At 45.3% G+C, this 72,089-nt stretch overlaps 2 protein-coding genes across 2 annotated transcripts in view; both read right to left on the bottom strand.

Moving 5' to 3' along the window:
• LOC142312073 (uncharacterized) overlaps nt 1-3,976 on the bottom strand; it is a 15,224-nt gene extending 11,248 nt beyond the window's left edge. Inside the window, exon 1 of the mRNA XM_075350953.1 lies at nt 3,944-3,976. The gene's annotated coding sequence lies outside the window, so the exon portion shown is untranslated. The remainder of the gene's footprint in view (nt 1-3,943) is intronic.
• Nucleotides 3,977-26,498: 22,522 nt separating this feature from the next.
• On the bottom strand, nt 26,499-32,101 carry LOC142312070 (uncharacterized). Its single transcript, XM_075350949.1, has 8 exons — nt 31,962-32,101; nt 30,685-30,834; nt 30,376-30,555; nt 30,170-30,293; nt 29,962-30,086; nt 29,653-29,832; nt 29,447-29,570; nt 26,499-28,096 (listed from the first exon to the last, which is right to left on the bottom strand). Exons 2-8 carry the CDS (start codon nt 30,760-30,762, stop codon nt 26,754-26,756), a joined length of 2,154 nt encoding a protein of 717 aa, XP_075207064.1. The 5' UTR covers nt 30,763-30,834; nt 31,962-32,101; the 3' UTR covers nt 26,499-26,753.
• Between the last annotated feature and the right edge of the window lie 39,988 nt (nt 32,102-72,089).

Raw genomic sequence — 72,089 nt, 5'->3', positions numbered from 1 at the left:
AAAAAAAAAGAAATTTAATTTTTTTTATACTCTCGCCCTTGGCGCCGCCCCCCCGCAACCCGCCGCCCCAGGCACCGGACCACGGGTGCCTAATGGTAAATACGGCCCTGACCACACCTATCCTGAAGAAAACATCCCTTTACTCAACCTCTATGTTCAGCTATTGTCCCTAGTTGTTAGCCTCCAAACTCCTCAAACAGCATGTCTATGCTTAACTTTCCACCCACCTCTCATCTAACTAAAGCCTGCTTTACACGCTACAAGATATCTTACGATGTGTCGGCGGGGTCACGTCGTAAGTGACGCACATCCGGCATTGTAAGGTATGTTGTAACGTGTGACAGCGACGTGCAATTGTGATTGAACGAAAAAACGTTCATCACATGCACGTCGTTCATTCCTGACGAATTGAACGTCAGATTGTTCATCGTACCCGGGGTAGCGCACATCGCAGTGTGTGACACCCCGGGAACGATGAACAGATCTCACATGCCTCCTGCGGCTCCCGGCCCACAATGCGGAAGGAAGGAGGTGGACGGGATGTTTACGTCCCGCTCAGCTCTGCCCCTCCGCTTCTATTGGCCGGCTGCCGCGTGACGTCGATGTGACGCCAAACGTCCCTCCCACTCCAGAAAGAGGACGTTCGACGCCCACATCGAGGTCGTATGGTAGGTAAGTATGTGTGACAGGGGTTAATCATATGTGCGGCACGTTCAACAAATTGAACATGCTGCACATACGATGTGGGCGTTGCAAATCGCATACGATATCGTATGCGAAATTGCAACGTGTAAAGCAGGCTTAACCCTGAGACATCCAACAATCCGGTTCCACTGCCCTAACCAACATTACTAATGACTTACTGCCAAAGCTAACAGACAATTCTCTATACTCTACTTCTAATCAGAAAAAAGACTGACTGGAACACCTATGTGTGTAAATTAGGTGCTAGCCTAAAACTACATGACTATAATACAAATAATAAGCTGCGCACTAACCACTATAAAAATATAAACATGAAAAACGGTAAAGCATTACTGCTATAGGGATACTGTGAACAATGAAAAATACATTTAGCTATCTGGAAAAAATGAAATACATGAAAAATGGTATTGAAAAATTGCTATGAATATATGAAAGTAGTAGAGATGTTTAGCAAATGTATATGCTAGCCCTATTACCAGACTCTATTCATGATTCTTTATAGCCAGGAGCCTGTCTGCCCATACTTGCAGATTTTTAATAGCACATAGAGAGGCACTAAGATTAGGTTCCTGAAAAATTAGAGATTACCTTGTCATTGGTTTTCGGGCTCATTTGCATTGATCAATACATTTGCTAAATATCTCTACTACTTTCAAGTATTCATAGCTGCTTTTTTCTTGCCATAATACAAATTCTAACAGTCTATTCAATAAGACTATCAGCTGTGTATCCACCAGACTTCTGCACAACACAACTGATGGTCCCAACCCCATTTATAAGGCAAGAAATCCCACTTATTAAACCTGACAGGGCACACCTGTGAAGTGAAAAACATTTCCGGTGACTACCTCTTGAAGCTAATCAAGAGAATGCCAAGAGTGTGCAAAGCGGTAATCAAAGCAAAAGGTGGCTACTTTGAAGAACCTAGAATATAAGATATATTTTCAGTTGCTTCACACTTTTTTGTTAAGTATTTCATTCCACATGTGCATAGTTTTGATGCCTTCAATGTGAATCTACAATCGGTGAAACACAGCCCACAGCCCAGTGACTCAGGAAGACTGGGGCCGGCTGCTGTGGTGTCACGTGATCAGGAACTTGAAGTGACATCACCGGATCCCCGAGGTCATGGAGCCCGGGGGTCAGGCGATGGGGAACAGTGGTCCGCAATAGCGCCTCTCACAGGCACTATTGCCAACATAAGGCATTTGAAAGAAGCATTGTTTCTCAACATAGTATCGATCTAACAAATAACTTCTTTAAGGGGAGGTAGTTTAGAGGGGAGTGGTGAGGAGTTCTAGAAGGGAATATATAAGGTGAGGGAGAGGGGGTAGCCTGCAAACAGCATGTAGGCACCACTGCTGAAGGTCCAACCCTCTCTGATGAACAGGGGTGTACATGGATAATTTAAAATAAAAAATAAAAAAATGGGGGTGAACTGTTAGCGGCTCATTTCGGCATTGCGGAGGAGAGGGAGGTTCTTGGATTTTGGTGGTAAATTTGTGTTTGGGGGTGGTACATCTGGTGGATGGTAACCTCACATTTTGGTTCAGATCTTGGTTAATTGCCTGGCGGATTTTGGGCTCTTCAGGGTGGGGTCCCTGGGAGTTGGTGATGTTGCTAATTAGAGATGAGCGAGTACCTAGATATTTGTACTCGCTATACTCATAACGAGTACTGTCTAATACTCGTGTATTCTTTTCGAATAGTGTGTGTAATGCAAGTCAATGGGGAAAAACTTGCAAAGTAACGAGTAACCCGAATGCCGTACTATCCTCTACTTGCACGAATAGTGCGGCATTCGGGTTACTCGTTACATTGCGAGTTTTTCCCCTTTGACTTGCATTGTACACGCTATTCGGAACGAATACACGTGTATTACACAGTACTCATTATGAGTATAGTAAGTACGAATAGTTAACTCGCTCAACTCTATTGCTAATGTTTTCCAGCAATAGTGGTGCCCCCGAGCCTGTGGTTGTGGCTGGGGTAATGCTGCATGGTTCCAGTATGGTTTCTGCCACGTTTTTGGAGTTCCAAGAACCTCATCACCCTTCATGTTAATTTATTGTATGTTTGTTTATAATAAAGGCCGATTTGGCCATATTAATCCAAAATGGTTGTCTTTCATTTGTGGGAGGGGATCTGGGTTATGGGTGGGGGTGGACCCGAAGGGGATGTAGATTGAAGTACAAGGTGAAGCCTCTACAATACAGTCATCTGGTCGCCTTCAACTTGAATTGAGCCATCTTGAAAAAGACTTCAGTTGTCAAGTTTCCAAAGCACAATGAGGGCCCATTCGTGAATACATTTCTTTAAGACAGGTCGGCTGTAGGAAGATGTTCGATGGACCTTTCTATTAAATTACCGCATCTCCCAGCTTCTCCTCTTCCACGTTCTGAAATCTACGACACAAAATCGGCCAGAATTGACCCCTACTTCCTTAAATAAATCTGTAGGGCGATGCTGGACCTGTCCCCTTCTAACAGGCCCCTCCGACACCACATGGGGAATCCCTTTATTCTAAAGTATTACAGGGAAAACAAGGAAAATTACCCGACACCTCCATTCCCTATAAATCTCCACCCCAGAGAGAAAGCGTCATCTGTCCCCAAACCCAGAGTGACCTCCCCTGTATACATGAGCACACCCAGCTGTATATTACTGTACATATACACATGGCAGAGCTGGGGGAGGGGACACTATCTCCGGGAATGGAGGGGTTAGGCTGCTTTCATACATCCGGTTTGTGCTGAGCGGCTCAAAAACATATGCAACGGATGCGGCGAAAAAAACGGATCCGTTGCATATGTTTTTCCCATGCGGCCCGTCTTTACAGATGCGGCTTGATACTGAGGATGCGCAATGCGAAAACCCGCAACCAGCGGCCAGATGCGTTTTTTGCCGCAGGACGCCGCATACGGCGTCCATAGGCTTGCTTTGTGAATCGCGCCACATCGCGACAGATCCCGGCGTGATACGATTTTTTCGCTGCACCAAAAAGCGTGCCAGGCAACGTTCCATCGGGCCGCCGCATGGGATAAATATGCTACATCCGGAAAAAAATGGACGCAAGGTAAGGCCATGCGGCACAATACGGCGCTAATGCAAGTCTATGCGGGAAAAAACGCAACCGGCGGCAAAAAAAAAGTTGCGTTTTTTTCTGCAGAGCTCTGTATTGTGCCGCACGGCAAAAACCGGATGTGTGAAAGCAGCTTAATGGGGAATCTCCACATACCTCCTCCTGCAGAGCCGCACACTAGATATATGGCTGCTCTGTGCTTACAGGACCTGTGATGATGTCACATGGAGGGGAGGAGTCAGGGGTCACATGGTCAGCTCCTCAGTGTATGCAAGACTTATGTGTGGGGGGTCAGGAGGGATTTACAGTGTGGATGAACCAGAGCCGTGTGTGTACGAGGTGTACGGAGCGGAGCCGTGTGTGCACGAGGTGTACGGAGCGGAGCCGTGTGTGCACGAGGTGTACGGAGCGGAGCCGTGTGTGTACGAGGTGTACGGAGCGGAGCCGTGTGTGCACGAGGTGTACGGAGCGGAGCCGTGTGTGCACGAGGTGTACGGAGCGGAGCCGTGTGTGCACGAGGTGTACGGAGCGGAGCCGTGTGTGTACGAGGTGTACGGAGCGGAGCCGTGTGTGCACGAGGTGTACGGAGCGGAGCCGTGTGTGCACGAGGTGTACGGAGCGGAGCCGTGTGTGCACGAGGTGTACGGAGCGGAGCCGTGTGTGCACGACGTGTACGGAGCGGAGCCGTGTGTGTACGAGGTGTACGGAGCGGAGCCGTGTGTGTACGAGGTGTACGGAGCGGAGCCGTGTGTGCACGACGTGCACGGAGCGGAGCCGTGTGTGCACGAGGTGTACGGAGCGGAGCCGTGTGTGCACGATCTGTACGGAGCGGAGCCGTGTGTGCACGAGGTGTATGGAGCGGAGCCGTGTGTACGAGGTGTACGGAGCGGAGCAGTGTGTGCACGAGGTGTACGGAGCAGAGCCGTGTGTGTACGAGGTGTACGGAGCAGAGCCGTGTGTGTACGAGGTGTACGGAGCGGAGCCGTGTGTGTACGAGGTTGTACGGAGCGGAGCCGTGTGTGCACAAGGTGTACGGAGCGGAGCCGTGTGTGCACGAGGTGTACGGAGCGGAGCCGTGTGTGCACGACGTGTACGGAGCGGAGCCGTGTGTGCACAAGGTGTACGGAGCAGAGCCGTGTGTGTACGAGGTGTACGGAGCAGAGCCTGTGTGTACGAGGTGTAGGGAGCAGAGCCGTGTGTGTACGTACGTCATGTACAGAGCGGTGTGTGTGTGTAGGAGGCCTGTGGACTGGAGCTGCATATGTACAACTTGTGCGGAGTCACGTGTGTACGAGGTGTGCGGAGCAGTGAGCAACGTGTACACAGTGTTGTGGCGGGTCAACATCACTAATTTTATTGCAGTAGAGTGGAATATTGTCAATTGTTAGTGATTACTAGTGATGAGCGAATATACTCGCCACTATTAGTTACTCGCACTAATATTAAGATGGCACGGTAGCTCAGTGGTTAGCACTGCAGTCTTGCGGCACTGGGGTCCTGGATTCAATCCCTCCAAACATCTGCAAGGAGTTTGTATAGTCTCCCCGTGTTTGCGTGGGTTTCCTCTGGGTACTCCAGTTTCCTCACACACACAGATTGTGAGCCCCAATGGGGACAGTGTTGCCAATGTATGTAAAATCCTGTGGAATTAATAGAGCTATATAAATGAGTAATTAATATTATATTAAGGTATTCACGATATCGGTTACTCACAAAGTATTTTGGCATTTGCCTTGTGAGTTTCGAGACCCCTCCCAGCATGTTTGGTGCCTGGTTTCCACTGCCTTCCAATCACAGTAATGCCATAGCCATATTAGCTACTGGCATTACTGTGACTGGGAGGCACAGTGAAAAAAAAACAACTTACTGAGATTCCCCGCGGCTGTCACAGTACTTCCGGGTCCGCTCATTTAATCTCATACATATTCACTGCTTTCCCCGCCCAACCTCTCTGCCGGCGTCTGTGATTGGCTGCAGTCAGACTGTCGGTGTCTCTCATTGGCTGCCATCACAGTAGCTGTCTGGGTCCCGGCAGCGGGATGGGTTACCAGAGCTCACAGCCATGGGGTCTCCTGGCTGCTGTCAACCTGGTAACTTTAAGGGAGACTTTAATTAACATTCCTTGAGTTCCCAGCTGCTGGGACATCTGAAGGCCGTGAACTGTTACCAGAGTTCACAGCCTCCAGGTGTTCCAACAGCTGTTAACTCCAAGAAGTTTAAAGGCAGACTGTCGGACTGCTGTGCCACCGTGTCCGGCAATCTGGCAGCCAGGTCACCGGAATTGACACTTGGAGCTCTCCCGCTGCTCTCAGTGAACTCATTTGAAACTGCTGCCAGATTGCCAGATAAAGCGATGTGTGCATGCGGTTTCGGTGCAGGTTTTAGCCAGGAGATGCAGAGTTGATGCAAAAATGTCAGCATCCAAATACTCAATTTCCACACATTGCCTAATCCGGCATTGAGTTCAATGACTTCACCTAAGGTGAACTCCTTGAACTCAATGACCTCACCTGAGGTAGACTCATTGAGTTTTTGCCAAGGGATGCAGATTTGGTGCAGGAATTTGGTGTATAAATTTCAACACCAAATCTGTATCTCCTGGCAACAAAACGCAGTTTAGGTCTTTGTCTGCATCATGCTGCTCTCAGATGAGGTAGCAAATACCTGCTGACTGATTCCGTTAAATTAACTTTTAGGCCACCTTCTAGTGTGAAAAATTTATTTTTTGGTTTTAAATATAAATTTTAAGTACATACATTTACCTTACAGTATTCGTGTTGAAGAACCTCTGTGATGGCATCTAAAGTTTCTAAAATTATGGAAGAGAAAAATGGTACTGAAGTAGTCGTGGTAAATTTAAAATATTGAAGACAACGACTTATTGACAAATAACGTTGTTAACAGCCATTGCTCGGCTGAATTTCATTCCGTCGTCTGTGTATTTTGATTCTGAATAAATTGTGTAACTTTTTACAACAATATACAAAAAAGGTCCTAAAATATACGGAGGTAATTGTGAAAATCTTTGGGATTATACTCTTTCATTTTCACCACAAAAGTCACATTTGATAGGGAATCTCTTTGTTGCAGCCAAAACTTCAACCAAATCATTCATTGATGTTTACAATTTTTTTTGTGTCACTCCTTCTACAAGATATTCAATATTTTCGTTTTTAAATGTCATTTCTCAAAAATACTCATGGCTGTCTACACAGGCCTTTATCTTAAGAACAAACTGAAAAGTTTAGTTTGTTGAAGGCCTAAAACACACTTCCGCAAAAAAAACGTACGTGTCTTACGGTCCGTTTTTCGGGTCCGTGTTCCATTTTTTAGGGGCGTTTCTCCGGTACGTATGGCATCCGTGTGATGGCGTATGCGAGCCGTGTGTGCATGTGAAATGTCCGTATTGACATAAAATACGTACGTGTGCAGTCTGTCTGCCGTCCGTTTTTCAAGATCCGTATTTTCACACAAATAACCTTGTTAGCCCATCATAATGTGCTCCTTGTGTGTTTAATTGGTCAATTAACTACCCAATTTGGTTAGTTTGCTTAAAAAACCTTTACAAACATTGCTTCTGAGCTCATTCTCACATTATACACACTCCAAAATGTCTCTCTCCAATGAAGCAACCATGTATTTGCTCTGGTTGATATCTAGGAGATTTGGGGTTAGGCGACATATGATTGAAGAAGAGCCACCACTGGAGAGAATGATGTGGATTCACCCCCTGGTGAAGCTCAGGAAAACACATGGGCATTTTAATATTCTCTATGGCGAAATGAGGAAATTTCCACCAAAATTCCAAGCCTACTGCCATCTCACCATGAATTCATTTGACAACATCCTTGGCCTTGTGTACCATCGTTTGAAGCATCGAACGACTGTTGGTGACTTTATGGTAGGTGTTGTCATGTATACTCATGCTTTATCTGTTATTTTGAAATACATGTTAAATCTCAAAGGCATCATTTTGTAGAAATTATGTAATTTTAAATTTAGGTATTTGTTGAAAACTTATATAGATCAAATAACCTCATTGTAATCTTAAAATATGATCTGAGTGCTCACATCTACCATTCTAACTCTACCAAAATTAAAGAAACAAGAGTCATAAATCAAACAATCTTGTTTATTAAACAGAAAAGTAATTATTTTTCCAATATGGAAAGTATATATCAACACATTTATTTCAAACAAAAGCAATAAAATAATAGTCATACACAGTATCTCACCAGTCATTGGATGACACAAATATTTTTTTGAAAAACAACTTTCATGAATAGTCAAAGTAATGTCATGTTTTTTTTTTCTATTTCAGTTACCTTGCAACTGGTCAATCCATCAGCAGTCTATATTTCGAATTTTTATTGGGAAGGTTTACAATTGGCAAGATTATCCTGCATACCTGCACTGTGCTATGGGAGACCCTCAGGCATCATGTCATGCAGCTGCCTTCAACACAGGAATGGATGCACATTTCAGATGAATTTTTGGAGAAAACAGCTTTCCCTAATTGTATTGGCGCCATTGACGGAAAGCACATTAGAGTGAAGAAACCACCTAACTCTGCATCAAGATATTTTAATTATCATAAGTTTTTTTCTGTAGTTATTTTGGCCATGGTAGATACAAACTACTGCTTTTTATTTGCTGATATTGGGGCCTGTGGCAGTGCCACACTATGTGATCAAAGTGAAATAGTGCACAGGAGAGAGAGGGAAAAATATCCCTACAATATCCGCTCCCTCCTGTGTTCTACCTAACCGTGGAGGTTGGCACCCTAAAGATACGTAGTGGCGCCCCCACTCCTCGACGGCTGTCCCTACTAATAACCCTATGAGCCCCTAGCCAAAGGATAAAGTGCAGTGCAAGCAATTAAAGTGCAGTGCCAACATATATATAAAGTGATACTTGTGCAAAAACTGGAGCTCATAAAAAGCCTCAATTGATAAGAGGCCACAATCCTATCTCAAATGAGACCCTCGATAATAGCAGGGACAACTAGACTTAGCTTAAACTGCCTCAACGCGTTTCACCATCTCATGGTTCATCAGAGGCCGATGTCCATATGCTGTGGTATGATAGACCTGGTCTATCTATTAGTAGGGACAGCCGTCGAGGAGTGGGGGCGCCACTACGTATCTTTAGGGTGCCAACCTCCACGGTTAGGTAGAACACAGGAGGGAGCGGATATTGTAGGGATATTTTTCCCTCTCTCTCCTGTGCACTATTTCACTTTGATCACATAGTGTGGTATTGTATTTTTTAAACATCAATATTAAATGTTAAGTTTTAAGGGGGTTTATGTTAATTTGTTGAATACCCTATTACTAGTGAATTTTGGCCTGTGGCAGTGCCTCAGATGCACGCATTTTCCGAAGCTCACGTTTAGCAAGACGATTAATGTCTGATAGTTTAAGTTTGCCTGCACCAAGACCATTGCCTGGTAATAATGGCCCTATTGTTCCTTTTGTCATGGTTGCAGATCAGGGGTTTGCATTGTCTAGGCATTTGATGCGTCCATATCCCAGAAGGGGGCTGGATAGATCAAAAACCCTATTTAATAGCAAATTGGCCAGAGCACGTTGCTATGTTGAACGTGCCTTTGGCATTTTGGCCTCAAGATGGCGCATTTATCAAACCACCATCCAACTCCAACCAACCACCGTCAAGGCTGTCATTAAAGCTACAGTAGTGTCACATAATTACTGTAGATTACATGAAAGCAATGACGAAGACATTGAGGAGTTGCCAGCTTTAAATGCACCATTTGTAGAGAATGGTAGTGTTAGAACCAATGTGTCCACTTCTCGTCTACAAGTGAGGAATCAGTTTAAAGATTATTTTAGTTTAAATCTCCATAGTCATGTATAAATTTGACATTGTTACAGTTTTTATCACTTGGTTACATAAGCACAAACACATATGTAATACAAAAGAGAAAATGACCATACATAGGTATAATTTGTGGGTTTTTTTGTTGGTTGGTTGTGTTTGTGGTACCAATAAGCTATTGTGATTTAACTTTATTGCTATAAAATCAGGTTTTTTTGTTTTGCAAGTAACAGTACTACTGAATGTACATAACTAATAAAAATATGGCAAATTGGATTTGAAAAAATTAGTCCAGATTTTTTATTGAACCTATGTATGTATGTTATCTTTTGCAAAACACCCTGTATTCTATTATTTTTTGTCAGGGACATTAGCCCATACAAAACACCATACTTTATTATGCAATAATGTCACGCAAAAATAATTTGTTTGACACTATTGGAATACAAGTATGGGACCAGACCATATGCAGATACTGCATAGTGGCTGGATTTTTAATAATAAAGGTGTCTGAATGTTAGTGTAGTAGTTTATGTGTGTGCATTTTTTCCCTAAACCCAGTTTTTTCTAATGGATGGTCCAAACAACATGTCCAGAGCAAGGCAACATTCTAACAGGCAGGTAATGTTTTTGAAGTGATAGAGTAATTGCTATTGAATTTTTTGAAAGGAAAACACAAATATGACCCCATGCATATAGAGTAAGTAATGTGTTACATTTTGTTTTCCGACCAGCAATACCCTAGAAAACATACCAAAATGTAAAATAATACATACAATATCACATTATGATTCAACTAAATCCTCTAGGCTACTGATGCTTTCCTGTGTAGTCTCAATTGCATTGACACCTACAGAATATGTTTGCTGCACAACACTAGATGTTGTAGTGAGTGACTGATCAGTGTTTCCACTAGTAACAGTTGTTGTACTTGGAACATATAATGATACAGTTGTTTGAGCAGATGGAAGACCAAGTGTAGGTGGTACATATTGATGTGTTGGAAGAGGCTGAGTATGTGTGTATGTGAAGTTAGTTGGGTAAGTCTGATGTTGAAAGTACTGTTGTTGTGGATTATTAGGAACATGGTAGGATGTTGTTTGTTGAAACATTTGAGGTAGTCTATGAACATTACTAACAATACTAGGATAGTTAACAGAGGTTTGCATTGGTGTCTGTTGGGGTACTTGTGGGACAAATGATGGCTGTTGAGATGGCCTTTGTGTCATTAATGTACCTGTTTGGTGTGGGACAATTGTTGGCCTAATTTGTACATCACTTCCCATAGAAGAAGATGGACACTGTATATGTGTTTGTTGCACTACAGGATTTAGTTGAAAATTAGAGTAATGTTCATCAGTTTGGGTTTCCACAGTTTGTTGGGTTGTGTTTGTGTGTGGGCCACGTGGATTAGCTCTCCATTGCTCTATCACTTCAAACAATATATGGGTTCTGGCTCACGTTGGGTAGCACATATTAGTGTTATTAAGGACGCCCTCAATCTGTCCTGCCTATCAGCATGAACCAATGCAAGAGAGGGAGAAAGGGAGAGGCAAAATCTCTCTCCATCACTCTCTGGTATCAGTGAATTCATCATGTGTATTATTCTGGTATCAATGATATCTGGCAGGGAACGTAAATCTTCATAACACCTATGTCTGCGACCACGGATAGATTGGGCTACTGTGCGCATGGTATTAGTTGTTATTCTTGGCTGTGTGCCTGCATGTTGCTGTGGACTACTCTCTGTAAGAACTGGTGAAGGGCCACTTTGTTGCCCTGTAGACTGGCCTGGAATTACATTAGTGGATTGACTTGTGCCCAAACCCAAATCAGAGGACATTTCTTCTGCGTCTGGCTGGCTGGTGTTGGGGATTGTTGGTGGTTGATATGAGGTAGGCTCCATCTCAGAAGCAGAGGTCGCTGTTAATACTGCTGACTGGGCTTCCTCAGTATCTTCCAGATTATCCTCTGTACTTTGAAGAAAGAAAAAAAAAATTAATGTGTGCATTTCCAAAAAAACCCGCTATGTGATGTAATGGTTTAAACTTACTTTGGTACTTCCATAATGGGCATGAGGAAGGTGAGTCTTTCATAATGGACATATTTTTTCTTTTTGGCTGCGGCAGCTGTGGTTGCCACTGGGTTATATTCTCTTCTGAACTGGTCACGTGCTGAGCGCCATCGCCGTTTAACAAGATCCACTGTTTAAAAAAAAAAATTGTATAATAAGGTCACAAATTATAACAATTGAACAATAAAAAAAAATAAAACATTATTCTTGTATTGCAGCAATTTAAATAAATTGGAACACACATCCATGTGTATGAAAACAACAACCCATGACACTCATATAGTGACATAATAACACAATAACCATGACAAAGTAAACAAGATCTCCAGTAAAAAGATTAAACCACTGTATAATCATTTATCTCCTTTTTTACTTACAAAAATAAAAAAAATTAAACCTCCAGTAAGCCATGAGACACAAAATGTCTATAAACCTATGAAGTGCCATATGTTCCTCAAAGATTTTCCATTATACACTACACATTACTGTTACCATTCCAGACATGGCGACACCAAGGAACATGCATAATAAGCCAAACATAGAAATACAACTCACAATGTATAGACATTTCACAGCACATTTACAATAGAAATAGCAAAAAATTGAACACAAAAATATAAATCAAACATGTTTAATTTTTGCTTGACCACCCTGAAATGCCTTTTGTACATGCATAAAATGCTTTGCAGGCCACATATACACATGCTGACATTACTAGAAAACTGCAATGAATAGTTCAAAAGTCCAAAAAACTACACTATCCTGTTTGTGAGTCTCCAGTGTAGCTCAAAATGAGTCAGGCCCATTAATAGATGCCAAACAAACTACATAAATATAGATATAATCTGCCTACAGAATGAGCACATGTAGGTAAAGACAGAAGCAATGCAAATATCTGTACTCACCATATCTATTTTTCTTTCCAGGGGTACATTGAGACCATCCATTTCTAGGGTAGACTACCTCTGCCACAGACATCCATGCTCGTTCCACCATTAACCTGTCATGGTAGCCATCAACACGTGTGTCCCACAGCTCTGGATGCCTCTCTACTTCTCCAATCAGCCTCTCTGTATCGATTCTGGGCGCCATGCTCAGTACCTGTGCTGTTCTCTGTGCACAAAGTTCCCCTGCAGTGAGAGGACAGGTGCCCAGCTGCTGTCTGGCGTGCAAATGAGACAGGAAATGTATGTTTGGCGCCAGAATTAATGGCCTACAATTGACCTAATAGATTGGTAACAAGTGTTTCAGATTTTGTGATGAAAAACGGACACGGACGATACGTGCTGAACACGGACATACTCCGTGTGCGGTCCGTGCAGGCACGGACCTATAGACTAAATAGACTAAAGCAGGTCCGTGCCTGCGTGCTGCCGGCCAAAAACGGACATGTCGTCCGGGTAGAAAAGCGCACACATGTACTTACCACACCGACACACGTTCTGTGTGATTTTACGTGTGTGTGCCATCTACCATTGAATAACATGTGTCTCCGTGTCTCCGGTACGTGCAAATACGTACCGCACACGTACAAATTAAACGGATGTGTGTTGCGGGTCAAAGTGTGAGGGCTAGCACACACAGCGAGTAATACGGAGCGAGTGGAATGAGATAAAAAATCGCCAATATTACTCTATGGGGTAGCTCCCATGAGCGATTATTTTCTCAACCCTAATAAGACAGAGAAAACAGTCGCAGCATGCTGCGGGTGGAATGCGATCCTGTTTCACTCGCACCCATTCAAGTCTATGGGACGAGAGAAGCATCGCATTGCACTCGCGTTACACCAGTGTAACGTGAGAGCAGTGCGATTCTCGCATCAGCCGGCAACAGAGGAGATAGGGAGATAAATCCCTCCCTCTTCTCCACAGCACCAGCCCGCCCCCTCCGCAACTGTGGTCAGATCGCATGATCAGACCACAGTCGTATGACACTCGGCTCCCGCTGTGCTGCAAGCGTAAGCTGAGTGTCATGCGAGGACTCGCACTAATTCCCGTGTGGCCTCAGCCTTATGTACGCATAGTAACTAACATGGGAAACTAGGGCCTATCTCTGAACCAACACACCTGACAAAACTGGTTCCTGTACAGACTAAGATTCCTAATTGTGCAGTCCCTAGTGGTCTGTGCACGTGCTGAAATAACCCTAACCACAAAACTAAGAGGTAACAACTTAGATATGGCTTTCTTGTGACGCCCCTGGACTATCAGGTCGTCACAGGATATTGCACAATCTGCCCTCCCGTGCAGTAGTCACCTCCTTCTTGGTTTATGATCCCTAACTACATGGTGTTGCCTACATCAGCTAATCAAATCCTAAATACACTCTGCACCACACCCACCAAACACACCAATGGACGGCTTGAGTGGAATAGAGTCGCCCACCTGGGGGGGTTGCAGTGGGGAGGTCAGGAGTGTCAGATGGAGAGAGTTGAGCTTGGGAAGTGAAAGTGAGAGGTCAGGAGCAGGGCTCCTGGGAAGCTATCTAGGTGGCAGACGGTGGTCTGGGTTTAGAGGAGCTGGACCCCCGGTCGCAAGGGATCGTGGCAGGGGGCACGGATCTGTCGAGGAGGACAGCCAGGGGCCTTGCACCATCACCGGGCTGGGACCAAGGCACGACGGGGTAAGTGGACCCTAGGTCAGGGAGTAGCTTCAGGCAACCTGACAATTTACCCGAGGAGAACGGAGTCTTCAAGAGCCGTTCCTACCCGCTCCCAAATCAGGGTACTAGTGCAATGAGGGGGATAGGACTTTCCACTCAAAACAGTCCAGAAAATCCCAAGCGTGAACCCTGATAGCAAGCTCCCACACTTAGCCATAGTGGGGAGCGGGACCTGGCAGGTTTCATACTACCAGGACCAACAGAGAAGTAAACTTAGTGTCAGGAAGCAGGTCACCAGGATCACCAGGCAGCACCATTGGGGACAGGACCCAAACTATGCTCCCCTCAGCGGCAGCGGAATCCAGAACTTTGGTTTATCCAGTTGTCAGTGTCAGCTTAATGGACTGAGTATGCAAGTGTCCCCTTTGCATCCAACGGCACTCCCCCCTCACCATCACCGAGTCCTGAGGTATTCCCTCTACCCGTGGAGGGTCACAACACCAGGCTGCCCCGTTCCATCCCCCCCGTGTGCTCCCAACTGCAGCGGTGGTGCTCCTAATTACCACATACCACGGGTGGTGTCACGAACTCTAATACATACCCTGTAAATACCATTCTTCATTTGAGTGGCCGCACGCCCCCGGGTCTGGAGACCCTCGAGCCACTGAGAACCTGGATCCGAGCAGCTCGGCTGCTGGTACGGGGGCGGCACACCTCAAATTCCTGGCGTCACGAACAGGATTTGAGAAGGACCCACTTAGTTGGGTGACGTGCGCTTTAGAAGTCGAAATGGCGAGTCAAAATCCCCGTTTCCCGCCATTTCCGCCATCTTCCACCATCTTTTGGCGCCAAAATGCCATGGTCTTCATCGAAAGCGCGCAAAGCCGAAGCCCCGCCCTTCGTCCTGATAGTGAGCCCAGAAACAGAAGTTCCCAGAGGGCCACAGGACCAAAGTGAGTGGTGGACGAAAACCAAGGGTGCATGACGGCATGTAGCAGCGGAAGGGAAGCAGGGACGCCAGGACTCTGCCATAACATTCCTGGACGGCGCAGACTCATCAGGGGTGGTGTGTGTGTGTGTGTGTGTGTGTGGCACAAGGTCCCCATCAGGGGTGATGTGTGTGTGTGTGTGTGGCACAAGGTCCCCATCAGGAGTGATGTGTGTGTGGCACAAGGTCCCCATCAGGGGTGATGTGTGTGTGTGTGTGTGTGTGTGTGTGGGGCACAAGGTCCCCATCAGGGGTGATGTGTGTGTGTGTGTGTGGCACAAGGTCCCCATCAGGGGTGATGTGTGTGTGTGTGTGTGTGTGTGGCACAAGGTCCCCATCAGGGGTGATTGTGTGTGTGTGTGTGTGTATGTGTGTGTGTGGCACAAGGTCCCCATCAGGGGTGATGTGTGTGTGGCACAAGGTCCCCATCAGGGGTGATGTGTGTGTGGCTCAAGGTCCCCATCAGGGGTGGTGTGTGTGCGTGTGTGTGTGTGCGCGCGCGCGTCACTGCATGTGAGTACCTGTGTGTGTACCGGTGATACTGTCTGCAGGGTTGTGTATCTAATCCTATCCTGTGTGATACTGTCTGCATAGCTGTGTATCTAATCTCCTGCATGATACTGTCTGCTGAGCCGTGTATCTAATCCTATCCTGTGTGATACTGTCTGTTGAGCTGTGTATCTAATCCTATCCTGTGTGATACTGTCTGCACGGCTGTGTATCTAATACTGTCGTGTGATACTGTCTGCTGAGCTTTGTATCTAATCCTGTCATGTGATACTGTCTGCTGAGCTGTGTATCTAATCCTATGTTGTGTGATACTGTCTGCTGAGCAGTGTATCTAATCCTATCCTGTGTGATACTGTCTGCACAGCTGTGTATCTAATCCTATCCTGTGTGATACTGTCTGCTGAGCTGTGTATCTAATCCTCTCCTGTGTGATACTGTCTGCAGGGCTGTGTATCTAATCCTATCGTGTGATACTGTCTGCTGAGCTGTGTATCTAATCCTATCCTGTGGGATGTCTGCAAAGCTGTGTATCTAATCCTCTGCTATGTGATATGGTCTGCTGAACTGTGTATCTAATCCTCTTCTGTGTGATACTGTCTGCAGAGCCGTGTATCTAATCCTATCCTGTGTGTAAAGGGGCCTTTACACACTGAGACTTTCTAGCAATCATGCTGCACAGCGGGAAACAAAGGACCAAAGAATGGTCCTGAGACATGTGTAGTGATCAGCAACCTCAACAAAATGGCTCTGCACTATGTCCCTACATGTCATTCTCTGTTATCTGTTGTAAACACTCAGATTAGGAGGGGGGAGGCGTGCCATCACACACAGGAGAGCAGACTCCACCCACTTTACTGCATATGTAACGTGAGCTTTTTATACAGTCGGATTTCTGTAGGATTTCAGCAGCTGCTCCCCCTAGTGTTTAACAGTGGAAAATATCAAACTTTTTGTTATTTTTTTTATATTTTGCTCAATTAAAAACAAATAATAATATTTAAACAAAACATTAAAACATTATTACTTTACATTTTTTAAGTTATTGAAATTTTTCTTTTTGATGATACCTTCCCTTTAAATGCGCAAGAGAGGATTATATATATTTATCTCAAAAGTAAATTTGTAAATATTACATAGACTAAAGCATTCACAAATTAGGTATTGCACAGTCCCAAATAAAGTATATAATATATATCTCATGCACTTAAACTCAAAGAAGAGAGGGTGTTGCACAATCAAAAATATGAATATATATTGTCAACTATTGGCTGAAAATAAAACTAAATAATCCTAGAGTGTTATATGAAAAAATAATTGAAATTGCACTCTCCAAACAGTGCAACAGAAGACATCCAGAAAGGAACAGAAGGAGATATATGTGCGGCCACAAGAGACATAGAGTGGCACAAACAGTATATAGGTCAAAAATATTGCGTTTGCCCATCCATGCAAAAAGTAATACCAAAACAAAGGGTAGGCAATATAAAGGCTAGAAAATAACCACCATATAACACCAAAGGCTGGTATAAAAGATATTGCCCAATACTTATTGCACTAGCCCAAGAAAATAGGAATAGCAGCAGGAGGGGCAAGGAGAAAATCTGGGATACACAAACAGCCATAGGGACAAGTGTCAGGCTGTAAATACCATGCCAGGAGCAGATTAACGGAATAAATACCCTGATGTGCCTTTCACCGGGGGCTTCTTCGTGAGTACCTAGGGGGACTAGTAAATTAAAAAAAAGTTTTGAAAAATTAAAAAAAATAAAAAATCCTAAAAGTTCAACCTTCCCCTTTGAAAATTAAAGGGTTACAATATACATACATTTGTTATAGCTGGGATCAGTAATGCCCGATCTATCAAAATATAAAATTAATTAATCTGATTGTTAAATGGCGTAGTGGCAAAAAAATTCCAACAGCGGGAAAACTAATAAAATCAATTCCCATAAAGCTTTATGGGAATTGATTTTATTAGTTTTCCCGTTAGAGGGGGCAATTGGGACTGTATGATTTCACAGCAGGAAGCCAAATGGATTTATATGCTTAAAACACAAGCCCCTCAGGACCTAAAAGAAACCCTTTCAGCTGGTTTCTTTAATGTGTAGAGTATGATAGGGTTTCCTAGGGACAGCAGCCGTGGAATGGGGCGGGTGTTAAGCTCCTTTGGTAGATCTTTGGTATGTAGGATACAGCTAATAGGGCATCTCTAGTACAGATGAGCGGTTCCGTGGAGGTTCAGTTTGCCGGCAGCAAACGAGCCGAGCCTCTACAGGCTTAAGCTTGACTCGAACGCTGGAGCAAGTAACTGATTGGCAGTTTGAGTTTCTGCCCAGATACAGCCAGCCTTCAAACAATTTTTTGGGTTGCACGTAATCGTGCTGATGTTACCCCCAGTGTGCGCCGTTCAAACACTGCAAGCGGCTTGTACAGGACTGAGCACCAAGCGTACCTGAACACAGCATTGCTCGCACAAGTGAAGTTTGCACGTATGGCATCCGAACCCAAATCTTGATTTTTAAATTTGATGTTCAGTTCGAAAAGCAAACCTCAGGTTCGCTCATCTCTAGTCTCTAGTTTTTTTAGGGCTTTGGGTTTTCTGGAATGGCAGCAGCATGATGTCCCCTTTAAAACTGTAAAATATACCATTGTGTCCCCCTTTTTTCTTGGAGAATATAACATTGTGTTCCCCCAACCCCCACCCTTTTTTCTGTTTTCCTGTTTGATAATCTTGCAAAAATATTAAATTATTGTTTTGTATATAGAGTAATTATTCCCTTTTTACCTTCCCCACATAGCTTTCTCATGAGCCAGATCAGACACCCCATACTTTGCACTGATGAGGGGCAAGCACCCCGAAACACCGTGTCTGCAATTGGGATTCTGATCCGGCATATATCCTAAGTTATATGTAAAGGGTTGTTAAAAATCCACATTTAACTTTTAGGATCGCTACTTCCAATAGGTGGTGCTGCGCTAGAGTTTGTCTCCAGTCCTGGAGAGACAATTTGTACCTTACTAGTGTAAGTTAAGTTTTATTTCCTAGATTACCGTGATGCCTTGAGTATTGGGTGATTGTTTTGGACTTCTACTGTTTACGTTATCTGTCTGAGCACAGCACACGTTTGATATTACGACTTAATAATTGCTATTCAACCATGTAATTCACGATTCTCTTAGGCTATGTGCCCACGGGAAATTAAACCTGCGGATTTATCTGCGGAAAATTCGTGGATTTTCTGTATTTTCCAGATAAATCCGCAGGTTTCAGCATGTACAGACATTCCCCATGTTATCCTATGGGACATGGGGAGTGCTGAGTCCATGCTGCGGATATGTGCAGCTGCGGAACATGCTGCGGATATCCGGCAGTCGCATGTCAATTCTTTCTGCGGAATTACCTGCGGAATTCCCGGCCCTCCACTATGGAGATAGAGGCTGGGACTTCCGCAGGTAAGCCGCATGAATGTCCGCATGTTTTCCGCAGCTATTTCGCTGTACTACCGCAGTTAAAAATAGCTGCGGATTCTGGTGAGCATATGCGGGAAACCTGCGGCCGTACCTGCGGATATATCCACAGGTACAAACTCCTGTGGGCACATAGCCTTAAGGCCCCGTCACACACAACGAGATCGCTAACGAGATCGTTGCTGAGTCACAGTTTCTGTGACACAGTAACGATCTCACCAGCGATCTCGTTATGTGTGACACCTACCAGCGATCAGGCCCTTGCTGTGAGATCGCTAATCATTGCCGAATGGTCCGGATCATTTTCTTCAAAGGCGATGTCCTGCTGGGTAAGACGCATCGCTGTGTTTGACACTGTGTGACAGGGTACCAATGACCGTAAAGATCGTTATACAGGTCGCTACTGCGACCTGTATCGTTACAGTGTCGTTGGTAAGGCCTGACTGTGTGACATCTCACCAGAGACTTCCCAGCGATCCTTATCAGGATATATCGTTGTCGGAATCGCTGGTAAGTCATTGTGTGTGACTGGACCTTAACAATACAAACACTTGTCTGGCATTGTTTGCTAATTATGAGTTTGATGACATTGTTTAAATAATTATTTCTTTGCGAAGACCAACCTCAAAATCTCTTTATAAATTCAATTATCAACCTCTCATTACTTTATTTGAAAATAATCTTAGAAAATGGGTTTCCCCTTTTATTTTTTGTTTGGGTTGCATCCATTCTATTTATTGGTCATGCTACTGAGAATTTTATAGCTCTTTTGCACACTTCCTATTCCATCACCCCAAAAGAAAACCTTACCTTTGCAATAATAAATGATGCGATTTATCCTGAAATATAATCAACCAAGAATATCCTCCTCTACCATGTACCTTTATATATTGGCAGTGGGTTTTTGGTACCTAATATTTTGAAATATTATAAGACTGCTATGCTTTCACCATTAGCTAATATGGTGGCAGGATCTTTGGAATCATTCTAGCCAAAATTAGAAGCCCACCAATTCTGAGCTACACTCCTGTGGACTTCCTGTAACTACTCTATGGGTCGACCTGATTATCTACCTTTATCTATTGTGACTTGATTCTGTGGAGTAGTGTGAACTTTCGTTGTTGACCCCACTGTTTCATAACCCTGGATTCCCTCCGACACACTTTTACCGTATTTTTCGGACCATAAGACGCACTTTTTTTCCCCCAAATGTTGGGGGAAAGTTGGGGGTGCGTCTTATGGTCTGACTGTGGCTGCGGGGAATGTGGGTGCTGTGGTGGAGCGAGTCATCGGGGGCACGAGCAGGCTGTAGCAGCCTGCCGTGACCACGTGGGCCCGCTCATTTAATATGCATGCCCATCCTCCCGCCCATCTCTCAGCGATGAAGTCGGCGCTGACAGGTGGGCGGGGTGATAGGGAATAAACAGCCGGCCCGCATGATCACCCCTGGCAACTGCAGCCTGGAGTGATCATGTGCGGCTGTATTCACTGCCCCTAGACCATCATCATCAGTGCGGGGGGCAGTGAATCAGTACACATTACTCACCGTTCCCCTGCAGCACTGCGGTCTCCTGTCTGTGCCGGTCAGCTGACTTGTGACTAGCGGCGCGCACAGCGATGACGTCATCGCTGTGCGCACGTGTCCACACGCAGCCGCCGGCACAGACCACCGGAGGACATCGCGATGCCGCAGGAGGACGGCTGCATTCAGCGTCGCTGCCGCTGACATAGACGGTAAGAGGAGCGGTGTTGCAGGGAGTGAGGTGAGGTGAGTATGAACGTTTATTTTTTTATGTGCCACAGGATGCAGCCAATATATAGCATAGAATCTGGCTCACAAATATAAGTTAGGTGCCACCGAGAAAAAAGTCAATAGTGCAGAAAGTCAGCTCGGGCACTCAAAGAATTGAAAAAACGAAAATATTGATGCTTATTAATGCCAATTTTTATTCATGCAAAGGTCTGTGCTATTATTATGACGTTTCGGCCATACAATTTTGGCCTTTATCAAATAAATGTACTGAAACAAAAGAAAAAAATACAATATCAAATCTCATAGACATGTACAGTCAATTTTACACATACAGTCAATTCTACACGTAATGCATGCAACAAAAATTCGGCCAATGTTTTTGGCGTTTTGAACAATATGTACGACAAACAAAAAACCTGATGCACACTTGTATGAATTATCAATTCATGATTGTTCAATTAGGAGACCCTAGTATACATAACACATATGTATAAAGGCATTATGAAAAGGGATACATACCACAAGAAACGTATATGAGGCTAGACTGGTGAAATTAAGTTCACATATGTTGACCAGTGGTACCTTAGTGATCAACCTGAAGTAGAAAACAAACCCATCTTGAGAATATTATAGGTGTTTCATGTATAAGTGTATGCAGGGGACCGTGAAGATTTATGTAAATTATACAAAATCGATAATAAAATTTACCTTTGCTATTATCTATGTGACATGTCTCTTGGAGACCCAAATGTTCACTAACAGGCTGTGGTATATGGTCCGCTAAACCGCTTGAGATACTAAGAGAATGATAAGAATTAGATTACAACCACCATCCGGTGAAGGAGGGGGGTGGGGTTTTTACAAAGGAAAAGGGGGAGGGGGAGGGGGGGCCAGGGCTTAGTACAGATTCAGTCACCATGTTGGGCACAAAAAGTAATGCAATGTTACCTTAATTAACGTCATTTAACCTCTCAAAGGGACTCATGCTCATGTTGCTGCTGTACTATGGGACCAAGTTCCTTCGAATATGAAGAATAAAAGACAGACTGAGTAACATGGAGAAGATGAGACATATACATACAGGATGGGATTTTCATCACTCACCACTGTGTATACAAATTTAGTCCTTGGTGTGCTGTTAAAGGTTCTTTAGGAAATATCTCTTTGAGTATCTATAAGTTTTTGTAGAATTATTAAAGAGTCATTAACCTTTCTGCAAGGAGTATTAGTAAATCCCTGTTAGTTACCTGGGTAGGCCAGATGCAGTGGTGGTTCAGTGGAAATACACTGTCAGTGTTCCTGTAAGCCCCGTGTCTACAGCCCCCCTGTGAGGATGTGTAGAATTAACAAAATCAATAACCAAGTCAGTTACTGTGACTTGGTTATTGATTTTGTTAATTCTACACATCCTCACAGGGGGGCTGTAGACACGGGGCTTACAGGAACACTGACAGTGTATTTCCACTGAACCACCACTGCATCTGGCCTACCCAGGTAACTAACAGGGATTTACTAATACTCCTTGCAGAAAGGTTAATGACTCTTTAATAATTCTACAAAAACTTATAGATACTCAGAGATATTTCCTAAAGAACCTTTAACAGCACACCAAGGACTAAATTTGTATACACAGTGGTGAGTGATGAAAATCCCATCCTGTATATATATGTCTCATCTTCTCCATGTTACTCAGTCTGTCTTTTATTCTTCATATTCGAAGGAACTTGGTCCCATAGTACAGCAGCAACATGAGCATGAGTCCCTTTGAGAGGTTAAATGACGTTAATTAAGGTAACATTGCATTACTTTTTGTGCCCAACATGGTGACTGAATCTGTACTAAGCCCTGGCCCCCCCTCCCCCTCCCCCTTTTCCTTTGAAAAAACCCCACCCCCCTCCTTCACCGGATGGTGGTTGTAATCTAATTCTTATCATTCTCTTAGTATCTCAAGCGGTTTAGCGGACCATATACCACAGCCTGTTAGTGAACATTTGGGTCTCCAAGAGACATGTCACATAGATAATAGCAAAGGTAAATTTTATTATCGATTTTGTATAATTTACATAAATCTTCACGGTCCCCTGCATACACTTATACATGAAACACCTATAATATTCTCAAGATGGGTTTGTTTTCTACTTCAGGTTGATCACTAAGGTACCACTGGTCAACATATGTGAACTTAATTTCACCAGTCTAGCCTCATATACGTTTCTTGTGGTACGTATCCCTTTTCATAATGCCTTTATACATATGTGTTATGTATACTAGGGTCTCCTAATTGAACAATCATGAATTGATAATTCATACAAGTGTGCATCAGGTTTTTTGTTTGTCGTACATATTGTTCAAAACGCCAAAAACATTGGCCGAATTTTTGTTGCATGCATTACGTGTAGAATTGACTGTATGTGTAAAATTGACTGTACATGTCTATGAGATTTGATATTGTATTTTTTTCTTTTGTTTCAGTACATTTATTTGATAAAGGCCAAAATTGTATGGCCGAAACGTCATAATAATAGCACAGACCTTTGCATGAATAAAAATTGGCATTAATAAGCATCAATATTTTCGTTTTTTCAATTCTTTGAGTGCCCGAGCTGACTTTCTGCACAGGATGCAGCCATACACCAGAATGGTGGGGGTATAAGATCAGGATAGGGGTTTATTATGAGCAGCATGGGGAGTATATGAGCAGGATGAGGGTATCTAGCAGGCTGGGGAGTATATGAGCAGCATGGGCAGTATATGAGCAGCATGGGCAGTATATGAGCAGGATGAGGGTATATAGCAGGCTGGGGAGTATATGAGCTGCATGGAGAGTATATGAGCAGGATGAGGGTATATAGCAGGTTGGGGAGTATATGAGCTGGATGGGCAGTATATGAGCAGGATGAGGGTATATAGCAGGCTGGGGAGTATATGAGCTGCATGGAGAGTATATGAGCAGGATGAGGGTATATAGCAGGCTGGGGAGTATATGAGCTGCATGGAGAGTATATGAGCAGGATGAGGGTATATAGCAGGCTGGGGAATATATGAGCTGCATGGGGAGTATATGAGCAGGATGAGGGTATATAGCAGCATGGGGAGTATATGAGCAGGCTGGGGAGTATATGAGCAGGATAGGGGTATATTATGAGCAGCATGGGGTGTATATAGCAAGCTGGGGAGTATATGAGGAGGATGAGGGTATATAGCAGGCTGGGGAGTATATGAACAGGACATTACCCCATAATAGTGTCAGCAGCAGATCCTCGGCCCATATGTGTGTCATGACCACATTTTCTGCTTAAAATTTTATTTTCCTATTTTCCTCCTCTAAAACCAGGGTGCGTCTTATGGTCAGGTGCGTCTTATAGTCTGAAAAATACGGTAATTCTTTACATGGTGTTATCGCAGATATTTATGGTACTAAGAGATTTTCTTTTGTATGGCAAGTAGAGATGAGCGAATCCCAGTTTCAGTGTTCGTACTGAACACAGATTAAAAAAAAACAGTGTTTGCGGACATTGGGTGCCTTATGTATACAAATCACTCAAGTGAGCATCGCTGTGCTCGGTGCTTAGCCGGTGCGAGCCGCTTGCAGTGTTTGCTTGGATCGCACTGAGGTTAACAAGAGCATGATTGGATATAGCATGCACCCTCAAAAAAAAAATAAAAATGGAAAAACCCTGCCCACCCGCCCCCAGGTGATCTGTTTATGGCTGGCTGCATGTGGGCAAAGGCCCGTACTGTCTAATTATTGACTTCCATTGGGGTGGTTCAAGTCAAGTCCGGGCCTCAAACCGAACTTTTTCAAAAGTCCGACTGCACCCACCAAACCATACTTCCACGGATCCACTCATCTCTAATGGCAAGTTGATGACTATGACACACTTCAAAGATACTTACAAAGGCCTACGATAAAGAAAGGCAAGGGTGCCAGGTCTTTGCTTGTTTCTGACCAGGTAACATATGGTTATGGAAACCAAAGTAATATATTTTCTTCATGCTTTAACTACTTATAAAAAAAAATTAACTGATAAAAAGAAAAAGCTGTTCTACTTAATATAACAATAACTTATATACCGTATTTTATATATATTTATATATTTTATAAGACACATCCCAAATTTAGAGGAGGAAAATATAAGTGTTAATGTTAAAATAAGGGTTTGTCTTATAATCCTAGTGCATCTTAATCCTAATGCTCACCAGGGGGGAGCGGTAGTGGTGGAGCGGCTCAGGAAGGTTACAGGAGGCAGAGCGATGCTGTGGGCTCAGAGAAGGGGGTGTTGCAGCTCAAGAGGGTCGCTGATACTGTGGGCTCGGTGGTGTTGCGGTGTCAGGCGCCATTGATTGGGTGGCGGTGTCACTGCAGTGGAGGGTCACAGGATGGGGCGTCTTGGTGGCAGGTGCCATTGATTTGACTGTGGGCTCCATTGAATTGCCCGCGGTTGATGAGATGGACTTCAAGAAAATGGCTGCGGAGGCGACACGTGTTCAGATAGGACTCCACGGCCATTTTCTCGAAGTCCATAGTGTTAACTGCAGGTGATTCAATGCACCCACCGCCGAGACACCCAGTCCTTTGACCCCCCCTGCAGATCACCGGAAGATCAATGGCACCTGCCTCCGCGAGACAACCGAGCCCATCCTGTGACCCTCATGAGCCACTCCACAGCTCCTCCGAGCCCTTTGACCCTGCCTACTATGACCCCGCTCCACCACCCCCTGCCCGTTAAGCCATATCGTTTTGTAAGGTGCACCAAAAAAAGAGCGTCTTACAATCCGGAAAATACAATAATTCTAAAGCCATAACAGTGTTGCCGGAGGACTTGTTTATTTTGCATTAAGAACTGTATCTTTATTAGTTCAATCTTAGTTCAAATTTGGTGTGTTTGACTTTCTGAACAAAAAAAATGATTCTGTCACTACTGTTTCTTCTTTTTGGCATTCACCATATTTGATAATATGGAAGTCATCAATGTCTCAGTCTCACATAGTGAAGCAGTTAAAAAGTTTATTGAGACATAAAGTTAGATCATGTAAATTGCACTAACTCAGTGCTCCTGCAGTGAGTTTGTTAGAAACCACCTACGATAAGTGCAGTGCCCCATTGAAGAAAAAAAAAAAAGTCCTAAATAACCTCTTTAATGGTAGAATTCTCACAGTTGGGAGTGTTCTCATTGGGATCTGCGTGCACACATTGCGGTACCATAGGATTGCTGGTACTATAATGGATGATGGCTGTTTAACACAATTCTCCCCCCTAGTAGAAGGCATAAACTCAGTTTCTGAAACACCTTAATCCATTTAGTGCTCCCTTCCACAATATCCAAAAAAGCATATGTCAACAGCATGTTTTCTGCAAAACATTTCCCATATTTAGACATGAATCTGGCTTTGCCTGTGTGTCAGTGTTTGCGGGCTAGGAAGAGGGGCGTGAAAAAACTAGTTGTCCAATTAAAACATTTATTTTATTCTAAACATAACTATTACATTGAGATTTATTTTTACATTACAATTGAAATGAATATTGAGATTTATTTTATCATTATAATTTTTTCACATTAAGAACATATAACAATATGGCTTCTCCCGTTTATTACTTCTGTGATGTATAAGACGTGATTTCTGGTAATAACAGTTCCCTCATTCTGAACATACAAATGGCTTCTCGCCTGTGAATTTTCTGATGAGCAATAAGGTATAATTTAGCATTATAACTTTTTCCACATTCAGAATATCAATGTGGCTTCTCCTTTGGGTGACGTTTCAGATGTTTATTAAGACCTGATACGTGGGTAAAATATTTGTCACATTCAGAACATGAATATGGCTTTTCCCCTGTATGAGTTCTCTGATGTGTAACAAGATGTGATTTCAGGTTAAAACATTTCCCACATTCTGAACATACAAAAGGCTTCTCTCCTGTGTGAATATTCTGATGTGCAATAAGGTGTAATTTTTCATTAAAACTTTTTCCACATTCAGAACAGGAATATGGCTTCTCCCCTGTGTGAATTCTATGATGTGTAAGAAGATTTGATTTCTGACTGAAACATTTCCCACATTCTGAACATAAAAACGGTTTCTCCCCTGTGTGAATTCTTTGATGTTTACGAAGAACTGATTTACTGCTACAACATTTTCCACATTCAGAACATGAATATGGCTTCTCCCCTGTGTGAGTTTTAAGATGTGTAGCTAGATGTGCTTTTTGTTTAAAACATTTCCCACATTCTGAACATACATATGACTTCTCCCCTGTATGGCTTATTTGATGTTTAACAAGACTTGTTTTCCATTTAAAACATTTCCCACATTCTGAACATATAAATGGCATCTCCTCTGTGTGAACTCTCTGATGTGTAACAACGAGTGCTTTAGTATTAAAACCTTTTCCACATTCAGAACATGAATGTGGCTTCTCCTTTGTGTGAATTCTATAATGTGAAAGAAGATGTGATTTCTGTTTAAAACATTTCTGACACTCTGAACATAAAAATGGCTTTTCCCCTGTGTGAATTCTTTGATGTATAGTAAGATCTGATTTCTGTTTAAAACATTTTTTACATTCAGAACATGAATGTGGCCTTTCCTCTGTGTGAATTCTACGATGTTTAACAAGATGTACTTTCTGGTTAAAAAATTTCCCACATTCTGGACATAAAAATGGTTTCAACCCTGTGTGAATTCTCTGATGGGTAGAAAGATCTGATTTTTGAATAAAACATTTGTGACATTCAGGACATGAATATGGCTTCTCTCCTGTGTGAGTTCTCTGATGTATTTCAAAAACTGATTTCTTCATACAACATTTCCCACATTCTGAACATGAATAAGACTTCTTCCCTGTATGAGCGCTTTGATGTTCAACATATTTTCTTTTATTTTTCTTAACAGTCTGTGTTGAATCAGAAGAAAGGACTTGTTGAAAATAATCAGATGATAGATCTTTCTGTGGCAAAATAGAGGGTGTATCTGAAGTAAAGGTATGCTTTTCGCATGTTTCTTCTGTTACCCCATGATCATCTGCTTTAAAATTAGAAGATATCACATGTCCCTTGGAATGACTGATACATTCACCTGCCAAAAGCAAAAACATTTTTTTTTTATTTTAAACTACTATAACTATTCTGTGATATGGATATTTTCAAACATCTTAATATAATAATGTCCATACAAATTGAAAAGCAAATATCAGAATTCAATTTTCTGCTTAGGAGAACTGTTAGCATCTACTAATCTTTGCCCATAGGCCCATAATAGCTCAGTTTATCCAAAGTGTATGTGTTTTGAATTGGGAAAAGGGAAGAAGTTGCTATCATACACTTTTGGCATTTTTCAATCTCCAATAAGAACAAAAAATAACAAGCAAATGAAAACTTATAAGCCTAATGATTTTTTTTTTCCCCTCAGCATTTTCTGTCTGGGAATAGTTGGGTCGTCCAACCTAAATCGATTGGATTTAGCATATATTACTCTAATGTATATAACATCCTTACAACAATGGTGGTAAAAATGGTCACAAGCTTTTAGTCTACTTGAGATCAAGAACCAGTGACTCATCACAATAACCACCTGACTTTTTCTCATATTTTCCTCCTCTATATTTTTCTCTTTTGCAATGTTGTGTGTAGGATAACAAATACATGTACAGATTTATATTTGGCCCTCAATAACGTGAACACTATGACGTTATTTTCCAAAATATGAACTTGAGTCAGTACATTATTAATGGGAAAGATTTTGGTTTGTGATGGGCTGGGGAGATGTAGGAGTTTTATTGTACTTTACTTCACCTTACTATAGTGGGTAGGGGGTATGCAGTTTGGATAGATACATCTCTATCTGCCATTATTTCAAATTACAGTATGTATAAAATGATGCAGACATCACGAGTGTCAAAGCCCAGTGTTATGCTGTAGCAACCAATCTGCCAAACTCAGCCTCATAATAAACACTGGTAGTCATGTAGAGATCAGAATTGTGTTATTAAGATAAAGACATTTACTAATGATCGTGGTGCCACAACTGACTTTAATTTTTAGTAGAATTTGTGACTTCTCGGCCATTAGTTGCTATTACTCACCTGTAGGAATGTCTAGTTCAAATGTGAATGCACAATTATTTTTATACAATCCAGCATTGGCTTATGTTGGAAGAATGGTTTTCAAATCTCCTGGGTCTATCCATGGAGAGAACACCTCAACACACATGCAAAATGCCTCTTACCGTCAAAAACAACAATTATGGAATAATACAAAACCTAAAGTCATCCTTGGATGAAACCTTTATACATACTGTAACACAGTTTGTCAGATATACTGGAGTCGGTGGGCGATACAGGTTTTTGCAAAAAAAGAGAATATTTTAAAAAACTACATTCCAGAAACTTTGTTTCATTACAAGTGTGTATTTAGCACTTTCTATTACCTTGTGATGTGAGGGGCTGGGGAACCTCCATCATGACGTCCTTGTACAGATCTTCGTGTCCTTCTAAATACTCCCACTCCTCCATGGAGAAATAGATGGTGATATCCTGACACCTTATAGGAACCTGACACATACAATGATACCGTCATCCCCCGATCCCTTCATAGCGTTACTGTATAATGTCCCAGCATTCCCAGCAGTGTCACCTCTCCAGTCAGCAGCTCAATCATCTTGTAGGTGAGTTGTAGGATATTCTGGTCATTGATGTCCTCATGTATCTGCGGGTGAGGTGGAGGACCCGTGATTGGGCTCAGGGGTCTTCGCCATCCCTCAGACACAGGGGCCTGACAGCGATCACTAGAGGTCTTCTTCACTACTGTGTAATCCTGGTTATGGAGAGACACATTAATAAATCTCACTACAGACATTTCCAGAGTCCTCACCTCTCCAGTTCTGTTCATCTGTTATTCCCATAGATAAGAATGATGTAATGTGATGTCATCAGAATCTCTCACCTCTCCAGTAAGCCGGAAGAGGATCTCTAGGGCGAGGTGTAATATCCTCTTTGTCATCTTGGCAATGTCCTGTGGAAGAAGAGGACGGGGACATCTCTCTGGTGTTGTCTTCTTACCGGATAGAACTGGAGGAAACACATACAGGGACTGAATTCATTCTTTACATACAGATAATTATAGGCCGTGTGTATTTAGTCCTGTCTATTACCTGGTGATGTGAGGGGCTGGGGAACCTCCGTCATGACGTCCTTGTACAGATCTTGGTGTCCTTCTAAATACTTCCACTCCTCCATGGAGAAATAGACGGTGACATCCTGACATCTCATAGGAACCTGACACATACAATGATACAGTCATCCCCCAATCCCTTCATAGCATTACTGTATAATGTCCCAGCATTCCCAGCAGTGTCACCTCTCCAGTCAGCAGCTCAATCATCTTGTAGGTGAGTTCTAGGATCTTCTGGTCATCAATGTCCTCATGTATCAGGGGGTGAGGTGGAGGCCCTGTGATTAGGCTCAGGGGTCTTCCCCATCCCTCAGACACAGGGGCCTGACAGTGCTCACTAGAGGTCTTCTTCACTACTGTGTAATCCTGGATATGGAGAGACACATTAATAAAACTCACTACAGACATTTCCAGAGTCCTCACCTCTCCAGTTCTGTTCATCTGTTATTCCCATAGATAAGAATGATGTAATGTGACGTCATCAGAATCTCTCACCTCTCCAGTAAGCCGGAAGAGGATCTCTAGGGTGAGATGTAATATCCTCTCCACCATCTTGTCCCTGTTCTTATCCATCGTTGATGGGTCAATCAGGAAAATTCTCTTATAAAGAAGATCTCCACTGAAATTATCCGATATTGTAGGAACCTAAATAGATAGACAATGAGTTGATGTAACATCATAAAGATCCCATGTAATAATACAATTACTGTAGATAATAAGTGAGTACATGAGAACATAGAACATTTAGATATTTCATGCTCTCTTATTAGTATTAATTGGAACATTAATTGAGTGAATATCAAAGCAGCTTCAAAATTCACACAAATTAGCCAGAGGTGATGCAAGTATGGTTGGTACACTATTGCTGTAGATCAGCGTTTTTTAAATTGTGAGAAGCAGCTCATCATCTTGGGAGGCACAATCAGAGACTCCAGGGCAAAAACCACAAGTCCTTAAATCGTTTTAGCCTCGGAATCTGCACTGATAATGCAAGGCCTGTGACAATACGGTCACATAGCCATATGCCTTGCACAAAGTGGAAGGCTACAGAAGAGCTGTGGGAGACCTCTAGACAATATTGGCATTTTATGAGGCGTGGTAATAGGGAAGATATGGCTTCTAGTGATTTAAAGAAGATTGCATTGAATGCTCAAATACATAATGTAATGTGGTTTTTGTTTGAAAATGATTGATTGTATTGTACTTCATTGTAGAAAAATGCTCTAGCAATTACACGTACGGTATTCTTGCTTAAATAAATTTTCTGGCAGCAATCATAATGGTTCACTATCACATCAGAAGTAAGTAATACTGTGATGTCATGACCTGGCATGCATGATTGGCAGATAAAATGCATGATGTATGCTTATTTAACTGATGTGCGCAGGTTACAGCAGGTGTGTGGGTCATAACAACATTGGCACTATTCATTTCCAGTGTGGAAGTGGGCTGCTTTGATGTCACTCGATAACCCCTTTACGTACCCACAGTTTATGGCTGAAACTGCTTATCTAATATGTAAGGGGAACTCTGGACAGATTATATTATAGGCAAAAAGGTTTAGGAATTTTTAATTCAAACACTTGGTCATTTCTCTCTCTAGTTAGAAAAACCACCAGAGGAATCTCGTAAAGGCTTATTGGAACTTTATTTTAGCTGAATTAGCATGATTTTGGTTATGCTCATAACGATAACTTGTGGACATATACTGTCTTAATACTCATGCAGTCCCCATAGGCTAGCAAGAAAGTTCAAGAGTTAAATCAGCTCACCACTTCTGGAAAGTCTTTGTTACAAGCGGTGCACAGAAAGTCCAGTTCGGCTAGCTGGCTTGATATGAGTTAATGCTAAAAAAGGCAAAAGGAAGATATCCAGCACTCTTGTCAATAGGAATCCAAAATAGTAGATTAGAAACATCATGTTTATTTAGTAGTTTAAGTTAAGTATTGTATCATAGTTAAGTATTGATGAAATTAAATTTGTTGTATGAGTAGGATTGACTGCAGTCTTACTGATTATGAACATCATAATTTATCATGAGCTGAAAGACTATTTCTTTTTTCCTATTTCTTTTTGAGAAGAGTCGGTAATGAGATATGGGCTGAATAACGATTGTAGGGGGTACCTCCTTTATGATAAAATTGATATAGCATTCTTTTACATGTATAATTAATGTCTCCTTTATCTCCTACTATGGCTGCAAGCAAGCACCGATCCATAGTGCAGCATGGGGAGCCTCAGATTGATTATTCCGCTGCGAGATACAAAGCAAAGCACGGGCTGTTTTCCTCCGGTCACATGACATACAAGTGTCGTTACGTTAGGGGGAGATCACATGACAGGTGAGAGACTGATGCACGACCGCTGGTTGTGATGTTTACATCAGCGATACGTGCAGCATCATCTATCGAAATATATGGTTATTAAAGGGAACCTGTAATCAGATTTTGGGTCTATAAGCTGCGGCCACCACCAGTGGGCTCTTATATACAGCATTCTAACATGCTGTATATAACAGCCCAGGCCGCTATGTAGAACCTAAAAATCACTTTATAATACTCACCTAAACGGTGCCGATGGGTCAGATGGGTGTCTCCGTTCTCTGGGTGCGGCGCCTCCTCTTTCGGCCATCTTTGTTCTCCTTTTTCTCTAACCGCGGTGCATGATGTGTCGTACGTCATCCACACTCGCCGGCATTGAGGTCCTGCGCAGGCCGCAGATGGCCGAAAGAGTGCGCTGCACTTGGAGAACGGAGACAGCCATCTGCACTCCACCGACCGTTTAGGTAAGTATTATAAAGTCATTTTTACGTTCTACACAGCGGCCAGTGATCTTATATACAGCATGTTAGAATGCTGTATACAAGAGCCCACTGGTGGTGGACGAAGCTTATAGGCCCCAAATCTGCTGACAGGTTCCCTTTAACATATGGTAAATTCCGAAAAAAAACCAAACAAATTGAAACACCAAGACTGCGATTTTTCAGTCACTACACCACTCTATTAACAAAATAAATGCAACCATGTACTTAAAGGGAACCTGTCAGGTCCAATATGCACCCAGAACCATGAGCAGTTCTGGATTATATTTCTAATCCTTGGCTAACTGTCCCTACATTTAGTTGCATAGATAAAGCGATCTTTTGAAAAAATATTTCTAAAGAATATTTCTGATAGGTTAATGAGCGCAGGCACTAGTTCCAAGGTCGTTATTTCCCCCGACTAGTCCACCCTCTTAGAATGTTAGCTTGTCCCTGCCCAGCATCAGCAGCAATGATGTGCATATCTGTGTCCATTGTCACCGCCTCAGCTGCCGGGTTTAGGATCAGTACGCATGATCAGACGTCACCGCGCTTCAGGTCATGCGCACTATGAAGGCGGGTTTACCCGTCCTGGCTTCAGAGAGGTCTAGTGCGCATTACCGGAAGTGACGGGGACTTCTGATCATGCGCACTAAGCCTAAACCTGCCATCATCAGTGGTGACTATGGACGTAGGTACGCGCGTCCAAGCTGATGACGCTGGGCATTTAATAGCATGTCAGCTGTCGACGGACTAGTCGGGGAAACTAACAACCTTGCGACTGGTCCATTCGCTCATTAGCATATCATAAAAGATTTTAAAGATATCTTTAGAAAAAGTATTTTTAATGTATGCTGCTAGATACAGGGACAGTAAAGCGTCCTTTACACGCTACGATATATCTAACGATATGTCGTCGGGGTCACGTCGTTAGTGACGCACATCCGGCATCGTTTGACATATTGTAGCGTGTGACAGCTACGAGCGACTGTGAACGAGCAAAAATACTCACTTTATCGTTGCTCGTTGACACGTCGCTCATTTTCAAAAAAATCGAACGTCCTTCTGCGCGCAGGTTGTTCATTGTTCCAGAGGCAGCACACATCGCTCCGTGTGACACCCCGGGCACGATGAACTGCAGCTTACCTGTGTCCTGCCGGCAATGCGGAAGGAAGGAGGTGGGCGGGATGTTATGTCCCGCTCATCTCCGCCCCTCCGCTTCTATTGGGTGGCCGCTGTCTGACATCACAGTGACGCCGAACGTCCCTCCCTCTTCAGGAAGAGAATGTTCGCCGCCCACAGCGAGGTCGTTTGGAAGGTAAGTACGTGTGACATGGGTTAACGACTTTGTGCGACACGGGCAGCAAATTGCCCGTGATGCACAAACGATGGGGGCGGGTGCGATCGCACATGCAATCGCACGATAAATCGCCACGTGTAAAGCGGCCTTTAGGCAGGGATTAGCAATATACATCCAGAACAGCTTGTGGATCTGACAGGTTCACTTTTAAAAATGAAATCATTATTATCAGCTGCTCATCATACAAAAAAAACAAGCCTTCATATAGTTCTATCAACGATATAATAAAAACAGTACAGGTCTCAGAAAAGATCATCACACATCATTTTTTTTTTTTGTTTACCAACTTTAGAATTTTTTTTCATCACTTCTTTCTACACGGTTGGTTTTGCTATAATTGTACTGACTTGGAGAATAATATTGAGGTCATTTTTACCATGCAATTTTTTTCCCAACATTTCACCACATATATAATTTATAAATGTATATTTTATGGTGAAATGAATGGTGTCATTCAAAACTACAACTCATCCGTCAACAAAAAAGCCCTAATACGGCTATGTTAATGGAGAATTAAAAAAGTATGTCTCTTGCTATAAGGGGAGGAAAAACTGAAGGGCAAAAATGAAAAAAATCGCCCTGTTATGAAGGTGTTACAAATTAACGTTTAAGGAATATTCCTGCAGCAAATTTCATAGCAATAAATACCACAGAAGCTTTCATTGAGTACCACACGGGTATGTTCCTATGGGGCATATTCACCGCTGAACTGCTACAGCAGAAATGCCGCAGTGAACTCTGTCCATATATAGATTGATGATATCTGTCACGCTAGGTATGGGGAAGTACCAAGCAAACATCGAAAGGGAAGGGAAATCCTGTGTTTAGGGAAGGGGGAGATGGTGACTCCTGACCAAACCTAACGCTGGTCCCTGTGGTTCCTCACCACCTAAAATCCTTAAATAGATTCCGCACCTAAGCACCGAAATGGATACTTGACCCTAAGTATCCCTAGTGCTGGACCTAACATAGGGAACGATTGGGATAAGCTCTTCATCAACCCCACAAAACACTAGAGAAGACACAAGAAGAACACACTGGGGAAAATGCATGAACTACTTATCCACAGATTACTCAGGTAGAAGTTCAGCAAAGTTTTAGCAATGATACAGAAGAGGAGTACAAGCCACCTGCTTGCAACCAAGGCTTGAATCTACTGAATAATATCACCAGCACAAGTCCAGGGAAGATGGGAGTATTTAAGCACAAGCACAATACATGAAATAAATAGCGCTATAATAATAAATAATAATAATACTGATAATCAGCAGCTGGATAAAAGGAGGGCTTTGCTGGGTCCTAAAGGGGAAGAGATGAAAACCCAGGAGGAAAGCTACCTAGTACAATGAATACTAATAGCTAGAACAATAAAGTCAGGGAGCATTTTACGCAGCCAAACGCTGTGACCTTCTATTGCCAAAAAACAAAAAATCATTTGGGAAATGGTGGTTAAGTTGCTCATTTTACCCTTTGCATTGTATCCGGAGTACAATCTGCAGCATACACTGTCAAGATGTGGATTTTAAATCGCAGTGCTGATCAATTTTTATTGTGGATATTCCCAAGGTGTGTAGTGTATCCTAAAAGATAATTTTCTACAGTAATCATATCAGTCAGCTTTACGATCACCAAACTCCGTGATAGTCGTGACAGTGTCCCTTGTCCCCCATCATTAAATAATGTGACCGTCTTCAACTCGAATTGAGCCTTCTAGAAAAAGACTTTTGAGAAGTCAAGTTTCCAGCACACAATTGTGGACCCATTCATTAATATGTTTCTTTAAAGGGGTTGTTCACTACTACTTCTCATTATCCCTGTTTGCCCCTCATTAAATAAAAAGAGCTTATATGAGCTCGTACTCACCTCAAGTGCTGGCCCTATTAAAGCGGTGCTGGGCTCGCTCTCTCGGGGCTCATATGAGTTTATGTGACATGAGTTCTGCGCTCAATCACCACGGGCTTAGATCCGTTTCACACATCTGGCATTTTGCCGGATACGGCTCACTCCAGTACAGTGTAATACAGTACAATGGCAGCGCGGTAACCTCCGGTCACATACTGTCATGTGACTGGAGCATGTGACCGGAGCTTGCCGCGATACCATTGTACAGTATTACACTGTACTGGAGTGTGCCTAATCTGGCAATCCGGTGAAATGCCGGATGTGATGTGTGAAACTAGCCTTACCTCTCCCCTCCTTCTGACATATACATAATTAATGGAAAATGAGTTACAGCCGTAGCTCTTGTCGCGGGCGGGGAGGAGGGTGTCAGCACACCGCGCTCACCCCTTCTGCTCGGGTCCGGCAGCTGCTCCTGGTGGCTCGAGCTGTGGGCCGGATCCCGGGGTTTCTCAAGCGACACTCCTCGCCCGTGAGTGAAAGGGGGTGTTTGTTGGGTGTGGGGATTGTTATAGTTCGTGACGCCACCCACGGTTGTGGTGATTGCACCACCGCTGCTCAGTGTGGGGGTCCCGGGGATGGTGATGCGGAGCAGCCAGGTGTTGTGTTGCCCCTCCGTGGGTAGGGGTTGGTGATCCCGGGGCCCGGTGATGAGATGTGAAGTGTAGGGCCTGGAGGGCGCAGGGACGCGGGGGCAGCGCTGTGCCTTGCGGCACTATGGTACTCACTCAGCCTGACACACGGACACAGTTTGTACGGTAAACCAACGGCTGGTAGGACGGTCCCACAGACGGCTGCACCTGCACTCCCGGTAGGTGACGGTGATGTCTCTCTTCCTTGCACCTGTGTTGACTGATGGTAGCGGTGGATTCCCTCCGGTTACCCGCTCCCCGGCTGCAATCTGGGCCGGAGGAGCTCTACACTTTGCCCGCAGGCGCTGGCCCTAAGAAACTGGTGCCGTGGCGGTGTCTCTCCAATACGGGTTGGGCTGTTGCCTTCAATCGGGACTTGGTTGTTGGGGGATCTGCGTCCCCGTCACTGACGGATTTGGCAAATCTGGCGACTCCTAGCCTTGCCGGGGTCCGAGAGGCCCCTGCCCTGGTGCTGACTGTCCTTCGGAACACTGCTCCAGACCACCGGGCACACAGCCAACGGGGTCCTTCCAGGAACTTCCAAACGGTCCCCCTCCAGACAGTCACCGCCGTTGCTGACCTTGCTGTTCTGGCCCTCACAAAGCTGGACCCTTCAGGCTGTCTTTCTCTTCTGTCACTTTACTTGCTTTTCCTCCTTTACTACTTTCACTTTCACTCTGTCTAGACTACTCCTTCACTCCTTCCACTTCCTCCTCCTAGACTCATCTGCCTGGTTTCTTCCTGCCTCCAGTGTTGTGAGCTCCTTGGTGGGCGGAGCCAACCGCCTGGCCCACCCCCTGGTGTGCATCATCAACCTCTGGAGGAAGGCAACAAGGATTTCTGGTTAGCTGTGATGTGCCTACCTGGAGTGTGGGGTGTGGTGGTGTTGTGACCTGTGTCCCCTGGCTTGCCCAGGGCGACACATTCCCCCTTAGCAAAATGCAGACCGTCCGCGGGCTGCCGTCCTACACCGGTTTTATTTTTTTCTGTAAGGCTATGTGCGCACTAGGCGTTTTTATCATGCTGCGTTTTTATGTGCGTTTTTGTCTAAAAAACGCACCCGCGGCTTAAAAAACGCGGCAAAAACGCATGCACGCGATTTGGTGCGTTTTTTGCTGCGTTTTTGCTCACTGCGTTTTTAATCAGTGCACAATGCCATTAAAGATTGTTGATGAAAAAAAAAAAAAAAAAAGGTCTGATGTCATTTCCTTCTTCAAAATGTTCATTGTATGCAGGAGAGCAGACAGCAGCTGCAGAACTACAAGTCTCAGCATCCTCCATTCACTAGTGTATGCAGGAGAGCAGACAGCAGCTGCAGAACTACAAGTCTCAGCATCCTCCATTCACTAGTGTATGCAGGAGAGCAGACAGCAGCTGCAGGACTACAAGTCTCAGCATCCTCCATTCACTAGTGTATGCAGGAGAGCAGACAGCAGCTGCAGGACTACAAGTCTCAGCATCCTCCATTCACTAGTGAATGCAGGAGAGCAGACAGCAGCTGCAGGACTACAAGTCTCAGCATCCTCCATTCACTAGTGTATGCAGGAGAGCAGACAGCAGCTGCAGAACTACAAGTCTCAGCATCCTCCATTCACTAGTGTATGCAGGAGAGCAGGCAGCAGCTGCAGAACTACAAGGCTCAGCAGCCTCCATCCAGGACTGTATGCAGTTTTTTGCCCAAAAAGAAAAAAAAATGACATGGGCTTCGCCATATTTTTCTATGCTAGCCGGGTACAGCAGGCAGATACGGGCTGCCCCCAACCCCCAGCTGCCTATTTGTACCTGGCTGGGAACCAAAAATATAGAGAAGCCCTTTTTTTTTAATTATTTCATGAAATAATTAAAAAAAAAAAATGACGTGGGCTTCGCCTAATTTTTGAGTCCATTCGGGTACAACTAGGCAGCTGGGGATTGGAATCCACAGTGCAGGGTGCCCATGCTTTCTGGGCACCCCCACTGCGAATTGCAGTCCGCAGCCACCCCAGAAAATGGCGCTTTCATAGAAGCGCCATCTTCTGGCGCTGTATCCAACTCTTCTAGCTGCCCTGATGCCGGGTGGCTAGCTAGGTAATAATGGAGTTAGGGCTAGCTGTATATTATCAGCTAGCCCTAAGCCCGAAATTCATGGTGTCACGCCAATATTAGACATGGCCACCATGAATTTCTAGTAATGATAAAAAAAAAACACAACACACAGAAAAATATTTTTATTAGAAATAAAACACAACAGAATTAGTGACTCCATCTTTATTGAAATTAACCCCCCTCCGCAGTAATCCTGGGTCAGGGTCCCGCGCCGTCCAATCTGGATCCAATATCATCTGATCGGTTTGCTGGAAGGCAAAGCGATCAGATGATGTGTCAGGTTCAAAAGCCTGAATCACATCACACATCAGCTGATTGTATAAAAGCCGGTTATACAATCAGCTGATGCATCAGTAGAAAAAAAAATAATAATACTCACTTATGTGCTCTGCTGATGACCGGCAGCTCCTGGAGCGATCGATTGGACAGGAGTCTGATCCCGTCCGATCGCTGCAGCAGCTGCCGGTAATCAGCTGATCCAGCTGATGAAGTCCCCTGACGGCAGGATCAGCTGATAGCCGGCCGGGCAGGAAAAAGCCGGCGAGACTACGATCAGCTGATGCGTCAGGTGACTGCATCAGGTGATCCCTCGCCAGGTCCTGCAAGCAAGGTCCTGCCGGCCGGGGAGACTGCACACAGCCAGAGCGGCGGTACCGGGAGGAGATGGGAGCGGGCATTGCACCGGACCCTGCAGACAGGTGAGTATATATGACATTTTTTTATTTTTCTACTGTTCACTTTGGTTTTCGCCGCTGCCTCCACCTCCCGCCCAGACATGGCGCCGCACGGAGCTGACATGCACAGGACGGGAGGTGGAGGCAGCGGTGACGGTACCGGGAGGATTCATGCTTCTGTGTTTACCAACAGAAGGAATCCTCTTCCTGTACACGTCACTGTAGTACCCACCCCTTGCGTGTATAGCTGCGTTTTTAGTCATAGAAACGCGGCTATATGCGTTTTTCATTGCGTTTTTAACATCTCATTGAATTCAATGAGTGAAAAACGCAGTGAAAAACGCAGAAATAATTGACATGCTGCGTTTTTGTGGTCACCACAAAAACGCAGCTAAAAAAAAACGCTGTGTGGGGACAGCACTTATGAAAACCCATTGGCATTGCTGGGGAAGCAATGTCACTGCGTTTTCAGCACAAAAACGCGGTAAAAAACGCCGCTAAAAACGCGGCAAAAACGCCTAGTGCGCACATAGCCTAAAAGGGGTAACAGGGTTAAGCAAACATAAATACATTTTTAATCAAAAACTCTTCCCAAGACGGGAGGCACATTCACTTTAACGTTGCAACGGTATACGGTCACGATTTCCGCTCTCTCCCACCCAAGCAACCTGGCCCTGATGCTGCCCCTAAAACCCAGGCAGCACCCCTTGACCCACAGTCCAGCACAAGTTACCCGAGCGGGATCTGTCCTTCCCCTCCAGAGGGTGGCCACCGGTTCCTTTGGTGGCTGGGCCCTGGCCTGCTCTGCTCAGGGCCCTCCCTCCAACCTGCCTCTCCGGAGGCGGTATTGCGGAAACGGTAACGGTACCCAACATATTTACAAGCCACTTAACGTTTGTGGTGCCCTGCAAGTTCACGGGCTTGTCCATGGATAGTTCCCATGCAAATAAACTTTAACGGTCCCCACGGGGACAACGGTGCCGGCTCCTGCCGGTTGCAAATCACAAAGCAAATCTGGTGAAGTACTCGGTATAATCATTTTCTTCTGATCATTTCAAACTTTTTCAAACAACACACAGCAAACAAGCAACTCAGTGGTGGTCCCAACGGGGACGGTGCAACGGGCATCCGCTGCCCTACTCCGGTCCTTTTTCTGCTTCATCCGAGGGAGGGGATGCAGAGCACACCTTGCTCTCCGGGCTGCCCCTCAGCTTTACGTCCAGGGCAAACCACCCCCTCTCTCCGCAGTGCCGGGTGTAACGCACCATGTCCCCTGGTATGAGATTGCGGCCAGGATGCTCCTCGGGCAGATGGGCATGCACGTCCCGCCGGGCCACAAACACCTCGGCCTCCAGGCCCGGTTTGTATATGAATCCGTAGCCCCGGCGGATATCAAATCGCCTCACCTGCCCCTCGTAGAACGGGCCCCGGACACGGAAGGTCGCTTGCCGCAAGTTTTCTTTTTCCCGAATGGCTCGGGCCACCAGCTCGGCTTTCCTTCTCTCCCTCTCCGCGATCTCCAGGCCCAGCTTTGTCGGCTCCCTGTCCCAGTATGGCGCTGCTACCTGCTCCGGCGCACGGGTTGAGCCCCGCGGGACATCCAGCACGTTACCCACTGTCAGGAAGGTGGGTAGCGTATCCCGCGGTGTCATGGCCTTGGGCGCTGCCTTGCAGCAACAACCCGGCGCCACCTCAGCCGAGGTGTGGGGGATGGGCACAGGGGCTTTCCGCAGCCGGGCCTTCGGCTCGGAGCGGGTCGTCGGCTCCGGCTCGGGAAACTGCTCGGGGACGGTCTCTGGCACAATCTTCGGGGCCTTCCATGGTAATGCCTCCGGTTTGTTGCGGGCTCCGGCTACAGGTCGGTCCGCTGGGGCGGACGGGCTGGGTATCGCTACCGGTTGCGGTGGTAGCGGGCCTAGTGGCGGGGTCATGGCCTCCGAGACGGGTGGCGAGGGAGGCAACGGGGGGAGAGGGCTTGGACCGGGCCCCACAGCCGCGATGACCGGCCCTGCAAGGGCATTGGGACGTGGGTCACTCACCCTCCCTTTCTCCGCCTCCTCCTCGCGTCTCCGCACGGTGGCTACAACGTCCGCCATGTCAGCCTCCCACTCCTCCATGAGGAGCTGCATCTTGACCTGCAGCCGTTGATAGAGCTGCGCGGTCCGGATCTCCACCCACGCCGCGGTTCCAGGCGCGGGGGGTACGGTGTCGCGGGACGGCATCCACATGGTGTCTTCACTGGTTGCTTCCAGGAACGGTATTCTTGCAAGGTCCTGGCGTCCCTGCATTTATAGCCGCAGCTACATGCGGCCAGCCGCCATTTCGTCCCCCTTAGCTCTTTCCGGCCCCTCCTCTCTCGGGGCGGGGTTTTGGCCTTCGCGCCTCTACTGCTCGAGAAGACGCTCGAGCGGGAACTTTTCGCGCCAAAGATGGCGGCTTCTGAAATTTTTCTGCCGGATGCCTCCGGCGGTAACAAGGCGCACCTCTACCTGACGGCAGAGCGGTAAGATCCTGTTCGTGACGCCAAGTTGTCGCGGGCGGGGAGGAGGGTGTCAGCACACCGCGCTCACCCCTTCTGCTCGGGTCCGGCAGCTGCTCCTGGTGGCTCGAGCTGTGGGCCGGATCCCGGGGTTTCTCAAGCGACACTCCTCGCCCGTGAGTGAAAGGGGGTGTTTGTTGGGTGTGGGGATTGTTATAGTTCGTGACGCCACCCACGGTTGTGGTGATTGCACCACCGCTGCTTAGTGTGGGGGTCCCGGGGATGGTGATGCGGAGCAGCCAGGTGTTGTGTTGCCCCTCCGTGGGTAGGGGTTGGTGATCCCGGGGCCCGGTGATGAGATGTGAAGTGTAGGGCCTGGAGGGCGCAGGGACGCGGGGGCAGCGCTGTGCCTTGCGGCACTATGGTACTCACTCAGCCTGACACACGGACAGTTTGTACGGTAAACCAACGGCTGGTAGGACGGTCCCACAGACGGCTGCACCTGCACTCCCGGTAGGTGACGGTGATGTCTCTCTTCCTTGCACCTGTGTTGACTGATGGTAGCGGTGGATTCCCTCCGGTTACCCGCTCCCCGGCTGCAATCTGGGCCGGAGGAGCTCTACACTTTGCCCGCAGGCGCTGGCCCTGAGAAACTGGTGCCGTGGTGGTGGCGGTGTCTCTCCAATACGGGTTGGGCTGTTGCCTTCAATCGGGACTTGGTTGTTGGGGGATCTGCGTCCCCGTCACTGACGGATTTGGCAAATCTGGCGACTCCTAGCCTTGCCGGGGTCCGAGAGGCCCCTGCCCTGGTGCTGACTGTCCTTCGGAACACTGCTCCAGACCACCGGGCACACAGCCAACGGGGTCCTTCCAGGAACTTCCAAACGGTCCCCCTCCAGACAGTCACCGCCGTTGCTGACCTTGCTGTTCAGGCCCTCACAAAGCTGGACCCTTCAGGCTGTCTTTCTCTTCTGTCACTTTACTTGCTTTTCCTCCTTTACTACTTTCACTCTGTCTAGACTACTCCTTCACTCCTTCCACTTCCTCCTCCTAGACTCATCTGCCTGGTTTCTTCCTGCCTCCAGTGTTGTGAGCTCCTTGGTGGGCGGAGCCAACCGCCTGGCCCACCCCCTGGTGTGCATCATCAACCTCTGGAGGAAGGCAACAAGGATTTCTGGTTAGCTGTGATGTGCCTACCTGGAGTGTGGGGTGTGGTGGTGTTGTGACCTGTGTCCCCTGGCTTGCCCAGGGCGACACACTCTCACATCCTGTTGATTACTTATATGTCTGAAGGTTGGGATAATGAAGTCGGTTGTGATTGGGACTCGTGTGATGTAACAACCTCATATGAGCCCCGGGAGAGCGAGTATCATCACCGCTGGAATGGCACCAGCACTGGAGGTGAGTATAAGCTCTTTTATTTTAATGGGATCAACCAGGGGGAATAAGAAGAGGTGATCCTAGCAGTGAACAACCCCTTTAAGACAGGTCGGCTGTAGGAAGACATTCCATGAACCTTTCTATTAAATTACCTCATCTTCCAGCTACTCTTCTGCCACATTCTGAAGTCTACGGCAGAAAATTGACCCTACTTTCTTAAATAAATCTGTTGGGCTCTGCTGGACCCGTCTCCTTCTAACAGGCCCCTCCGACACCACCGACATCTCATGGGAAATCCCCTTATTCAAAAATATGACTCGAAATTAGGAAAATTGCATATTTCTACATTTCTATTTATATGAGAAACAGACATTTCCTTTCCCTATAATCTCCACCCCAGAGAGAAAGCGTCATCTGTCCCCAAACCCAGAGTGACCTCCCCTGTATACATGAGCACACCCCGCTGTATATTACTGTACATATACACATGGCAGAGCTGGGGGAGGGGACACTATCTCCGGGAATGGAGGGGTTACTGCACCCAGTAATGGGGAATCTCCACATACCTCCACCTGCAGAGCCGCACACTAGATATATGGCTGCTCTGTGCTTACAGGACCTGTCATGATGTCACATGGAAAGGAGGAGTCAGGGGTCACATGGTCAGCTCCTCAGAGTATGCAGGAGTGGATGAGGTGAAGGTTATGTGTGGGGTCAGGAGGGGTTTACAGTGTGGATGGAGCAGAGCCGTGTGTGTACGATGTGTACGGAGCAGAGCCGTGTGTGTACGATGTGTACGGAGCGGAGCCGCGTGTGTACGGAGCAAAGCCGTGTACGACGTGTACGGAGCAGAGCCGCGTGTGTACGATGTGTACGAAGCGGAGCCACGTGTGTACGGAGCAGAGCCGCGTGTGTACAGAGCAGAGCCGCGTGTGTACGAAGCGGAGCCGCGTGTGTACGACGTGTACGGGGCAGAGCCGCGTGTGTACGACGTGTACGGAGCAGAGCCGCGTGTGTACGACGTGTACGGAGCAGAGCCGTGTGTGTACGACGTGTACGGAGCAGAGCCGGGTGTGCACGACGTGTACGGAGCAGAGCCGGGTGTGTACGACGTGTACGGAGCAGAGCCGCATGTGTACAACGTGTACGGAGCAGAGCCGCGTGTGTACGACGTGTACGGAGCAGAGCCGGGTGTGTACGACGTGTACGGAGCAGAGCCGCATGTGTACAACGTGTACGGAGCAGAGCCGTGTGTGTACGACGTGTACGGAGCATAGCCGTGTGTGTACGAGGTGTATGGAGCGGAGTCGGGAATTTACGAGGTGTACGGAGCAGATTACATATGCGGTTTGAAAAGCTTATCCCCCTGGTCAAGACTTAAAGTGTAACCATCATTTTAATTTTTATTTCATATATCAATAGTACACATGAAAATAAGCAACTTTGTAATATATCTTATCAGACAAATTTGCTTCTTTCTTCCAGAATTAATCAGTCATTATCAAACCTCAATTCTGAGGTAAAATCTGTATTCAGTGAAGACTTTCCCATTACTAGATAGGGGATGCCAGCTGTTACTGATGAGATTCTAGGATGACTGGGAGAAAAGAGGAGCTAGAGGCAGAGGGAGGAGCTAGAGGCAGAGCTCCACCCCCTCCTCACTCTTCTATCTACATATGTCATCAGGAATAACTGCCATCTCCTGTCTCAGGGATACCCAGTATAGAAGACGTCCTTTGCGTCTCTGTGCTTTAATCTCTCCCATGCTTATTTTTTGCATTTAATGACTCCGGCATCTGGAGATAAATGGAAGTGTGGCGTCCCTGAGGCTTCACCCTATTAGGGTGTAGTACTTATCTCGGGTGCAGGGAAGGTCGATGCCGGTTTACACTTACACAAACATACAGTCAGTGGGTTGCCCTCCCCAATGGGGACTGGGCCAGGGTTGGATCACAATAGGGGTTCACTACAATGGTGGGTTTATAGGACGCCACCGAACCAGGGGCTCCCCCCGATCAACTGGAGCTGGGACCCAGGGTCAGGGAAAAGCAAAAACCAGGGGGGAGTCAGGAGCACACGGTGGGAAGAGCAGGTTGACCTAGTGAGAGTAGTGAACCAGACGGTGGCAGCGACTGGGGGCAACAGCTTGGAACACACAACACAACTACAACAGATTGAGAACAGCTTCAGACACAGAGCAGAGCGGACGCGCCGCGAGGCAGCTCTGCGGGCCAAGGTGTTTCAACACGGTCGCTGGGGAGAAGCAGGCGGCTGCTTCCACAGGACCGGCGCTGTCGGGGTACAGAATCCTAGGGCAGGCACACTTCACGATATCTACTATATAGCACGATACTCAAAAAAACACCCCTCAAAGCGTCAATAATCTCTATAGCAAGAGTGGACCATTCATATTACAGCATGAAAAAATATTAAATATTAAAATATAACTTTTAATAGTACTTGATAAAAAAATTATAATAATCATAATAAAAACGTGAATATAAAATGAATTACCTAATCCCCAGGTCACCAAGCTCATTGCATGACACAAATATTTGTATTGAAAACCAACTGTAATGATTACACAAAATAATGTCTTGTTATTTTTCAATTTCAGTTACCTTGCTACTGGGCAATCCATCAGCAGTCTACATTTCGAATTCTTATTGGGAAGGTCTACAATAGGCTAGATAATCCTGCATACCTGCACTGTGCTATTGGAGACCCTTAGGCATCATACCATGCAGCAGCCAACAACACAGGATTGGATGCACATTTCGGACGAATTTTTGGAGAAAACATCTTTACCAAACTGTATTGGCGCCATTGACGGAAAGCACATTAGAGTGAAGAAACCACCTAACTCTGCATCAATATATTTTAATTTTCACAAGTTTTTTTTTCTGTAGTTATTTTGGCAATGGTAGATACAAACTACTGCTTTTGGTTTTGCTGATATTGGGGCCTATGGCAGTGCCTCAGATGCGCGCATTTTCAGAAGCTCACGTTTAGCAAGACGATTAATGTCTGATAGTTTAAGTTTGCCTGCACCAAGACCATTGCCTGGTACTAATGGGCCTATTTTACTTCTTGTCATGGTTGCATATCAGTGGTTTGCCTTGTCTAGGCATTTGATACGTCCATATCCCAGAAGGGGGCTGGACAGATCAAAAGCCCAATTTAATAGCAACTTGGCAAGAGCACGTTGCTATGTTGAACGTGCCTTTGGCATTTTGGCCTCAAGATGGCGCATTTATCAAACCACCATCCAACTCCAACCAACCACCGTCAAGACTGTCATGAAAGCTACAGTAGTGTTACATAATTACTGTAGATTACATGAAAGCAATGACGAAGTCATTGAAGAGTTGCCTGTTTTAAATGCCGCATTTGTAAATAATGGTACTAGTAGAACCAATTTGTCCTCTTCTGGTCTACAAGTGAGGAATCAGCTTAAAGATTATTTTAGTTTAAGTCGCCATAGTCATGTATAAATTTGACATTGTTATATATTTTTATCTCAGGTACATAATTACAAACATATGTAATACAAAAGAGAAAATCACCATACATAGGTATATTTTTTGGTGTATTTTGTTGTTTTGTTGTGTTTGTGCTACCAATAAGCTATTGTGAGTTTTTTTTTGGTAAAAAACTTAGTAAATATTGCTTTGTCAGTGACATTACTACTGAATGTACCTGACTAATAAAAAAATTGCAAAATTTTGTCAAAAAAAGTAGTCCAGATTGTTTATTGTACCTATGTATGCCTTTTTTCTTTTGCAAAACACACTGTATTCTATTATTTTTTATAAAGATTTTTGTCAGGGACATAATCCCATACAAAACACCATACTGTATTATGCAATAATGTCACGCAAACATGATTTGTTTGACACTATTGGAATACAAGTATGGGACCAGACCATATGCAGATACTGCATAATGGTTGGATTTTTAGTAATAAAGGTGTTTGAATGTTAGTGTAGTAGTTTATGTGCGTGCATTTTTTCACTAAACACAGTTTTGTCTAATGGATTGACTAAACACCATGTCCAGAGCAAGGCAACATTATAACAGGCCGGTAATGTTTATGAAGTGATAGATTAACTTTCTGTAGAATTTTTGGAAACATAATGACATAAATTACCCCATGCATATAGAGTAATTAATGTTTAACATTTTGGACTGTTTTGAGATCAGCAATAACCCTGAAAACATAACAAAATGTTTAACAATGCATACTTTATCAAATTATGAGTCAACTAAATCCTCTAGGCTAGTGATGCTTTCCTGTGTAGTCTCCATTGCATTGACACCTACTAAATATGTTTGCTGCCCAACACTAGATGTTGAGAAACCAAGGAAAAAATTGTGAAAAAATACCCTGCTGTAACTAAATAAAAGCATAGTGCATATAAACATAGGGTACTTAGTAAACACTGTTTTTGATCAAAAAAAGCATAAAGCAATCCCACCAACGCCAAGGTGTACCCAGTTGGGATAGTACCTACACTCTCTAATATTAAAACCTTACCATGGGTCTCAAATAGGCCTCAATGTGGCTAAGGGCTGAGAGCGACCGGGTCCCAACAGGACACACACAGTCAGGGGGATTCACAGAATGAAATGTCCAGCTCGCTGAGAAGGGGGCCACTCCCTGTTTGTACTGAATACAAAAAAACTACATAAAAACAAAAAAGTGAGCCGGAGTATGAGATGGTATACATGGTACTTGTGAGACCATGTTCACACTGGCCATAAGACAAAGAGAAACCAAGGAAAAAATTGTGAAAAAATACCCTGCTGTAACTAAATAAAAGCATAGTGCATATAAACATAGGGTACTTAGTAAACACTGTTTTTGATCAAAAAAAGCATAAAGCTATCCCACCAACGCCAAGGTGTACCCAGTTGGGATAGTACCTACACTCTCTAATATTAAAACCTTACCATGGGTCTAAAATAGGCCTCAATGTGGCTAAGGGCTGAGAGCGACCGGGTCCCAACAGGACACACACAGTCAGGGGGATTCACAGAATGAAATGTCCAGCTCGCTGAGAAGGGGGCCACTCCCTGTTTGTACTGAATACAAAAAAACTACATAAAAACAAAAAAGTGAGCCGGAGTATGAGATGGTATACATGGTACTTGTCAGACCATGTTCACACTGGCCATAAGACAAAGAGAAACCAAGGAAAAAATTGTGAAAAAATACCCTGCTGTAACTAAATAAAAGCATAGTGCATATAAACATAGGGTACTTAGTAAACACTGTTTTTGATCAAAAAAAGCATAAAGCTATCCCACCAACGCCAAGGTGTACCCAGTTGGGATAGTACCTACACTCTCTAATATTAAAACCTTACCATGGGTCTAAAATAGGCCTCAATGTGGCTAAGGGCTGAGAGCGACCGGGTCCCAACAGGACACACACAGTCAGGGGGATTCACAGAATGAAATGTCCAGCTCGCTGAGAAGGGGGCCACTCCCTGTTTGTACTGAACACAAAAAAACTACATAAAAACAAAAAAGTGAGCCGGAGTATGAGATGGTATACATGGTACTTGTGAGACCATGTTCACACTGGCCATAAGACAAAGAGAAACCAAGGAAAAAATTGTGAAAAAATACCCTGCTGTAACTAAATAAAAGCATAGTGCATATAAACATAGGGTACTTAGTAAACACTGTTTTTGATCAAAAAAAGCATAAAGCTATCCCTATTTTGTTTTTACAACACTAGATGTTGTAGTAAGTGACTGATCAGTGTTTCCACTAGTAACAGTTGTTGTACTTGGAACAAATATTGATGCAGTTGTTTGAGCAGATGGAAGACCAAGTGTAGGTGGTACATATTGATGTGTTTGAAGAGGCTGAGTATGTGTAGTTAGTTGGGTAAGGCTGATGTTGAAAGTATTGTTGTTGTAGATTATTAGGCACATGGTAGGATATTGGTTGTTGAATCATTTGAGGTAGTCTATGAACATTACTAACATTACTTGAATAGCTAAAAGAGGATTGTGTTGGTGTCTGTTGTGGGCCTTGTGGGTTAAATGATGGCTGTTGAGATGGCCTTTGTATCATTAATGTACCTGTTTGATGTGAGACAATTGTTGGCCTAATTTGCACATCACTTCCCATAGAAGAAGGCCACTGTATATGTGTTTGTTGCACTACAGTATTTAGTTGTGAATTTGAGTAATGTTCATCAGTTTGGGTTTCCACAGTTTGTTGGATTGTGTTTGTATGTGGGCCACGTGGTTTAGCTCTCTATTGCTCAATCACTTCAAAACAATATATGGGTTCGGGCTCACGCTGGGTAGCAGATATCAGTGTTATTAAGGACGCCCTTAACCTGTCCTGCCTATCAGCTTGGACCAATGCAAGAGAGGGAGAAAGGGAGCGGCAAAATCTCTCTCCATCACCCTCTGGTATCAGTGAATTCATCATGTGTATTATTCTGGTATCAATGATCTCAGGCAGGAACCGTAAATCTTCAAAACGCCTATGTCTGCGACCACGGATAGATTGGGCTATTGTGTGCATGGTATTAGTTGTTATTCTTGGCTGTGGGCCTGTTTGTTGCTGTGGACTACTCTCTGCAAGAACTGGTGAAGGACCACTTTGTTGACCTGTAGACTGGCCTGTAATTACAGTAGTGGATTGACTTGTTCCCAAACCCAAATCAGATGACATTTCTTCTGCGTCTGGTTGGCTGGCGTTGGGGATTGGGGGTGGTTGGTAGGAGGTTGGCTCCATCTCGGAAGCAGAGGTAGCTGTAGCTGTTAAGACTGCTGACTGGGCCTCCTCACTGTCTTCTAGATTATCCTCTGTACTTTTGTGAAAAGAAAAAAAAATGATTTACTGTGTGCATTGTAATAAAGACTGCCATGTGATATGATGGTTAAAACTTACTTTTGTACTTCCATAATGCGCATGAGGAAACTGCATATTTTTTTTTTGGATGCTGCAGCTGTGGTTGCCACTGGGTTATATTCTCTTCTGAACTGGTCACGTGTAGACCGCCAACGGCGTTTCACAAGATCCACTGTTTCCAAAAAGAACAGAATATATCAAAATCATGAACAAATAATTACTGTGTGCATTGTAATAAAGACTGCCATGTGATATGATGGTTAAAACTTACTTTGGTACTTCCATAATGGGCATGAGGAAGCTGAGTCTTGCATAATGGACATATTTTTTCTTTTTGGATGCTGCATCTGTGGTTGGCACTGGGTTATATTCTCTTCTGAACTGATCACGTGCAGACCGCCAACGGCGTTTCACAAGATCCACTGTTTCCAAAAAAAACAGAATATATAAAAATCAAGAACAAATTATTTTCCATGAAAAAAGGCACATTGATCTTGTCTTGCAAACATTTCAATAATTAGGTTAACACATTCATGAGGATTAAAACTACAACCCATGACAATCATATAGTGACATAATAACACAATTAACACGAAGATGTAAACCAGTTCACCTTTACACAGATTAAACCAATGTATAATCATTTATCACTTTAAACATAGCCAAAAAAAAAAACGAACATGCCATCAGTAAGCCATGAGACCCTAAATGTCTACAAACCCATGAAGTGCCATATGTTCCTCTAATCTTGTACATTACAAACTACAAATTACTGTTACTATTACAGAAATGGTGGCAACAAGGGTAATGCATGAAAAAAAACCCCAAAACGTTTAATGTATAGACACTTAACAGCACATTTTAAAAAGCCTTTAAAAAAAAAAAAAATCTGAACACATGTTTGGATGATGCTGGACCAGCCTGAAATGCCTTTTGTACATGCATGAAGTGCTTTGCAGCCCATATACACATGATGAAATTACTACAAAACAACAAGGATTAGTTTAAAGGCCCAAAAAACAACACTATCCTGTTTGTGAGTCTCCAGTGTAGCTCAAAATGAGTCAGGCCCATTAATACATGCCAAACAAAGTATACAAATATGCCTAGATTCTGCCTACAGAATGTGCACATGTAGGTAAAGACAGAAGTCATGAAAATATCTATACTCACCATATCTATTTTTCCTTCCAGGGGTGCATTGAGACCATCCATTCCTGGGGTAGACTAGTTCAGCCACAGACATCCATGCTCGTTCCACCATCAACCTGTCATGGTAGCCATCATCACGTGTGTCCCATAGCTCAGGATGCCTCTCTACTTCCCCAATCAGCCTCTCTGTATCGATCCTGGGCGCCATGATCAGTACCTGTGGTGTTCTCTGAGCTCAAAGTTCCCTGCAGTGAGAGGACAGGTACCCAGCTGCCATCTGGCGTGCAAATGATACAGGAAATGTATGTTTGGCGCCAGAATTAATGGACTATAATTGACCTGATAGATTGGTAACAAGTGTTTCAGATTTTTTGATTAAAAACGGACACGGACGATACGTGCTGAACACGGACATACTCTGTGTGCGGTCCGTGCAGGCACAGACCCATAGACTATAGCGGGTCCATGCCTGCGTGCTGCCGGCCAAAAACGGACATGTCGTCCGTGTAGAAAACCGCACACACTTACTTACGACACGGACACACATTCCGTGTGATTTTACGTGTGTGTGCCATCTACCATAGAGAAACATTGGTCTCCGTGTCTCCAGTACGTGCAAAAACGTACCAAACACGTACCGGAGGCACGGATGTGTGTTGCGGGCCTCAAAGATAGTTATCACAGGGAACCGCCCTCCACAATCTATCTTAGAAACTTTACAATTTTAGAGGAAAAGTAGTGAGATAAAGTACCATTGCTTATACTCATGTGATTTTTTACCACAAATGATCATTGTAAAAATGGAACAATCTCACCACAAAGCGGGCTTATTCAAAATTTCATCAGACGTGGAGTAAATGCTGATAAACCTCCTTAAGTATCTTATCGCTCCATCCTCCAAATAATAAAGCAGGCAGCTCCCAATGCGTTTCTTTTTCACTTGAAAATCACCAGGGGAGCCTATGTTACTTGGATTATGCCCGTCTGGTCAGCCACTAGGTAATTCCACATAATGGCTCATTCAGAAACAAGTGCCCATAATGGACATAACGTGTCCACAGACATTCATATTCCTAGTGCGCCTAGTGTATGCAGGAGAGCAGACAGCAGCTGCAGAACTGCAAGGCTCAGCATACTCCATCCAGGACTGTATGCAGGAGTTTTTTGGCCCCCAAAAAAATGACGTGGGCTTCGCCATATTTTTGTATGCTAGCCAGGTAAAGCAGGCAGGTACGGGCTGCCCCCAACTCCTAGCTGTCTATTTGTACCCGGCTGGGAACCAAAAATATAGGGAAGCCCTTTTTTTTTTTTAATTATTTCATGAATTGGATGAAATAATTTAAAAAAAAAAAAATGACGTGGGATTCGCCCAATTTTTGAGTCCAGCCAGGTACAACTAGGCAGCTGGGGATTGCAACCCGCAGTGCAGATTGCCTAAGCTTTCTGGGCACCCGCGCTGCGAATTGCAGTCCGCAGCCACCCCAGAAAATGGCGCTTTCATTGAAGCGCCATCTTCTGGCGCTGTATCCAACTCTTCCAGCTGCCCTAATGCCGGGTGGCTCGCTGGGTAATGATGGGGTTAGGGATAGCTGTATATTATCAGCTGGCCCTCAGCCTGAAATTCATGGTGTCTCGCCAATATTAGACATGGCCACCATGAATTTCTAGTAAAGATTAAAAAAAACACAACACACAGAAAAATATTTTTATTAGAAATAAAACACAACACAATTAGTGACTCCATCTTTATTGAAATAAAGAACCCCCCTCCGTAGTAATCCTGGGTCAAGGGTCCCACGCCGTCCAATCCAGATCCAATATCATCTGATCGGTTTGCTGGAAGGCACACCAATCAGATGATGTGTCAGGTTCAACGATGTGAATCACATCACACATCAGATGATTGTATAAAAGCCGTTTATACAATCAGCTGATGCATCGGTGCAAAAAAAAAAATACACACGTCTGTGCTGACTCCTGTCCGATCGCTGCAGGAGCTGCCGGTAATCAGTGAAGCGGTCTCCTGACGGCATCAGCTGATAGTTTAAGCTGGCCGGGCAGTAAAAAGCCGGCGTCACCGCGAGACTTACGATCAGCTGATGCGTCAGGTGACCGCATCAGGTGATCACCACCAGGTCCTGCAGCTATCGGAAGTCTGCACACAGCGGGAGCGGCGGTACCGGGAGAGGAGCTGGGAGCGGACATGGCACCGGGAGTCTGCAGACAGGTGAGTATGGCATTTTTTTTCCTACTGTTCACTTTTGATTTCGCAGCTGCTTCCAACTCCCGCCCGGCCATGGCGCCGCACGGAAGGGGACAAGGCACCGGACGGGAGGTGGACGCAGCAGTGGCTGTACCGGGAGGATTCATGCTTCTGTGTTTACTGACAGAAGGAATTATCTTCCTGTACATGTCACTTTACTACCCACCTCATGCGTTGATAGCTGCGTTTTTAGTCATAGAAACGCACTAAAACGCAACTATAGTTGCAATTTGCGTTTTTCATTGCGTTTTTGAACATCTCATTGAACTCAATGGGTGGAAAACGCAGTGAAAATGCAAAAATAATTGACATGCTGCGTTTTTGTGGGCACCACAAAAACGCAGCTAAAAAAAACGCTGTGTGCAGACAGCACTTCTGAAAACCCATAGACTTTGCTGGGGAAGCAAAGTCATGCAGTTTTGTGAGCAAAAACGCACCCGAAAAACGCGCAAAAACGCCGCAAAAAACGCACTGTGTGAACTTACCCATACAGTGTCACGACGTTTAAGAGTATTTGGACTGAAAGCCCACTCTGCAGTGACTAAACCTCTCATTAGCAGAAAGAATCAAAAGGCTAGACTCACCTTTGGTGAGGAGCATGTGGTGTGGACAAAGGAAAAGTGTCTACAGTTCATTTTAGTGATCAAAGCAAGTTTAATTTATTTGGGTTTGATAGGAAACATTATGTTTGTCAACAAACTGGGCAAATACTGAACCCAAAGTGTGTTAAGAAGTCAGTAAAAGGTGGTGGAGGAAGTGTCATGGTATTCTGCAGCAGGCGTTGGACCTCTCATACTGCTACATGCAGAGTGAATGCAAGTGTGTATCAGAACCTTCTTCCACAACATGTGGTTCCTTACTTGCAGGCATCACTAAATCAGCCAGCAATTTTTTCATGCAGGACAATACTCCCTGTCACACAGTAAAACGGAGAAGGCAGTTAATTGAAACAGAAAACAATGAAACAATAAAATGGTCAGCCCAGGGTCCTGATCTAAACCCAATAGAAAACCTCTGGAAAATCCTTGGTGACAAAATTATGGCCAAGAAACTCACAACAGTCAAAGAACTGTGGAAGAGACAGGGAGAAGAGTGGACCAAAATCACACCAGAGCAGTGTAAGAGACTAGTGGTGCACATGTGGCTGCACATGTGCTGAAGTTATTCAAAGCAAAGGCCTGTACACGTCCTACTAATTGGTGACTGTTGTTACCTTCAGAAAATTTAGTTGGAATCTTTTTCTGTGCTATAGTCATTGTTCTCTAATTATGATTATCACATTTTGGGCAAAATAAAGGTATTGATAAACTTTGAATCTTTTGTAAAACACTGTCCAAGTGGCATGGTGTACTCCTTACAAAAAACCTTCAAATGTTCATCAATGTAGATTACATTATTTCTTTTAATCCAATTACTTTTTATTGAAAACACGGCAGATACAAAATCATACATGGTAATTTAAGAGAACAATTGTCAACTGCCCGCACATGAGGGCTCCATACATTAATATACTCCGAGACAATCCAGTTACAATTCCTCTGCCTTACACTTTAACCATGTGGCGCCCCTGACCTGGTCAGGCACCACTGAGTACTGCACCCATGCTGGGGACAGTACAATACAGGTAATCCAGAAGGCTGACAGGGGTGTGGTACACAGGCGCATAGTGATCAGGTCTCACACATGTACCCATGAGAGGACCCCTGGGGATCCCAGGAGGGGGAAAAGCCTTGACCTTCACTGGAATAGTGGAGGGGGCCAAAAGCCTCCATCTCCTCTCAAGGGGTGTGGTAAGAGAATCTGGTTGCTAGGTGGCGTAGGCAAGAACAGGAGAGGAGGGGCAGTGAGTCAGTTAGAGCAGAACTCCATAGGGCTCAGTGAGGAGCAGACCTGTGGGGCTGTTGCTGTCTAACAGCGCCCGCGCAGTGGCTACTGATGGGGGAGAACGGTCACCTAGGAGGGCTACCCGAAATCCATCTTAAGCTAAAGAGAGAGCACGGAACGGAGTGGGAAGTAAGGAGACTGCTAGAGAGTACCAGGCCCAAACGGGCGGCAGATCCCGAAGCGGAGATAGATCCAGCTTTCTTTTGCTAAACCTGCCGGTGTGGGGCTCTCAAAGCCCACGCCACAACACCACAAAAGCCGCAGCCACGTAGCCACAGTTAGGGCCCATAGCTCACAGGAGGCAAGAAGCTGGAGTGATCTGGCCCAGGCAACAAGCACACGGCAAACGAAGGGGAGTGAGGCTTCAGCAACTTCCCTGGGTGACCCCCATAGGGACTCAAAGTCGGGGTCACCCCAAACCACCAAGGGCTAAGGAAGGCGAGTTAGTAGTCACCCTCACAAGTCAGCCTGAAGGACACCTGGTTCCCGCCTGGTTCATCCCAGCTACGCCCGGGTTACTCACCCTGCCACCTGAAGTGAGTAAAAACCCTGAAAGACATTCTGCCTGTGTGGAGTTATTCTGCGCCTTGTGGTACTACGCACCTACATCGGGCCCTGGGGCTTGCCTCACTCTCAGGAGGCTATCCCAACTAACTGCACATACCATCAGCCCCAGGCGACCCTCAACCTGCAGTGGCGGTCCCTACTGGCCGCAATACTGAGAGTGGCGTCACGACAACTACAAAGAAGGTTTCCTACCTGTGACCAGACAGATCCATCTACGTGGAGTCCCTGAAGGTAATGCACCGACACAGCGTCCGCGGGGCTTCACAACCACACAACAACATGGGGAGGGAGGAGAGGGGAGGAAAGATGGGGACTTCATTCAAGTAAGGGGGAACAAGAACAAAGGGGGAGGGGAAGAAGGTAGGGTTGGTGGGGAAGTGGGGGGGGGTTAGTAGGGGTACAGGGTTAGATGCCTGCCTGCATTACCAACCCCAGTCCACCAGCCGGGGCCATCAACTCCTCCTAGATTTCTCTCATAAACTGCTGCCTCAGTCAGGGTCTCAATGCTTTAGCCCCCTGGCTAGCCGAGCCAGGGCTATAATTCCATCGGCTCTATCTCAACTAGGTGCTCTTTGCCCGGGGAATAGTTGTGTAATAGGTGTTGCATGGCTGGATGAAAGCCAGGGTTCCCATATTGTAAGAATTCTAGTTTTTTGTTTTAGGGAGTGGGCAAGGCAGTATTCATATTGGCATTGTTGGTCGATCCTACTATATAACTCGGCTCCAGAGGGAGCTTCAGTGGCCTTCCACGAATGGCTCAGACACTGTCTGGCAGCTATTAAAATTTGCACAATCAGTCCCCTAAAATTCTGCGGGTACGAGTCTATGCCCAAATTCAGAACTGCCAGCACTGGGTTGGGGTTGGTGTGCACACCTGTTATTTCACTAATGAGTTTGAAAACTGCTATCCAAAAAGGTTGGACCCTCGGACAGTGCCACCAACAGTGTCCCAGTGATCCCCTCTGGAGGCAGCCCTTCCAACAGAGCGGTGAGTAGTTGGGAATGTAATGCACCAATTTTGCCGGCGTATGGTACCAACGTAGATGCACCTTTTTCAGCTGTTCCAAATGGTTAATGCATTTTGAGGATCTTTGCACCCACTGTGTCACAGTATGCCACGCCGAGGGGGAGGTGTTAATGCCTAAATCTGATTCCCATTTAGTCATGTATGGGAGCTTTTGCTCGTCAGAGGGGTTGTTCACCCATTTGTAGGTTAAAGAGATTCCCGGTTGCCTCATTAGTTTTTTAAACAATAGTGCCTTAACAGTGGGTAAGGTCGGGTTTGATCCCGGGGGGAATTTTGTGCTTAGAAAATGGCGAATCTGCAGGTGTTGATAAAAACACCCCTTTAGGGAGGGGTGCTCCCGAAGTATATCGTTGAAGGGCCTAATCTCTGCACCATCGTAAAAGTCCGCCAAAACTCCAAAACCCGCTGCTTCCCATCTACTCAAATTTGTATATGGAATGTGGGATTCTATTGCTCTGAGCGAAATTTCTGACAGCGGGACCTGGATCTTAGGGATCATCTCACTGCGCCATATGGCTATCGATGCTGTCATAGTAGGGAGACACAGGGTGGACCTAGTACGTTTTAGATATTCCACCTCCATCAGTTTCCTCGTCGAACCCTGGTCTGTCAGAGAGTTCTCAAGTTGAACCCACCTATGGGAGCTCTCCGTGTTCCACCATTCTTTGAGTGATTCTATAAGAGAAGCTTTATAATAGGCCATCACATTAGGCGTACCCAGACCTCCCATTCCATATGGCAGATGCATAACCTTACTAGCAACTCTAGCTCTTTTATTACGCCAAATAAACGTATTGGTCATCGACTGCAGTTTTATCAAATATCTATATGGAATTTTAAGAGGGAGACACCTAAACATATACAGCAGCTTAGGAAGGAACGTCATCTTAAAGGATTGAATTCTCGCCATCCAAGATAGCGACAACTTCTCATACCTGCCTAGAGCCTGACCCAAGTTTTTCAGTAGGTGATCGAGATTGGATCTGATGAGGGAATGGGTTGGTGTCAAACGGATACCTAGATAAGGGATACTGTCTTCGCACCACTGGAAAGGAAAGGCTGCCTCCAAAATCCTTCTGGACCTTGCGGGTACATTAAATGGTAGTACTAAGGACTTAGTGGCATTCAATTTGTAATAAGACACCTCAGAAAAGGTCGACAGGGTGGACATCACTGCTGGAAAGGAATATTCAAGGTTAGTACATGATATTATTACATCATCTGCATATAGACCCAATTTATGTTCATGCTCCCCTACCCTTATACCAGTTATGTTCGGGTTCACCCTAATTGCCTCCGCCAGAGGTTCCACCACCAGAGCAAAAACAATAGGGGACAGCGGTCACCCCTGGCGGGTGCCATTGGTTATAGAAAATTTTAATGAGCGAAAACCCGAGGCTAGAACTGAAGCATTTGGGTGAGAGTACAAGGCCAAAACAGATGACTTAATTCTTCCTTCAAAACCAAATTTCATAAGCACTCTTTCCAGATATCCCCAGTGCACCCTATCAAAGGCCTTTTCGGCGTCGAGTGACAAGAATACACCAGGGACACCAGACTTCTCCATCACCCCAATTAAATCCAGCATCCGCCTGGTGCCATCTTTGGATTGCCTGCCCGCCACAAAACCCACCTGATCCGGGGCTACCAAGGAGGGGATTATTTTATGGAGTCTGGTGGCTACCATTTTTGAGTAAATTTTTAAATCACAGTTGAGCAATGAAATTGGTCTGAAATTCCCAGGGGTATCTGCCGTTTTCCCCGGTTTGGGTAGTGTAGTGATAACTGCTTCTAGGTTCTCTGAGGAAATAGTCCCGGCCGTTTGCCACAAATTAAAGGTCTTTAGTAAAAAAGGGGCTAGAATAGAGGCAAATTGCTGATAATATTCATAGGGAAGCCCATCCGGGCCTGGGGCTGAGTTTTGTTTAGAAGCTCTAATGGTGTCCAAAATTTCCTGTATAGAAAAGGGAAGATTTAAAGATTCTAATTGCCGGTCTGAGACCCGAGGCAATTCCAGACCGTCCAAAAACTCCTGAATTTTTTCAGGTGTTGGCTGAGGGGTTTGCGGGTCATCACTTAAATTGTACAGGGCAGCATAATACTTGGCAAAGGCATCTGCTATCCCATTAGGGTGCTTTATAAGTGATCCGTCTGGGCCCTTCAAAAATTCAATTTTAGATTTAATTTCCCGTTTTTTTGTTCTTCTAGCTAGTAAGGTGCTGGCTCTATCCCCCATCGCATAAAAAGTTGATTTACTCTTTTTAAGATTATGTTCATATCTATACAACAGGAGGGATCGCAGTTGAAACCTGCAAGTAAGAATTTCCCTGGACAGTGTAAACAACGGGGAGGCCTTGTTAATAGTTTCTAAGTGTTGAATATGGGCTATAATTTCTTTAATTTCTGCTTCTCTTTGCTTTTACAAGAATGATGCAGTTTTTAATAACTGCCCTCTAATAACTGATTTGTGTGCAGCCCATAAGGTCTCGTCAGAGACCTCCCCATTGTCATTATGTCCAAAGTATTCCAACAGGCCTGCCACAACCTCCTCCTGAACGTTCTTTTGGTTCAGTAAACTAGTATTAAGTCTCCACTGAGGCACCATAAATCCGCTAGTAGAGTCCTGTACAACCAAAGTTATCGGAGCATGATCCGACCATGTTATCAGACCCACTTCAGCAGCCGTACACTTGTGAACAGTCTTACTATCCATCAGGAAGAAGTCGATCCTGCTGTACGACCGATGCCTTGGGGAAAAGAAAGTATAGTCCCTTTCCGATGCATGAAGGTATCTCCATATGTCATGTAGATGAAACTCCGTGACCAACTGTTTCAGTTCCTTTCCTGACTTAGCGGACCCCGCCGAGCAGTCCATAGATCGAAAAACTGGAGTGTTAAAGTCCCCGCAGATTATCTCTGACCCCTGTGCGGTGCTCCTAAACATCTGGAAAACTTTCTGGGCAAATGTTAGTTGAGATGAGTTTGGAGCGTAAATCGATGCCAAGGTATACAAAAGCCCATTCAGGAGGCACTTTAGAATAATATATCTCCCGTCTGCACCATAGGTTACATGAATCATTTTGAAAGCCACAGAGTTTTTAATCAGGATAGCCACTCCTCCTTTTTTTTTTTTAGAGTCATTTGCAAAGTACATATGTGGAAATCTTGGATGTAGTAGCCTTTTATTGTCATCAGTAAGAAGGTAAGTTTCTTGAATACATGCTATATCACATTTGGATGCTATAACTTCTCTCCACAGCATGGATCTTTTTGCAGGAGAATTGAGACCCTTCACATTGAGAGACAGAAACTTAATACTCATGGCGGATCCCAGAAAGGACGATGTTTCCAGGCAGGCCGACTGAGAGGCATAGGGCAGGCAGAGGCAGGCAAGGAGGACCAGTTAGGGACGGTGCACGGGTGGAGGGAAAAAACAACAAAAACAAAAAAACTTGAATACCTCAGCTTCATCCTTACCGGACAGCTGGGAAGTACTTGCTCGCCATAGGCGAAAACAACAGAGGGCTTAAGTGACATCACAGGTCACATGAGAGCTACACACGCCTGCGGCTAGCGAGACTCCCTCAAGCTGGTTCCCACTCAGGATTGATCTTTTTCTTCTGAGCATCCCCCTGCTCCCGGCGTGAGTCTGAGTGCATTGTAAGGGGTAATCCACAGGACTCAAGTAGTTTGCTCAGTTGAGGAGGGGACTGGCATACATGTGTTTTAGAATCCCTGAAGATAATCAGTTTCACCGGGAATCCCCATTTATAGTGTATGTCATGCTCCCTCAGGATTCTGGAGAACTGGGAAAATTCTCTTCTTTTTGCCAGAGTTGCAGCAGACAGGTCCGGGAACACCTTTAAATCATTAAATTCATCTGGGAGGATAGGGTTATCCCTCAGTATCTGGAGCACTGCTTCCTGTTTTATAAAAATGCAGTCGTGCCAGCGTGTCCCTGGGCAGAGTGGGGTCGATACCTTTAGGTTTAGGGATTCTATGTATTCTATCCACTATGAGATCTCTTTCTGTGTGTTCTGGGAGCAGTAGTTGGAGAAACTTGTGAAAGAAATCTGGCAGCTCTTTATCAGCTACTGACACAGGAATGCCCCTAATTTTAAGATTGTTCCTTCTGGATCTGTCTTCCAGATCCCCAAGCTTGTTTTTCAGTATTCCCACCTCCTCCTCTAGTGCTGTGTTAGCATCAATCAGATCATTGTGTGACTGAGCAAGTTCGGCCATTTTAGACTCCACATGGTCTGTACGGTCCCCCAGTGATTTGATTTCCTCTTTAACTTCTTTAATCATGTTCTTAAGATCCCTGAAATCCTCCTGCAGTGATGACTTCAGAGAACTGAGCATGGCTTGCAGCCTTTCCTCTGTGAGAGGAGTGCCTGTGACACTGCTTCCCAACCCTGTCTCTTCCTGGTGTAAGGGAGACACTGCAGCAGCAGACATCTTCTGAGGAGAGGGGGATCCCCTATCCCTGGGATAAAAGTCAGTAAGCTTGGCTGGGGGGCCAGATTTCCGGGGTCTACCCTTTGGCATACTGTGCAGGGGGGATTACTCACTGTTTCAGAGGAGAGTTCTCAGCGATTTGAAGCAGCTTTGAGCCAGTTTGTACAGCCACAGCACAGAGCTTCTCTCTTAAGCAGCCATTGCCTTCAGCATGCAGGCCACACCCCCTCAGATTACATTATTTCTGAAAAAAATCAAGTGCTCATACATTGTTCTCTAATTTTGATCTCCAATGTATAACAGGTGGGAGGTTTGTATCATAGAGGTGCTTATCCTCTGTGATGTAAGCTCGGTTGCAAGCTCTAGTACATCCAGTACTAAGAGAGTTATAAGGGCATGTCAGGGCCAGGTTATACAAGCAGCTGGAGAGATGGGGGTATAACCAACCCTTAGGAGTGGTGCATAGCTTAAAATGGAGACCAGTAGTCTCATATGCTGTCTGTGTGTGAAGGTTACTACACCTCCAGTGGGACACCTGTGTTAATGTAGACGTGTCTTATCCTGATTGGGCGATCCCGAGGTTGAACGGATTGTTTATATTCTTTGTTTGAACCTTTATGCCAGAGAAATTATTTAGGCCATGTGCGCACACTGCGTTCTGTAATTGTCAAATAAAATGCACCCTCTGGCAGACTTTGACAAGTGTAAACACTGCGCTTAACAAAAAAAATGCATACAAAACGCATGCGTTTTGGATGCATTTTGCATGCATTTTACATGCGTTTTGGATGCATTTTTGACAGTGCGGTCCCACGGCAATTCAGCTCTGCTAAATGCCCGCTGACAGCAGACAGAGACAGAGCCGCGTGATGAGAATAAACTCGGATGAACTTCATCCGACTTCATTGTCAACCCACGGCTCTGTCTCTGTGTGTTGTCATGAACTCAGATGAACCTCTGAGGTCAGTGCCAGGACACAGGAGTCTGCAACAGTGACGTCAGTGCTTCACCCGTATTCACTGTCATCGCGCAGCTCTGTCTCTGTGTCACGGCCTGATTTGCGAACACAGGTGAAGGACTCACCTATGAACGCAAATCACCTGAGTGACTGAAGTGAGCCACGCGATCAGCGGTGCCGTCACTCAGGTTACCCGTGGCCACAGCTGAAGTCCTCCACCTGAGACAGTTGGAGGATCCAGCTGTCACCGTGGGTAACCTGAGTGACGTCACCGCTGATAGCGCGACTCACTTCAGTTGCTCCGTGGAGCTCACAGAGAGCGGTCGTTCTCTATGGCCACTCGCTGTCAGCTTCCGATGTAGCACAGCTGAAAGCATCGTGGGACCTTGTGTGGATTACGTCAGACCTGGAGGTGTGTTTAGGGATTAATAAAGTGGTGAAAGAGGGTGTTTTTTTTGGCTTTTATTCCAAATAAAGAATTTTTTTGGGTGTATGTGTTTATTTTCTTTAACTTACAGGTTACTCATGGAAGGTGTCTCATAGATGCCTGCCATGATTAACCTAGGACCTAGTGACAGCTATGGGCTGCCATTAACTCCTTATTACCCCGATTGCCAACTCACCAGGGCAATTCGGGAAGAGCCGGGTAAGGTCCCAGGACTGTTGCATCTAATGGATGCGGCAATTCCGGGCAGCTGCTGACTGATATTTTTAGGCTGGGGGGCATCCTAAAAACGATAGGCCTCCTAAGTTTGAGAATACAAGCCCCCAGCTGTGTGGCTTTATCTTGGCTGGGTATCTTTTGGGGGTGGGGGTAACCAGCTGTGATTGGTTGCAGTGAGACAGCAGTCACTCAGTGTGGGGGTTCGTCTGAATGCAACCAATCATAGGCGCTGGTGGGCAGGGGAAGCAGGGAATACGAGATGGCCTAATGAGTGGCCGGCACTTTCAGAAGAGAAGCCGCCGGAGCTTTGTGACAGCTGGGCCGGTGATGTCGGGTCTGGGGATGTCACAGGTGGCCCTGCCTGGCTTCGTGGCCCTGAGGCGTACAATAAAAAGGGAGGTACGGGTGATGGGATGGAGAGGATGAGGGTAGCAGTTGTGGATGAGGGCGAGGATGATTGGAGTTGTCTCGTGACACTGCCTGCGGTATGTGGCCAGGGATTAGCCGCCGCTGCTTTCGCTGTCCTCCGGGGTGGATTGTTGTAGCAGCTAAGATGGTTCTGCTCCCCACAGGTGGAGCGGGCCCCGGGGAGGATGATGCGGGGTTTAGTGGATGTTGGTGCTGAAGTGCGGGGCGACGGCAAGGACAGGAGGACACAATCTCTATGGTTTAAGGTTTCTTTACTTTCAGTCCGGTTGCCACCCCCGGAGTAAGTCCCCGCTGTGCTGGGCCCCAGTTGATCCCAAGCAATTCGAGGTCACCACCAGTGTTCCTTTCTGATCGGGGTCCCTCCAATCCCGGTGAGTGGAATGTGGAATGGGCTGCGGGTGTTTCCTGCACTCTCCGCAGATCCTGGAATCTTGTGTAGCTGTAGACAACCCGGGCTGAGCTACCTTCTCCAAGCCACGGGTCCTATGGCGCTCGCAGAAGTGTGAGGTAAAAGAAGATTGGACCGAGGTCCCAACTGTGTCCCTCACCCCAAGTTGTGCCCGGGGTTGACTGCCTAAGTGTGAAGATGCTCCTTTCCTTTTTCCCCAAGTGGTGCCCGGCCCCCAGGTGGTTATCCTAGTGACTGGGAAAGTCCCATGCCTCGTGATGGCCAACACCCTGCCTACCCTAGTCCAATCCCCAGTGGGAAAACACCTAACTGTGTTTGGTGTGTGACTGTGAGAAACACCAGCAATTAACCTCTCCTTACCCGGGATGAGTACTACACCTTAAGTGAGATGCAGTACCCTGTGACGACTGAAGTCTCAGGGGCGCCACACTAGCCTGTGGCCAAAGGTGATCATTGAGACAACTCAGGGCACTGAAACTCATGAGGTTGGCATTGTCCAGGACATGTTGCACTCAATTATAATAGGCCCTGATTTTTACTTGTTCTAGGATTTATGGGGGAAGGTGGGAATGCCCGGTGGCTCCAATAAGAGAAGACCCCCTGAAGAAGCCCCACTGCAGTCTTAGTCTGATGAGTTTCCCTTCTGTATGCGATGAAGAGGAGGCAGCACCCCCTGAGACTGACATCCCAGAGCTAGGGGTACCTGGGGGAAATTTTGGGACTGCCCAACTTAGAGACCTAAAGCCTGCTTTACACCTTACAATTTCGCATACGATATCGTATGAGATGTGACCCGCCCCCATCATATGTGCGGCACGTTCAATTTGTTAACCGTGTCGCACAAACGATTATTTCCCGTCACACGTACTTACCTACCATACGACCTCGATGTGGGCGGCGAACATCCACTTCCTGGAGTGGGAGGGACGTTCGGCGTCACCGTGATGTCACGCGGCAGCCGGCCAATAGAAGCGGAGGGGCGGAGATGAGCGGGACATAAACATCCCGCCCACTTCCTTCCTTCCGAAATTACCGGCGGGAGCCGTGGGACGCAGGTAAGCTGAGTTCATCGTTCCCGGGGTGTCACACACAGCGATGTGTGCTGCCTCGGGAACATTGAACAACCTGACGTTCAATTTTTAGTAATTGAACGACGTGCATGCGATCAACGTTTTAACGTTCAATCGCAATCGCATGGAGGTTTCACACGCTACAATGTAACTAACAATGCCGGATGTGCGTCACTTACGACGTGACCCTGCCGACACATCGTTAGATACATTTTTTGTTTTTCTTCATTGAATTGGTCGGTAGCTGACCCCCACCTTGCTATGCACCCCAATTTGGGATGTATTCCAACTGTCTAGATTTTGGCGGTTGGTGACTGTTCACATTCAGTCATCAGGCCTTGTCCACAGACTATTTACTTTATGCAGCATTTGCTTGGACCTGTCCCGCCCACAGCCATGACTCAGTCATGGGTACGGGATTGAAATAGACCAGGTGAGTGCTGCTAAGAGCAGTTCTACTATTCATATGTGAGGCCGTATGGCACATTTTATACAAATATTTTAGTGCAGGACTGCCTCAAATGAGATTTGCCATGATGTGGCGAGGTAGCTCAAGAAATTGCAATTTTTTGCCAAAAATCTCAAAATTTTTATAATAAGTACAGTTTGGAATTTTTAGTGCTGAAGTGCACATGTAGTGCTGGCTTTTTGTTTTTTCTTCATCGTTAGATAAATTGTAGCGTGTAAAGCCCGCTTAACACTAAGTGGGGCGTTTCATAATGTGACTGTCTTAGACCTTATTCACACGTCAGTGATTCTGGTACGTGATTGTTTTTATACATACCAGAATCATGGACACACGCAGACCCATTAAAATCAATGGGTCTGCGTACACATCAGTGATTTTTCACTGATTGTGTGTCCATGTGGCGTACACATGTGTCAGTGTTTCCACACACAGACAAATCTGTTTTTTTCTGGCATCACTAATCTTTTTAAAGTCACCCATCTCCAGCGCTGCTGTCTCCGATTGCTGCTGCCTGTTGGTTCCAGCCCGGCTAATTATTCTCATGAATAGGCAGTTATGCACTACACAGCCGACCCGGAAGTAGCTCTAGCAGTGAGAGACACAGCGGCTGGACACAGCATCTGGGAGACTTCAGGTTTACTCTACAGGTGAGTTTATCGCCATGTGCTATCACGGATCACTGGTCACGGATGGCACATGTAGAACCCACGTGTGCCGTGAATCATGGAACACAGAGGGACATATGCGTTTTAAACACGTCAGTGAAAAAGTCTGTGTTTGTCACTGACGTGTGAAACAAGCCTTAAACGAGATAGGACAAGAGGCAAGGGTTGGCACCCACATTTTACCGTATATGAGGATTTACTATACCAAGTGGTTAAATAGTGAGCTAAATTACTGCGCTTGTACCAATCCCCAAAAGAAAATCGTGTTCTTAAGTCACCTGATATGTTTTAGTAATTGAAAAGCTGTATAAATCTCTTAAAAACAAACAATTACCATTTCAAATACCAATATATAGAATTCAACTGGGAAATAGAGAAGGGGGGGTGGGGTTTGTGGATAGCCGTAAAAATACAGGGGGACAGATTAATGCCTCAATAAAAATAATATACAGGCTTACCCAGTTCTGTTAATCATGGGGTGAATGCCAAGGAGTCAAATCATAGACTCTTGTGCTGGAATGTGACTCCAAGAACATCTTGTAGGATTGCACAGTGTTACTTGCAATTAGTCCTACTGGGATGCAGGGTTCCAGCAATATATAATGATATGAGGTATTGTCTAGGTCTATCCCGATACAACATGAGCTCCTTGTTCGATGTGTGTGACGCTGCAGCTGGGACACCTCAGCCAATGGTGTCCCTAGCAAAGCTGCAAACCATGAGGTAAAAGTTGGAGAATGAGAGCACATGATGTCACTTCTGGAGTATGGAGGCCACTGAGGACCTCTATCCACATGTTTCGGAACAGCACAAATTCATTCATCAAGCAACCCTGCCGTTGCCCATTATAGAGGTGACATTTGAATGGATAACCATGGATCTAGTGGGACAAATGGTCAAGTCTGTACGAGGACATCAATATATACTGATGGTCCTTGATTACGCAACACGGTACCCAAAGGCGGTTCCCCTAAGAAACTCCTCCGCGAGAAGCATAGCCTGAGAGTTGGTCCATATCTTTGCCCCGACGTAAATTCCGAAGGAGTTCCTGACGAAACAAGGAACTCCCTTTATGAGTAAAGTAATGAGGTAATTGTGTAAAGTCCTCCAGATTACCCAACTGAACACGTCGGTGTACCATCTGCAGATGGAAGGCCTGGTTGTGAGATTTAATAAAACCTTAAAGGCTATGCTGAAGAAGGTCATAGAGAAGGATGACTAGAACTGGCACTGTCTTCTCCTGTATGTGCTGTTTTCCATCAGGGAAGCTCCACAAGCCTCTAACCAGTTTCCTCTGTTTGATCTTCTGTATGGCCGACACTCTCGGCGACTCCTAGATATAGCAAAGGAGACATGGGAAGCCGAAGTTACACCCTACAGGAGCATCATTGAGCACATTGCCCAGAGGCAGGAGAGGATTGTGATGGTAATGCCCATTGTGAAGGGGCATCTCCTCCAGGTGCAAGAAGCCCAAGCAAGGGTCTATAACCAGTTAGCAAGGGTAAAACAATTCAGCTCTGGTGACCAAGTGCTAGTGCTGATTCCCAGAGTAAGTTACTGGCCAAGTGGTAGGGGCCCTATGAAGTGGTAGAGAAACTTGGAGAGGTGATCTACAACATCCATCAACCTGGAAGAAGAAAGCTGTACCAAGTTTAGCACATCAATGTTATCAAGTCATGGCAAGACAAGGAGCTGATTGAAACTCCATGCCTAATGGCCAAATCTGTTGCTGACATTAAAGAGGTCATATTGGCTCAAAAACAGCAGTGTCAGGAATTGCTACAATCAAACAGGGACTTGTTCTCTGAATTGCATGGTTGTATGAAGATTGTATGTGCAGGTGAATTTAAAGCCTAATTATTGGATCCCTGAGGCTCTCCAAGAACTGATTTGCAAGGAGGTGAAGCGGATTCTGAGTCTCAGAATTATCGAGAACTCTAAGAGCAGTTGGTCCAGCCCGATTATCTTAGTGCCAAAACCTGATGGCAAATGGAGATTCTGCCACAACTAGCAGAAGCTGAATAAGGTCTCCAAGTTCAATGCGTGATTGATGCCTCGTGTTGATGAGCTGATTGGGAGGCTTGGGTTCGTGCTGTATATTACCACCTTGAAGCTAACGAAAGAATATTGGCAAATCTCCATGTGATAAGATGCCAAGGATAAGGAAACCTTCTCTAAGCCTGACGGTTGCTTGCAATACACAAGGTTGCCATTCAGACTGCTGGGAGCTCTGGCCACCTTTCAGAGGGCCATGGACTGGATTGTGGCTCCACATAGGAGTTATGCAGTGGTGTACATAGATGATATCGTGATTATCTGCTCGGATTAGAGAAGTCATCTGAGCAAGGTCCAGGCAGTGTTCGACGATTCAAGGAACAAGGGGTTTACTATAAACTCAGAGCTGTGCCATAGGGAAAGAAGAGGCCAAGTACCTGGGATGTGTAGTAGGTAGAGGCAAAACTAAATCAATGAAGTGGAGTGAAACTTATTGAATGAGAAGGTGTGTCCAAACTTTTGGTCTGTACTGTGTGTCCGTGTGTGTATGTATGTATATATGTGTGTATGTATATATTATATAATATAATAAAATGTGTGACTTATGTGATAAGTGGATATGATATGGATATGGTTATTTATTCATTTAAACCTTGACTTATATTTTATGTCCAGTCATAACTTATACTTATTGTCCTGGAGTGATCTATATTATGTAAAGCCAACAATATAAGCCATAAATAATAATTACCTACACATTGTAGGTGTTATTAAATGTAGGTTATTGGGAATCTTGCTATTTCATCTTTACCATTCCAATATGGTTCCTGTTGTCTAGCTAACCCAGCAATTGCTGGCTAAAATTGTGCCTTTGATTCTCTCTCAAATATTTTTGGGTACATTACTATCAACCTATATATATGTGACCTATGTTATAATGGATGTATGGCTGTTCACCTATTTTTGAACCATGATTTTTGCTATAAATTTTAACATATTTGTTACCTTAGAAGTGATCTTTGTTATGTACGGACAACAATTTAAAGGGAACCTGTCACCTAGAATACGCGTTCTGACCTATCAGCAGACGCATGTGTGCCCTAATTACACCTCCCTACCCATCCTTGTGTTGTAAAATTGTGTAATATGAAAGTAATAAACTTTTTATTACCTTCATATTTCCTATGTAAATTAGAGAGCTTCTGGTCACAGGGGCGGAGCCTTGCCCTATGGACGTCTGCATACTTTCCGTGGTATCACGTCCCTGTGCGCGTGATACCATGGAGTCACATGAGCGATGTCACCATCGCTTATTCTATCCTGCGCACGTTTACACTTACAATTGCGGCAGGATAAAAGTGTAAACGCGTGCAGGATAGAATGAGCGACGGTGACGTCGCTCATGTGACCCCATGGTATCATGCCCACAGGGGCGTGATACCACGGAAAGTATGCAGGGGCAAGGCGCCGCCCCTGTGACCAGAAGCTCTCTAATTTACATAGGAAATATAAAAGGTAAAAAAAAGTTTATTACTTTCAGATTATACAATTTTATAACACAGGGATGGGTAGGGAGGTGTAATTAGGGCACACATGCGTCTGCTGATAGGTTCCCTTTAAGCCCTGAATTGACGTTTACCTATACTGTATGTAGTGGATGTTGTTAAGTGTAAGGGGGGTGTTTGTTCCCTATAGGGATAAAATTAAGGAAAAGGAGGCTTTTTTTTATACCTTTTTAAATGTTTTTAATTGTGTATATTTTTTTCTACCTTAAAGTCAATAAAATACCAGTTTTTGTATTTTTTTCTAAATGGATGTATCCCTCATTTAAGCACACAACTTTCTCTTTTCTTCAGGCTAGCAAGAGTTATTCTCTGCTAGTCTGCTTGCTCTTTTAATCACATGTTGTGAGGAGACCCATTACATCTGCTGCCTTCCTATTTATGCTGTTGGAATCCTTCCACCCATGCCAGCTATAGTTTATTCTGTGTGGTGTCCTATACTCTCTGAGAAAGTTGTGCCTATTTCTTGCAGCGATTGGGGAGTTTACCCCTGTTTTGTACTTCTTTCCTACTCCTGTTTTTCCTCATGAATCACCTGTTGTCGTGCGTGTTGTGCAACAGAGTTTTTGTTTTATCCCTTGTCCTTTTCTGTAATTTTCAACACACTCCTGCGGGAGGAGGAGTCAGATCAGGACTTGTCAGGAGCAGGTCCAGCAAGGAAACTCAGGCATCTCCACCATTAGGAGTATATCTATGACTAGAAGGTGGCCGGATTCTAACGCATCGGGTATTCTAGAATTTATTGTGTAGTTAATGTATGATTTTTGTTATATATATATATAGATATTGTTGTGTGTAGTTGTCAAGTGTTTGTGTAGGGCGCTGTAAATGTTCTGGGTGTTGTCTGGGTGGGGGGGTGAGAGCGGTGTTGTTTGTGTGTTTCGTTGTGTGTGTTGCGTGGTTTGTGGAGCGTTGTGTGTCTACAGTGTTGTCTGTGTGTGGTGCTGTGTGTGTTGCGCAGTTTATGTGCGTGTGGGTGTGTGTTTTGGGGGGAGGTATGTTTTGTGCAATGTGTGTGTGTTGCGCGGTATGTGCGTATATTTGTGTGTGTCGCGGTGTTGTCTGTGTGTGTGGGTGTCTGTATAGGGGGGTGTTTGTGGTTCCCAGTGTGTGTGGTGTGTTGTGCGGTGCGTGTGTGGCGGTGTGTGTGTTTTGGGGGGAGGTGTGCACCCCCCATTGTGCTCTATCCCCCATGCTGCACACCCCCATTATGCTCCATCCCCCATGCTACACACCCCCATCGTGCTCCATCCCCCATGCTGCGCACCCCCCATCGTGTTTCATCCTCCCATTCTGGGCACCCCCCATTGTGTTTCATCCCCCCCATTCTGGGCACCCCCCATCGTGCTCCATCCCCCCCCATGCTGCACCCCCCATCGTGCTCCATCCCCCATGCTGCGCACCCCCCATCGTGTTTCAAGGTCCCATTCTGGGCACCCCCCATTGTGCTCCATCCCCCATGCTGCGCACCCCCCATCGTGTTTCAACCTCCCATTCTGGGAACCCCCATCGTGCTCCATCCCCCATGCTGCACCCCCCATCGTGCTCCATCCCCCATGCTGCGAACCCCCCCATCGTGTTTCATCCCCCCATTCTGGGCAACCCCCATCGTGCTCCATCCCCCCCATGCTGCACCCCCCATCGTGCTCCATCCCCCATGCTGCGCACCCCCCATCGTGTTTCAACCTCCCATTCTGGGCACCCCCCATCGTGCTCCATCCCCCATGCTGCGCACCCCCCATCGTGTTTCAACCTCCCATTCTGGGCACTCCCCATCGTGCTCCATCCCCCATGCTGCACCCCCTATCGTGCTCCATCCCCTATGCTGCAAACCCCTTAGAGAGGAGTATAATAGGAGTATAATGGTAGGAGTTGTCCGGGGGGAGGTGTACAGGTGCCCAACATGTGCGGGGGCGTGGCCTAGTGGCATAGTGGGGGCGTGGCCTAGCAGCATAGTGCGGGGGCGTGTCCTAGTGCCATAGTGTGAGGGGCGTGGCCTAGTGCCATAGTGTGAGGGGTGTGGCCTAGCGCCATAGTGTGAGAGGGTGTGGCCTAGCGGCAGTGTTAGGGACGTGGCCTAGCAGCATAGTGTGAGGGGCGTGGCCTAGTGCCATAGTGTGAGGGGCGTGGCCTAGCACAA

The sequence above is a fragment of the Anomaloglossus baeobatrachus genome, chromosome 5 (assembly GCF_048569485.1).
Source record: "Anomaloglossus baeobatrachus isolate aAnoBae1 chromosome 5, aAnoBae1.hap1, whole genome shotgun sequence".
Taxonomy (NCBI): domain Eukaryota; kingdom Metazoa; phylum Chordata; class Amphibia; order Anura; family Aromobatidae; genus Anomaloglossus; species Anomaloglossus baeobatrachus.
Note: the sequence above shows the minus strand (reverse complement) of the source record. Positions and strands in the feature narration are given on the sequence as shown.

Bases quoted from the DNA above. Each gene is read 5' to 3' on its own strand.
- LOC142312070 (XM_075350949.1), bottom strand. From the start codon at position 30,762: ATGGATAAGAACAGGGACAAGATGGTGGAGAGGATATTACATCTCACC. The intron at 30,294-30,375 runs GTGACACTGCTG...TGTATGTGTCAG, and splicing joins TTGAGCTGCTGACTGGAGAG to GTTCCTATGAGATGTCAGGA. The intron at 28,097-29,446 runs GTAATAGAAAGT...TGCTTTTGGCAG, and splicing joins CCAGCCCCTCACATCACAAG to GTGAATGTATCAGTCATTCC.